This window comes from Scomber scombrus, chromosome 2, assembly GCF_963691925.1.
Source record: "Scomber scombrus chromosome 2, fScoSco1.1, whole genome shotgun sequence".
NCBI lineage: Eukaryota > Metazoa > Chordata > Actinopteri > Scombriformes > Scombridae > Scomber > Scomber scombrus.
In genome coordinates, this window is record NC_084971.1 from 3,275,139 (window position 1) to 3,347,227 (window position 72,089).

Here is a 72,089-nt window from a genome sequence, read left to right on the forward strand (position 1 = left end):
CTAGTTAACAAGCGACTCATTGCCAATCATTATGTTAAATTGTCATTTTTTTCAATGGAGTTTCGGCATTACATTTTTTCTGCTGAAAGGTCTGCTGATGGCTTTATTTTCACTATCATCTCTGCAGCAAAAGCATCTCATGAATTGATTTGTGGTAGGGTACCACCCAACAAATTCTCTCTCTCTTCCTGGAAACGTCCAGCTGAACAGCTCATGTTGAAGCCAGAGGTGGTGGCCGGTGTCACCTTTACACCGACTCTCTGCATCAGTGGATGTTTCTTCTGGGTTTGAAATAACTGAACTAGTAACTCAGGTCGTTTTGTGGCTGTTACTGGTCAATAGTGCCATTTTCAGGCACTTAAGGAGTTATTTATCTTACTTGGTTATTTAAATGTGTTTTTTTTCTTACTTTAATCGTAAACCTAGTTTAAAATATAACTTTTAGCAGTTCGTTAAATACAGGCCCTGGTTTTACTGTCAGAGACAAAGATAATTAGGGTAAGGGTGAATGTCTACTAGCTAGGGAAAATTTAGAGAGGAACAGGAAGTTGGTGGCACACACACACACACACACACACACACACACACACACACACACACACACACACACACACACACACACACACACACACACACACACACACACACACACACACACACACACACACACACACGTATATATACCAAAAAAAGGTGTGAAGTGCAAACACTGCAAACACCTTCCTGGCTTACCTTCTGGCTTATGACACAGAAAGATGTCACACAACTAACAAGAAAGAAAAAACCCTTCTTAACACCAGCTCAGAAATAAAACAGGAACAGGTGTTCACCTCTGCATAAAGAAAACATCCTGTGAAATACAGCAGGTGATGTACACAGATTTCCACCGCATCAGTTTGGATTCTTCTCTATTAATGTTGTGCTATGACTCCATTTTTTAAAAGCAATTACAACAAAATATATGAATCCAATGTATGAAATGGTTAGTCAGCAGGTCATTGCTGTAGGAGAGAGGATGAGTGAATGTGTTGTGTTGCATGGTGATATAAAAAAAAAAGTGTGACACACACACACACACACACACACACACACACACACACACACACACAATACAGTACTTCCTCCTGAGGATGTTTTGTGCATCTTCACTTCAACAATACATAATGGCAGAGAAGTATGGCAAACCAGACACTTCCAGACACTTTTCTATAGTGAACTAATCTAACAAGCCCTATTTTGCCGCTTTCTCTACTAAATCAGCTGTTTGATGCTCACTGATACACATGTGCAACAGTGGGGACTCCTGTCTGCTTTACCACCCTTTAGCTGCCTGAGGAGGAAGTGTGTGTGATGTGTTTTTTGATGCCAGTTTTAGAAAATAATCAGTTCAGTTCATTAGAGGGTAGTAATATTTTAGTAAGTAATATTTTCTTGTCAGGTGGCAAGTATCTGCACTCTGTGGTCTGCGTATGTCAATATATACTTTAAGGCATCATTACACCAGTATGATTTATAACCTACACAGCCTAACACTCATTTTAAACAGAATATTGATGATCTTCAAGCTGTAAGCCTAATTGTACCTGGGTCTGCTAATGACTACAAATAAATTACTTGAATTTTCTTGTGGTCTACTAACACACTTCACATCCTGTTTTCTGGCTCTCTGCCAACAGCTCACTGCTTACCATCACCAGCTGTCCTATCATGCATCACTGAGTTCTAACATCTTATCTCAGTAGAACAAGTAGAAAATACCACTGATGTAAGTTAATTTGACCTGTTTTCAAAACACATCAATATCTTTTAATAAAGTTTTAGACTGAACTTTTATTTTCTTGCTACTGCTGCTACTGTAAACTGTGACTCAGAGGAAGTAGTGAAGAAAGTTTTATATCACACACTTTGTTTGGCTTTCTTTTTCCCTCATATTGAAAAAGCATGGACTTGTTTCCTGTTCAGTAGACTGTGTGCCTGACTGTGTGTGTGTGTGTGTGTGTGTGTGTGTGTGTGTGTGTGTGTGTGTGTGTGTGTGTGTGTGTGTGTGTGTGTGTGTGTGTGTGTGTGTGTGTGTGTGTGTGTGTGTGTGTGTGTGTGCACATGCGACAGAGAGAATGGTCAGCTGGCAGACACAATTACTGAAATGATGTCCCTAGTGTGTTTCTTGGTGTTGTCCTCTATAAAGTCAGACAAACTTCTGGTAGAATACCAATAGCTCAATTCATTCATGTGGGAGACAGACTTCACACTGCTGCAACCAACCACCTCTCCCACCACTAACTACGGAGGCTTCCTCCACTGAACGATTCACAGCTGGCACGAATATGACAGTGTGTCAACTTCTCAAACTCCACACCACCCTCCACCACGGGCATACTGCCACCAACCCACCAACCCAACTACTCCTGAGTTAGGAACTGTATGAAAGAAAATGAAGAAAAAATAAATGTGTTCTGCTTTGGAAAGTTTCCTGCTCTGTCATGCCAAAAAAAGCTTATTTGAATTTGAGAGCGAGAGAGAAGTGAGAGTTAGAAAATATAGAAAATAGGACATTAGACACACAATGCAGCTGCGTGGTGGGTGTACTAAGTAAGATCATGCAAAGATGAGAGAAACAGGAAACGGAAAGGAGAAGAGAGGTGAGTAATGGACTGAGGTGAAAGATTGTTTTATACCCTTTCGTCGTAGTCAGCTTTTTGTGTGAAGGCCACAACTCAGTGGAACACCCTGATGCTTTAAAATGAATTTGAAGATACTACTATAAGATTCTCAGCTCTGCTTTCACTGATTTTAAAACACTGCTTGCGTGTGTGTGTGTGTGTGTGTGTGTGTGTGTGTGTGTGTGTGTGTGTGTGTGTGTGTGTGTGTGTGTGTGTGTGTGTGTGTGTGTGTGTGTGTGTGTGTGTGTGTGTGTGTGAGTGTGTGTGAGTGCGTGTGTAATGCCAAGGGACTGAAGATATAAATTAGCTTTACGGTAAATCTGGTACAATACATCACATGGCAACATTTATGTTTAATATAGTACATGGTACCTTAAAAAAAAAAGTTAAAACAAGAAGAACAAAAGGAAGAAAAGAAGAACAAAAAAGTAAAAAAAAAAAAGAAAAAAGAAAACATGACCTTGTGAAACTGGATGAGACATGACATAAACAGGACGTCATAATATTCAGGAGCTATTCAGTATCTACAGAACACTGAATGTATTCATGTTACATTCAACTGATTCTTATGTTCCCTCTTCTGATTATCTATCAAAACATTTTCTCCTTTCAAAGACTAGTTTATATGAGCCTTATACACAATATGTCAGACTTTACTGCTTCACCTGTAGATGCAGTATCAGTTGTTTGAAGAGTTTCAGTGTGACAGTGTTAGGACACAAAGCAAGAACACCAATTACACCTGTTTGTTAAACCCAATGTGTATGTGGAGGTGGGTTGGGTTTGGGCAGCGCCAGGTGAATTGATTAGCTCAGCTGGGGTGAGTTGACTAATCAACCTCTAAAGCCTAAATCGATACCTGCCTGTGGCAGAATGCAACTTGTGTCACTGATCAGGTATTTAGGTATAGAAGACAGCAGAGGTGGACTCATGCTGTCTGAGGGGCAACATGAGTCCCCCTGTTCACTACAGGATAACATTCACAATTCTTCTGTCTATAAATCCCTCCATGGTCTCACCCTTACATATATCTCAGAACTTCTCACCCCTTACAACACCAACAGACCCCTCAGATAAAATGTTATAAAGTGACTCAGAACATGAGGAAACATCTCCTCTGTGTTATAAAGGATTTACTGTTTAAACATTAATTCTGCAGACATCTCTCTACTACAGGAAAGAATTTCTGTATGTCTGTATGTTTGTTCTTCATGTATCTCGAGAATCATTCATCCAACTTTGAATAAACCAGTGTTCAGTGAGCTGTTCCGCTCTGTATCGAAGCAGGATGGAGCTTCACGGCTGTGTCAACTGACTCCTGCATGTCAGAGGAGACGAGGTGAGACACGTCAATGATTGCACATGACGTTTTCTTTCAGCAGAGGTGAACACCTGTTGCTGCCCTGCCTCATAACTGTTGAGGTGAATCCTGTAAAATCATCCTTTAAAACCCATTTAAGTAATGAATAGTTTTGGTTTGCAGACATTTCAGGAGATACACAGCTGTTTTTCTTAAATGTTGAGAGAGTACATCAATGTCCTCTTAGTCTCAGTCATAGACACACAGTGTATGCCTTGTGTCATTAAACCAGGAGCGATTCTAGGATCACAACTTTAGGGGGGCTCAGCTCCCAATGAGAATTTGACATTTGACATTCAATTTTGAGAGACTATGGTGGGTGGACCTCAATCCGACCCTCTAGGGGGCCTGCTCCCCCGGAAGAAAGTTTTTGTACATTTTTAAGTCAAATGCATGGTTCTGGTGCACTCTCAGAGAAAAACTAAGAGGTTATATCTATTAAAAAATGTTTAAGCTTTAAACACTTATTGGACTTCATATTGGTTTCTTCAAATAACTAAAGTAACTATCTTTGCTTATCAATAAAAGACTTAGAAGTTGATCAGGATCAGAGTTGATTTATTGTACAGATGGAAATAAAGAAGATCTCTCATTAAAGACTTTGGTTTTTAAACAGGACCAACCAAACCAGCATAATGTTGCTGCAGTGTGATGTTCCACAGCACGCCAGGGTTGAGTGGAGGTGTGTGGGGAAGTTAATTTGTGCTGTTGAATGTAACCGATGTGAAACAATCAGAAAATAAAGTTTTTCTGATTTGATTCACCGGCTTTCTTACTGTCAGCACTCCCTCTCTTCATTCACTCTCTAGCTCGCTCGACCGCAGCGTCAGTCGATCCGGTGTTTCGGTTTAACTGGTGACCGTGTTAAGCATTTAACACGGTCACCAATGAAACTGAAACACCGGCTCTGTTGCTGCCTGTCATTCGGTCCCTATAAAACCACTGTGAGAGCTGTGTTCACATTCTCTGCAGTAAGTCAGACCTGTTCTCATTAGGTGTTGGGCTCCATCAGGACTGTCCTTTGTCTCTGATTCTGTTTGTGATTTTCATGGACAGAGTCTCAGGGCACAGCTAGGGGGAGTAGAGTGTCCAGTTTGGGGACCTCAGAATTGTTCTGTTGGCTTCAACGCATCATAACCTCCAACAAGCACTGGGGCAGTTTGCAACCGAGTGTGAAGCGGTCGGGATGCGAGTCAGCACCTACAGATTGGAGGCCATGGTGCTCTGCTGGAAAAAGGTGGATTGCCCCCTCAGGGTTGGTAGAGAGTTACTGCTCCAAGTGGAGGAGTGTAAGTATCTCGGGGTCTTATTCACGGTGAGTGTGAGATCGACAGGCGTTTCAGTGCAGCATCAGCAGTGATGCCGATGTTGTACTGGACCGTCCTGGTGAAGAAAGAGCGGAGCCTGAAGGTGAAGCTCTCAGTTTACCAGTCAGTCTACATCCAAACCCTCATCTATGCTCACCAGCTTTGGGTAGAGACAGAAAGAATGAGATCATGGATACAAACAGCCGAAATGGGTTTCCTCAGGAGAGTGTCTGGCCTTAGAGATAGGGTCAGGAGCTCAGACACCTGAGGGAGGCTAGGAGTAAAGCTGTTGCTCCTCCACATCAAAAGGAGCCAGCTGAAGTGGTTTGGGCACCTGGTCAGGATCCTCCTGGATGCCTCCCTTTTGAGGTGTTCCAGTCACATCTAACTGGAAGGAAACCTCAGGGCAGACCCAGAATACGCCGCAGGGATTACATATCTCTCCTGGTCTGCGGATGCTCTGGGATCCTCGTGAGCGTGGCTGGAGAGAGGGAGGTCTGGGTTCCATTGCCCAGCCTAATGCCACCGTGACCCGGCTTCAGATAAGTGGCAGAAAATTGAAGGATGGATGTTTTCAGTTAATATATGTAATCAGCAGGTCTAATGAAATGTCATTGGGTATCTGCTCCATATTCAGAAGCTGTCCTGCCACCCACAGCTGCTGGGGGGATTTGTTGCCCTCATAAAATGTCATTTCAGCCTTTCCAGCATCACATAGTGTAGACAGAAGAGATGGACATCCTGTGGGGTACAAAGCACATTTAATGTGAACAATTATGTTTATTTAGCTACTACTTTAGTGGCCTCCTAACACTGTTAACAGGATCATTTTGTGAGAGATTAGACATGAGCAGCACCACTGTGGTAGTTGTGGCATAGTTTGAGACAGGGATTACATAATATTGTTAACTATTGATATTTACTGGGTCATAAAAATGATTATAACTGGGAGGTCGCACCCATCCATCAGTAATCCTTCTTAATGTTGATAGAAATGTTCTGTAATGTGTCCATTCTGTCATACTTGTCAGGTTGTACTTCAAGCAACACAACAGTACAAGAGTCAGCCACAAAGATGTCATTTCCTCTCTCTCTCTCTCTCTCCTCCCTCCTCTCCAGACAGAAGTATAAAGAACAGTGACAGCCACATCAGTTCTCTCTTTTTCTTGATCTTTGACTGATAAACTCAGGATCACCCTCTTTTCCCTGCAGTCAATTGGTGAGTATTTAATACTTTACTGAACTTTCCTCCATTATATGCTGTTCTCTTTGATTGAGGGTTCCAGTTGACCAGCAGGTTGAGACAGTACACCCAGGGGCCCTCATCACTGAAACTCATGCTCATTCTAATTTTACACACTCATTGATAAAAACTAACCACAACACAGCGTGGCCAGCTAACCAATCATCACTTGCCCAGCTATCTTGTGTTATAGCTTATGTTATATTTCTATAGAATGTACTTTTTTTCCTCGTGATCAGACTTGTGATCTTTTCCAGACAAACGTTTGCATCCTGCTCCTACATGGCGCTCCACACATGGATGAGCAGATGTCTGATCATCTTTCTCATCTCGGTCAGCTACAAATCAGGTAAGCGTAAAGCACAAGGGATCCTATATCTTGCGCATGTGTCTTTGTTAGTTTCAGACCGACGCAGTTGTTATTTTGTCGCCCTGCACCCACATTGTCTAAATAGCAAATGCACTTGCGCTGGTCTGTGCGCCCATATGCGTGTTGGTCCCAAAATGAGGTGTGACAAGGCGCTACTGACCAACAAAAACCTGGTCTGAATATTTCACTGTTGTTTTGAGGGCGCGCGCGGGGAGTGGGGTGGGGGTGGGGGGGTTACCTGTTATTCCATGACTGAACAAAACAATTTTAAAGAGAACCAAAGCTGGAATTAACAGATAATTAAATGAAAACAAAGCACCACAACGTCTGTGCGGTGCAGCTGCATGCACGGTGACCTGAAGGGAGGAGACGTGGAAAATATGCAGCACAAAGTCAGTTGTTGGTGTTTTTGTGGAGAATGGGTCTCTGAACCACGTCTGCTTCTGGAAGTAAGCCGCTCCGTTGCCACTTAGTGATTTTATCAACTAGAAAAGCATCTGAATTAAAGCATCTGGGGTTAAAACATCTGTACTGATTTGTTAATGAATGTGGGTGATTCTTACAGTGTCTGTTATCCACAGCTGGTTATGTTGATAAGTCTGCAGCCTCTGAGATGCTGCACAGAGCGCAGTGCCTTTACGCACAGCCGGTCACTGTTTATTAAATCAGCTGAAGACACCAGGCTGCTACAGTATAACCACACACACCTCTACACTCGTCACACTAGTTGGTTATAACTAGTTTATAACAACAAAACCAGAATTAAAATAAATAAATTTGGTCTGAACAGCCATGAATGAAAACATTATCAATACATAGACTGACATGTGTCTGGAGTCAAAGACACTCCTGCACAGATGATCAGTAACCTGGATAATGTTATTATATTACAATCAGGGGCGATTTTAAAAGGCACCCCTAAAAATAAATGGGTGTTTCCCATTAATTAGACTGTGGCGGCCCATAGTCTATATAATCCACCCGTGTCTCTGTCTCTGATGCACATGGAGGGTTCAGCTCTGCTCCCGCTGATACAGAGCAGAGGATGAGAGACTAACGTTAACCTCTGTTATAGTTTACTGTCATTTCTCATCGCTGCTCTCCAGTCTATGGTTGTTACTTCATTCCTCCTCACTGTTCTGTGTTAAAGGTCCGGACACTGAACGGGAGGACAGAGTTGTCGCGCCAGTTCAGTGTCCAACGCAAAAAAAACGAGTAGAGTCGAGTAGTGCTAGAACATAGTGCCCCTCCCCGGAACTGACCTCCCTGAAAAGAGTTTTTTCAGGTTGGGATTTCTGCACACGCAAAAACAGATTTTGCACGGGCACTGTGATTATTCACACTGCACATCTTTGTCGGGTGTTTTCATCTGCACTCACTGTTCTGTCACTTTTTTTTCTCACAGTGGAAGGCTCTTCACATAAAGAAATGAAGAACCTGACAGGCACTGTAGGAGGATCCATCATTCTACCTGACTGTACAATGCAGTCCGGTTATCTCAAATTTGGCGTAGAGACTGTTGCCAAAGTGAATAAAACAGCAATGAAACATGAAACATACAAAGAAAACATTCACTGGAACAGCGCTGGATGCTTCACATTGACTCATCTCCAGATGAACGACAGTGGGATTTATTATATAGACTCTAAAGAACCACCTTTCATTCAACCTTATAATCTCACAGTCTATGGTAAGTCAGGGTTAGGTGTGTGTTGTGTTCAGAAACAGATCAACAGAACACATATTATTATTTAATGTGTAAGTGGTGGAATTAAAGGTCCTGATAAAGTCAAAGAATGAGAAAAAATGACCAGTGCTGTGAACTCTGTCTCGACTGTTGGTGCACCGTCACAGAAATAAAAAAGAAATGATTTAACATGAAATTGGATGCCAAAAACACTCCCGCTAGGGGAGTCATCAGCCAGGGAGCCAATCTATAATTCATCTATTTGCATAGGTTACGCCCCCTAAACACTGTATGCTACAACTTATGTTTCCTAGTGTTGAACAGACCCAGAAATCATTTTTGATCAACCATCCTTGAAAATGTTTCAGTCCTTTAAATCTCTTGCTCTGTGAGCTTTGAGTTAGAGACCACTGATGTGAAAGTTTTATATCAGACAGCAACACACCTGCAATCTGAATGCCTGCATTAATATTACAGAGTACAGTCTAAACCTGCTATATGTGAAAAGTGCCTTGAGATAATTTTTGTTGTGATTTGGCGCTATATAAATAAAATTTGATATTATTTGATGAATATTCATAATATTTCATGATGATACTGTAGAGTGATCTAACTATGGAAAGATGAATCACAGCATCAATGTTCTGTGAAAAGTGATCTACTCTATCCATCTATCTTTTTATATCCTTCTTTTTTCTCTCCAGAGTCTCCTCCTGGCAACAACAGCACACGTAAGACTCATTACACACATATTTAAAATGATACTCTTGGATTTCAAAATATGTTTTACCATTGGCATGTATATTTATGTTTGAGGTTCTTGTTTTTATTTTTTGTTTTGTTGAGCAGGTATAACACTCGTCATTGTCACCATCATCGTCGGCCTCATCATCATCTTTTGTTTGTACATATACAGACGGTATGTAATTACCACAGGAACACAAGATAAGAACTGAGAAAAAACATTTGTTTCATAATGTCTACAGTCATGTAAAGTGTGACCTGTTGACCTTAAAGTGACTGAGGCCTGGCTGTTAGCATCACCCATCCTTTAGCTAGGATGTCTGGTCTCACCTGGTTTGGATGAACCTCACTTCCTGTCTTGTTATTGCTCCTGTATTTATCGTCACATTTATCTTCAGGAGCTCACACGATGCCGACTCACCTAGACGCTGAAAAGGAAGAGGACTCTGTACTAAATACTTAAATACTGCAGACACTGGCTGCAGTCCCACCCTCTCACACCATCCAGACATCATCATGAAGAGTACAGTCTACACCTGCTCTATGTGAAAAGTGCCTTGAGATAATTTTTGTTATGATTTGGTGCTATATAAATAAATAAAGATTGATTGATTGATATCTATTTATTTTCTCTTGTATATTTGTTTGAGAAATGTAATAAATAAGGGTTTCATTTTCTTTACATCTGTGGAGGTTATAGTTATAGAAGGTTATACTCTGCCACATGTTACATGTTCTACAGACCAGTAGCAAGATGTTGCTTGACAATAAAGGTAAGAAAAGAAAAAGGAGGTTTGAGGAAAAACTTGGACCTGTCTGAAAATCTGCACTGGTCATGGCGACGTGTGGCAGCAGAACAGACAAACAAGAAGCCCAAACGGAATCTGCAGGGTTTTTTAGGAGTTTTATTTTATGTAATGTGTGTAATATTCATTTAAGATAACAAAATAAGCACACACAATACATCAAAACAACCTAAAATTACCTTTGAATTTGATATTTTAATTAATCTGCAACAATTCAAAACAAACATATGTTAAACAAGTCAACCATCATAAAAATGTGTGCATATCCTTCCCTCTCTGGAGGCCCACCATTCACCAGGACTGACTTCCACAGTATCACTCTTGTCTATGTGAATGTACCGGTGCCGTTCCTCAGCTGACACGTGGCAAAGGGCTTGCATGGCCTGGATGTAATGATCCATTTTTTTCCTAAGCCCCGTCACATGTGCCGGGTCAAATAAAGGAAGAGATTTGAGGAGTTCCATGGAGGGATGTCTTTCCATGACAGCCTGCAGCTTTGAAGAACATTCACCCATGATCTGCTGGAAAAGCTGAGAGCAGGCAACCCTCTCCTCCACATCCAGTACCCTCAGCTGTTCCCCCATCTCAAGTCACCAGTCTTCAGCACCTGCAGTGTTCCCATACTCAAACAGAGTGTACAGGCCAAGATCTCCATTGTGTGCTCAACAATAAATTTGGCCTGAGCTTTTAACACCTTTATTTTCTCGTCAAGGAGTGCTCTGAGGTCCAGAACAATCTTGCATGACAGTGGTAATGTTGGTAAAAAGTCATATAAAATGTCACGGTTCTTCTTCAGGTATTGCACAGCATCAATGCAGGAGCTCCATCTGGTCAGGACAGCAAACACTGGCATGACAGGAGCCAAACCAAGAGCCTGCATGTAGGCCTGCAACTCCAAACAATGCTGGGGAGCCTTACAAAACACCCTCTTTACAAGGCTACACACCTGATTAAGTTCCTCGAAGGTATCAGGAAGGACCTCTAGCACCAAATTGAGCATATGTGCCAGGTGTGTGATGTATTTGACATTGGGAAAGAGACCTTGAAGAACTGTGTTGAAGGCTTTCTTCATGTAGCTTGCTGAATCTGTGACAAAAGCCCAAACATCACTGAAGTCGATACTGTAAGTGTTAAGGCGAGCAATGACTGCCTGAGACACAGTGGTGAAGTTAACTCTCTCCAGGAAAACAAGATATGCAGCTAGAGTTTCCTCTTTTAAAAGTCTTCTTTGACTTGTTGATAAAACAACTCTGAAATAATGTAGGCATGAGAGTTATAAGAATAATTTGTCAAATTTTAGTGGAAGTTTCAGCTTCCCTGGTGGTCTAGTGGTTAGGATTCGGCGCTCTCACCGCCGCGGCCCGGGTTCGATTCCCGGTCAGGGAACGTATCTTTTACCTTTGCTTTTCTCGACATAAAAGCTTCCATCTCCACACACTCCCATACGGAGTACCTCATAACAAAAATTTCAAAAGTTACAGAATTGAATGCATTCTTCCCTAAATTACCCCCCCCCCCACACACACACACACACACACAGCTATGCCAGCTACTACAAAAATATTCCCACAGTGCCACCGTGTGGCCGTTATGGAGAAGTTATCAACAAACTGGAGCAGGGACTGATAAATATTTTAATGCAAAGCATCTTGATATTTACAGTAGTCTTATAAATACCAGTACAAGAATTGGTATAATTAATACTAGTAGTCTTATTAAATACTAATTACTGTTAAAGGGCAAATAATTACCTGCAAAATGCAGATTTGGTTTAATAAACAAAAATATGTTGTACAGTGTGCAAGGTAGTTTCAGTTTCTACAGATATAACCTTATCTCAGGCTATTGAATTAGAACAACACAACAAGTAACTTTCAATCATTCTTTATTTTTTCTTGTATTAATCATTCATACTCCAGCAATTATTTTGCAATATTTACACTTTGCTTTTCTTATCACATGTTTTTGATGCTCTCTCTCCCATGCCAGCACCTGTGAGCAACTCTATTCCCACTCTGCCCTCATAGGAGAGAGGGCCCTGTCCACAGAGGGCACAGGGAGGAGGTGTTGCCTTCAGTAGGGATGGGAAGAGGTGATGGGAAAGAAATCCACATTTTAGGAAAGGACAAAACTGAAATGGTGAGTTACTGGTCATAGCTGGTTGCTACATTGCTTCGATGGCTTCAAACACTGCTTACCATTTATGAAAGTGTATAAATCAACAATTTAGACAATTTCGGTTCATGTGAATCCACCAGAATAAAAGCCTGCTGAAGAGGGTTTCCAGCACTATTAACCCCACAATTACAAAATCATGTTCAGACTTTATTCATCCAATTCAGAAAATCTCAATTTTTTCTTCACTGTTAAAGAGTGAGAACCATGTTTATTCATAAAATGACAAATTCAAATCTACATAAGTGAAAACACAAAATCAGGTGTTCTCAAGTCATCGTGCAGTGTTTGGGCCATCAGAGCAGGAAACCTGCTACACCAAGAGGAGAAATCGTCATTTTATAACATTTAACAATGTTTAAAAGAATCACTTTCATCACGCCGCTTGCACTTGAACCATCCTGCTGCGAAACGAGGGATGGACATGAGACCCGAAGCAAAATGTCCATCAACAAATCTGCTACGAAAACCTTCCAGGGTCACAAATGTCGGCTCAGTGCAGGACAGCGACGGAACAGATGGTGTTTGGGAAAATGCAAGTTTCTCTGACTCACAGACGAGCAAGTGTACAAGGGTTTCGACTCACTATAAAAAAATTCATTACATTTCACACTCAGATAAAAGTCTACCGTCAAAGTCCTTTTCCAAAGAAAAGATGTTGCAAATCAGTTTCAACTTCTTTACACAATTAAAAAAAACAAAAAAAAACATTGTATTTGACAACTGTAAACCAATTGTAACAAAGGAGAAAAAGGGCATGATCAATACAACATAAATGTACACATGAAACAGACAAAAGGCGATTTACCGTACTCTATGATAGTGTCAATAAAATGCTATTAAAAAGCAAAGGTGTGACTACATTTGATATTAAAAATAACATAATAAAGGAGTTACCGTACAGGGAGTACCATCATCATCATTACCATCATCATGAGTTTAAGAATGATGATTTCCCATGGAGTACCGAAATAATACCCTTAACTGGGAGCATGTTGGTAGTATACACAGTACACAGATTCTCTCTCTCTCTCTCTCTCTCTCACACACACACGCACACACACACACACACCTTGTAACATTGTGATAAGGGGTCATTTACAGACCCAACTCAGAGACTGGGGCAGCGCATCTTCAGTTGGTGGAGGTAGAGAGAAGAAGAGGAGAGCTAGTATTACTGTTGTTGAGATGTTGAGATGTGAATGTTGGTGCTGATCTACTGAAGCTGACAATACTCACAGAAAACCACATTCAGAGCCTGTAACAACTGTACAGCATCTTATTTAAATGAGGTAAACTTTCTATTCCAATGCTGCGAACTGGCCCGATTTAACGGACTACAGGAAACTCTTCAGAGATGGTGGCAAATGAGGAGAAACTGAATTTGTAATGATCTGACACTGGCTAATAAAACATCACCAGGTTCATTACCTCGAGTAGAAAAAGCTGAGTCATTATTTATTATCTTTCATGAGTTCAGCTCCTACTTCAGAGGATAGAGTAGATGTAGGTGTTCATTCATGGGTTTCACCAGATTTGATCACTTTCAATCACACACCTTCATCACTAACATCATGTTGTTATAGTTTCCAGGATGGATTTTATTTTGAAAATCATTGTGTTATATACCTAACAGATGGCTCAAAGCAAATATATTTGTCTTTTCATTTCCTGCTTGGTAGTATTTCATATTCCTGAAGACCAGCTCTGCCTCTTTTCCTCTGCGTCCTCCCCATCCCTCCGACGCTCTGTCCAATCTGTGGGGCTTTGTGGGAGATGAGCCCCCTCGACTCTTGGTTCAATTTCTCTCTGCTTTAAACACCGGCAGCTCAGGCTCATTCCGCAAGAATGTTAAAAAAAACAAAAAAACTTGAAAAATAAAACCTCTGCGCTTCCTGCCGAACCGCCGAAAAAGCAGGTTTTTAAATTCACAACCACACTTTTTTTTCTAACCAGTGCTCCACGTTTGACAGCAGCGTCTACGTCCAAATGAAACCACATAAACTGTCAAAAGGGACAAAAGAGTCAAATAAAGATATGTAAATAAATGCTGGTACCTGTGTATCTAAGACTAACTTGTACCGCGGCGGCTCAACAATAAGACTCCACATGACTAGGCCTCAGTTTGGTCTTTTTCTCATTTCACATACAATCATTAAACGCACAGAGCCTAGATAATAACAAAACATTTTAAAAAGTAAGAGGTAAAGTATGGAATGACGTTAAATGAGGATTATAGTAACAATGATAAAAAAGTAACACAGGTGGATAACTCAAAAGTAACTTTTTGATTTTGTTCCAGTAGCTTGCAGGCTGAGGTGTAGTTCATCACTTAAACCACTGGAGGGAGCAACAGCGCTAAACTTCAACTGAGAAGAAGCAGGTGGTTTTTAAACAAAGCCAGCAGACCACTGTCTGCTTTCCTCTTCATCACTTCATTTTATTGTATTTGTGGTGATAGCTAAAGCACGTGTTAAGTACAATATAAGTTAGTTTGACTCTACTCCTACCCTACGCTACGTTCGTACCATCTTCACTCTTTCTGCTACATTATTCACTCTGTCCTTCTTTTTCTCTCGTCCCCTCCCCCGCCTCTTCAACTTCTGCCTTTCTTTGTCCGTTCTCTCCCAGTTTTTACTGATCTGCTCTAACGTTTTACCATCTTCTCCTGGTTACTCTTCCTCTTAGTAAAGTAAACTTGTTCTACATATTAGTACTGATTCGTTCTCCTGTGTTGTCCTTTAGTACCTAGCTGTTTTTTAGTGGCTAAAACCATGAGTACCATTGCTCTTTCTGCTAGCTTTGTCTTCCTCTGTCTGGCTTTTACTTCTGAGCTGCTGCTGCTTCCTCAAACTCTCTCCCACGTCTGTTGATGTGCTTGCATCAAAACTGTCTTGTCATAGACTTGCACTGAAGGGCGAACCCGGCAGTGACTTGGTCAAAATTTTGAGGAGTGGTTACTTCTGTAAAACAAAAAATCAATGTCTTCTATAACCCGAAACGTCGCCCTGCACCCCTTTTTAAGTGCTGGCAGAGAGAGACTGGCTCAGTCCTCCTCCTCCTCCTGCTGCTGCTTCTGTTATTTTCATGGTAAGGCCCATTTTCTCTTCTACTCGTCTTTCTCTCTTCCGCCTCACACCGACGTCTCCTCCGTCTTCCTCTGCTGCCCCGGTCGCTCGTCCTTTCACTTGTCTGTCAGTCCGTCATCCTCTGTGATGCCCTGAGCTCGGAGCTCTTCCAGGACGTTGTCGAGGTGTCCGGGGTCGGGGAAGCCATGGCCTGTCAAGTTGGAGCCAAACTCTGTCTTGTGGTGGACCTTGAAGAGAGAAAAATGTGTCTTTTGTTTCAGTAACAACAAAACTGATGTGCGAATGTCACAAATTACAGGCCTGGTCAGTCTTGGACTAGTTGTCAAGTGTTATTGATAAAGGTACCTCGTTCCAGATGACGGTGTCAGACTCTCCTGTAGTGCTCGAAGTACCAACTGAGAAGATCAACCTGCGGTCCCATGCTACCAGGAGCAGTCTTAGTACCTGGGGCAGATTACAATAAAGATGCTCAGTTTCATGTGTTTTTAAAAAATGTTTGTATATTAAGAATGGATGTAGGTAAGTCATGATGTTTACCTTGCGTCCTTTGTCGCTGTCTGGGAGGTAGCAGTGTCGTGGAAAGCCTCTGGCAGTGAAGGGCTTTCCTGGGTTCGGATGCTCTGGTCCCTGATAGGAGAGAAGAGACATTGTTAAATACTGGTGGACGCTTGTGTTGACCAACTGGAATTGGATGAAAATCAAACCAGCACCAATAGCAGCTTGGTTCTTTTCAGGTACCTGAATGCCTGGTGGTATGTTGTAGATGATGCGTATGGTTTTGTAGTCGGGATGCCCTGGTAGAGAGTGAGGGATGACGTGGTACTCCATCTTCCCGGCCGGTTGGTTGCCCGTCTTTACGCCGTAGATAGTTTTACAGGTGGGACACTGAAGACTGAGTTAACAGGAGAAAACATTCATTTAAGATCTTATTTGTTAAAAAAGGTGTTGCGAGACAATGAACAGGAATGGTCTTTGTTCCTAACTCACCTGCCGTCCTTGTTGCCATTATTATACATGGCCACCAGACACTGGAAATGGTACTGGTGTCCACACTGTGCTAGTCGCCCCACTGACTCGGCTCTCGAAACTGGTCCCACCCCTGGGCCTTTATATCCGGACGGACCCCCCAGTGGCTCCATACAGATGGTGCAGTCCTGGAGGCAGGACGATAAAGAAAAGAAGAAAAAAATGAATCAAACACTCATCCTTCTACATGTTTTTATGAATCTGTAGCATGAAAGGAGACAAATATTGGACATACCTCCTCTGGTGGACTTTTTACTTTTTGCAGGTACTTCTTTACCACCTCCTCTGGAGTTTTACCTGCAGATGGAGAGTTTCATTTTGATCAAGCTCTGATTGATGTTAAATTTTTTTTTTTTAAAAAGCAGAAATCACAGCATTTGTCGCATGTATTCCGTCTCTTTTGGTACCATATTTTGGCGGCAGTGCTTACCTTTGCGAGCCTGCTTCTTGGTGGTCTTTCTGCAGCAGTGGCCAAAGCCTGGCACGGGTTTGATGTCGCTCTTGCTGACAGGCGGAGGGTGAAGTACAAGTTTAGGAGGTCTGGTGAGACAGACGGGCAGAGCAGCAGCACTCATCAGGATGCCTGTGATCCCTGAAATACACAAGAGAAAAGATGACAGTCTGGTTAGAAATGAAACAGATCTTCCTTCTTTGTTCCTTGTAAAATTCCCCAAATACTCAAAATAAACTGAAGAAACACTTGACTTTTGTGTTTATGTGTGATCTTACCAGCAAGTGCAGGGTGAACAGGACTGGATCCGTTGAGGTTCTTCACTGGGACGGTGGGCACACTGCAACAGAAGACATAAACTGTTTAGCTGAGTGTAGTTACACACTTCCTAACAAGTGCAAAGTGGCTGTCAAATCCCATCAAGATGTAAGAGGTTTGCAAATAACTCCAAGGACTCACTTTGAAAAACTGATGACCGTCATTCTTATCCTCAGAGCGACCGAATTTCACACAAAGATTAAAAGAGATACGAATGATATCGGCTGAATGAATGACTATCCTAACAAATGTTTATCTGGTAAACTTCCAAAAGGAACAACATTAAAGAAACTCCAAAAGACACAAAAATCAACTCAGTTCTCTGTCTGCCTCTTCTTTCTTTCTGGTAGCTTTTATCACTCCTTTTCCTGCTTGTATCTCGTCTGACAGTTTACTCCTGCCTCTGCTGCCTGGAGAGCCTATGAATGACTGTGTCGGGCTCCGTGTGTGTATGTTTATGAGAGCTAATCCCAAGGAGTTTCCATCTGCTTAGTGAGCTCAGAGAGATGGACGTCACACAGCTGCTTGCCGGGGATTTACCTGCTACGTCACAAAGCCCATCATCATCATCATCATCATCATCCCTAACTACGGATGGAAATCAAGAACCGGTTTCAAATTTTCCAATCATGTGTCTCTGAGCTTATCGATTCCTCTGATTGATGCTCAGGAATGGAAAAGGTAGAACTCAATGTTAAAGTTATCTTCACTTATCTTGTAGTTCATCTTCAAAAACCAAAGCAGTTTGCGAGCATGTTTTGATTTAATGACTCAATAATTACCTTTGTGAGACGAACACAGTGAGTGAGTTCAACTGTGCACTATGTATATGTATGTAAAATATGTGCAATAACAGTGTCAACTCAGGTAAATTATCATTTGACACCAATATTACTTTACATAATGTTGCTATATTTTTACTACTATTGTTTCTTGTTTTATTGTTTGTGAACTTATTATTTATTGTTCTTTTTTCTGTCTATTGATGCTTCTATTTTTTTTTCTTACTGTCCATTTGCTGCTGCAATAATGACTAATAAAGGAATATCTTATCTTCATCAGCCTGTATGGTCACTGATTAACAGTGGAGATAATAAAACTGTTGCATTGTCACTGAAAACCTGTGTAGACCAACTTTTTTCACAAAGAATTGATAAGGGAATCAATAATAATCATATTGAGCTTTACTCTCAGAGATGAATATGTATGTATTCATTTATATATCTGTACATTTAGTTTGTGTCAGTGAACCTCTGAGGTCAGGTGATAATAAAGTGCTCCATCTGACAGCTGTATGTGCCGACACAGCCGTTCAGCTGGGGTCAGTGGCAGGTTACTCCACTATAAACTACACTTATAGACCTGGAGGCTACACACACACACACACACACACACACAAACACACACATAAGTGGTGGGCTGAGTTTGTGTGGCATTATAGTCTTTGAGGGTGAAGACTGTCTTTTATGTCGTGGTTGTAAAATTGAGTGCTTAGGGGTTAGCTGCTAGAGAAACACACACACAGAGCAGCTCAGAGTCTATTTACTTGACAAAAGAAGTACCTCCTTCGAGCCGGATTTGAACCAGCGACCTAAGGATGCCTATGTGAACCACTACAGTCCTCCGCTCTACCAACTGAGCTATCGAAGGGGCTGGTGTGCAAAACGTCTCTTATCAAACACATGCAAACACAAACATTCATTCTCCAGACTACTGTGGGCAGTGTGGCAGACAGAAGGGCAGAGTGCGCTGATGATCTGTTGTTTCCTGTTGTTGGTTTAGCTTTAACAGGCTTTCTGTCTGCGTACTAAGCCGCTTTCACTTAACCCCACTCAGCCACACATGACGACCGCACTAGTCAATGACTCACTGGGATGTGTGTGTGTGTGGGTGTGTGTGTAAGTTTGCAGTAGTGTGGATAAGGGAGAGAGTATGTGTGTTAAATGAGGTGTTATTTTACTCGCCTCAGGGAGAAAAAGCTAAACAGAAAGTGTGACTAGAAGAACAGTAAACAGCAGAAATCACTGATGTAATTTGCCATTAATATAAATGTGTGATGATACCAAAACACATGTATAATTTAACTGGTATCACATCACAGGGTGAGGACACACAGCACAGATTAATTCATATAGAGTATGAGTATCTGTCACAAAGGGTTTCCTCCCCTGCCTTTAATTACAATATAATAGTAAACTAGTCCACTTTTTAGAAAGCTAAAATAATAATGATAAATCTCGACGATATATTGTCTAAGAAATAATCGCAATACACGATATTATTGTAAACTGAAGCTTTTATTTTCTAATAGATTAGACTACTGCAATGCCGTTTTAAAGGTTTTTAGGATTTAAAGATTCTTTTACTTGTTTTTAAAGCTCTAAATGGTTTTTGGGGATCAGCCTACATCACAGACTACATCGTGTTACAAACTTTCACAAGCTCTTAGATCTTCTACTGCTGGTTTTTTAATCCACATTGACCTGTCATGATAACTTCTTTATTTGGATGATATATTGTCTCAGAAATAATCGCAATAAATGATATTATTGTCATTTGAAGATCATTTTATACCACTGAAAGTTATTTACCTTGTAATTCTTCTACAGTCTCCAATCAGGACGTGCACAGTGAGGAATGGAGGACACTACTTGCTTAGCCAATGTGACATGAATAGCCTCTTATGGCGCTTTTCCACTACACAGTTCTAGCACTACTCGGCTCGACTCGACTCGGTACGGTACCAGAACAGACCTTTTCCATTACAAAAAAGTACCTACTCAACGTGGGCGGGGTCCACATAGCACGGCTCCGCGAAACTGCCGTGACTTCGTTTTATACACGACACAAAACACATAAACAATGGAGGACATTGAGGCGGTGGTGTACTCATTGCTGTATGTGGCTTTGTAGCAAGAAAATTGAGCCGTATGGCTGTAACTATGGCTGTAACTATGGCTGTAACGCTGCTGCCGGTATAAATTAGAGAATTTTTATCCTTTTCCTTTAAGAAATGACTGAAGATGATGAATTAGTTATCATCATAGTCAATAATGAATTGAATCTACTAGTTAATGGTTGAGGATATCTATAATGATGATAATATACCTCTTTCATGTTTAAATGATAATGTCTCTGCTGTGTATCTCTTGTTCTAAAAACAGGTCTATGCACCTGTTGTCTTTAGTGAATGCTGTGTACATGATTACACTGTTAATGTGGTGCTGGAAACACTGCTGTGTGTGAAACGACAGATCATTCATCCTCTCCTCTGACTAGAGTCTCTCATCCACTATGGAGCAAAAAAATCACAAATAATACAAGTCACACCTCGTAAATAAACAAGTGTACTCCTGATGAGCAACAGTTTTTCTAGTTGAACTAGATCAGCTGTGACTCCGCCCACAGTCAGTCACCTACAGAACACATCTATCTGACAGGCTGCAGGGCTAAATGTGGCTACTATCACGTCTTAATTGCATCAAATGCATGTGTAACTCATCATGTGAGCGCCCTGCTGTCGTATGCAGTCAAAGAAGTTTAAGATCTTAAACCTGTCATGGAAATGTACACACAGACACACACACACACCCTCCTCTTGCCTGTTGATGACGGAGGGGAAACACCTACGTTAGATCCGCACAGGATCAAATCAATGAGTGACGATATCTCACACACACACACACACACACACACACACACACACACACACACACACACACACACACACACACACACACGCTAATCACTTGTTGCCAGTCACTGGATCTATTAATATTTAATAGGCTGCTGCATTAGCAGGGGAGGCTTTGGAAGAGAGAGAGAGGAGTGTTGAGTCAAGTCTGATCCTGGATAAGCTTCATGTAGCTCCTTAACACACTTTCACAGCTGCCCCACTGATGTGCTGATGACACTCATACTGTCAACACTGACCCAGCCCTCGCCTCACAAGAACTTTAAAAACAAATAAATATGTATCATTTGAATTCATTGTATTGTCAGGAACAATGCAAAAGACCCTCAAACAGGTTAGAATAACATGAGACTGATGTGTTCAATGTGGGGTTTCTAGTCAAGGCTAATGTGTTAACACAGATACACTGTTAACACAATAGAAAATATCATACATTACAAACCAATAGAGCGTTGTTATATCTTTTGTTGTCCACAGCACAGAGTCAAACTGTACAGTTGGCATTGACTGTCTGGTCACACTCAGACAGAATCTAGTTTACTTTTTTTTTTTATGAGGTAGTTTGAGATTTTTCGTCTTTTTTTGGTATTTTAATGAGACAAAGTTCTTGTATTGTTGCTAATGTTTAGATAACATTGGTTTATAATGTTCATATTTATCGAGTGTATTGCTTTAGTATTGAAACGTGTCAAATGATATCCAGCACTATATAGATGGAAATGAAACTCTGTTAAAGACAAGCAACTGTTTTTTGAAAATACCTAGTTTTGATTAAAAAAGAATTCAAAGGTAAAACTTCAGTATAAGTAGAGAAGTGAACTACAACTCCCAAGTAGAATCTTGAAAAGAAACATATTGATCGCCAAGCTAAAAAACTATGTTCTGTGTGCTGCTAACAAGCCAGAAGCTATAAACCTAGTAATACATCCAGTCGGATTAAACTAAATTACTTTTTTAATTCCGGCTCAATGTTGAATGAATGTGACAATCATGGCCTTGTGCTTTGTTATGAATTTAAAGACTAAACTTTTTGAATTATCCTAAGGGTCTGATTTATGATTCTGGTTAGCTTCGTCTCCACAACAATAGCTATACTATAAAAATGACAAACATGATTGATCTGAAACGAAGTTGTAATAATAGCATCTGCTGGCCAGAAGATGAGTCTATAGTATTGTTAAATTATCCAGTGATTTTATGTTGAAGAATATTTAGAATATCAATCAAATCAAATAATAAAAAGTTGATTTTGTTCTTCCTGAAGCAGCAGCTCTTCTCACTCTGAACTCTATAATAGAGACAATAGTTTACTTCTTCGCTGTGAGATATTATTTAGCATTATACTTAACTAATTATTTTTTAATTAAGTCACACTTGGTCTTCCATACAAAATGACCAAAAAGTGGATGAAGTGTGAGGAGAGAAGCAGGAAGTGAGTGAGCTCTGATGGAAATGAGAGTAGTGAAGAAGAAAGCCCGAGATCTTTAAAAGAAGGAATCACATCCCTGCCTTTTGGGGGGGGGGGGGGGGGGGGGCTTTATGGGCCTCAAGTCTCTTGACCCCCTGCGACCCCAAACCCCACCCTCCCCTCCCCTCCGCCTTCTTCCCACCAGATCACACACTCCCTCCACTTTGTCTCCCTCCATCCCTCGGCTCCTACTATTCCCCCGAGTCCAGACGGACATCAGCTGGACTGATTTAGACACCAGACAATAACACAATCCCACACATTCTCACACACATATTGTGTCACACACACACACACACACACACACACACACACACACACACACACACACACACACACACACACACACACACACACACACACACACACACAAAGCTGCACCCACAGTCTCATACACACAGAAAATGTTTCCAACATGCAACAACCTATGACGTTGAAGGAGAAGAATTCCTCCTCTGATGAAGTGAAAATAATTCAATTTGACATAAAACAAACTATATTTTGATTTTAAGCTGAGCTGGTATTTTATGCTGTCAATTAAGAATAAAGAGAGAAATACATTTGTTGAATAAATGATTGGCTTGGTTGAACTGGATGAACAAAAGCTTCAGGAGTGTTATTGGATGTTCAGAATTATTAGCTATGGAATTATCTAAAGGTATTTTTTTGGCATCTTGGGAAGCAGATTTAACCATTTTAAGAGCTGAGGGAAACATAAAGAGAAAGTAGCACACAGTCATGGATGCAACAGACTGTCTGAAGGGAATCAGACAGCAGACGAGCACAGACCATTGTTTGGTCTAACTGTCGTTGCTCCTTGAGGTTCATTAGCATGTCTTCCACAGACGTTCTTTGTCTATTATAATATAAAACCTTAAATAATTTAATAACAGCACGATGCAACTTGTATTTTTTTGAATTGTTTAAAATCAGCACATAACCTTTATTTACACATACTATTCTGTGAGTGGCATGTAGAGATGTAACAATATAAAATGTGATCTTACATTGAGATAAAAACAGATGATTCAACTGTGGTGAATTTCTATTATCAGGATAATTGTGAATATCCTCCTACCTCACTAACATACAGTCAGATTGATTTCCTGATTTATTTTGAATTGCCATTCACCACCAGGGGGAGCCTGCATCTTTCGTTGTGATTTGTCACCATAGCTGCAGGCTGGTAATGTGGATGTTTGGATATCAGGTTGATCAGGTTTTTTTTTATTTATAGGCTTTTCTTATTTATTTATAATGGGTGATAGTAGATTGAAGCTTCATTTTGATTATGTTTTTAAATCTGATTTCTGTCTGTTTTTAAAATTGTATTTATTTGGGGGTTTTTTTGCTTCTATATTCTCGTGTTGTTTTGATTTATTTTTGGCTTTGATTTGTTTGAAAGGTTTTTTTACATATAAAAAAAGATGCTCACAGTGATCTTTCTTACATAAACATAAGGTGACGTGATTTCAGTATGTTTGAAGCATAGTTTAATGATTACTGGGATAATATTGTTCATCACTATTATTTCGGCCTGGATAATTATAACATGACATTTTTCAGCATGTGAAAAAACAAAAGTGACTAGCATGGGTTGGTATGTAATAGTCACATATTATGGCACTGAGTCAATAAGCTGTTGACTGGAGATGTGACTGTGTACTGGTTTGACTGATAAACTGTAGTGAAGCATTCTGATAGTATCAGTACTGTGATCAGAGCAACACTGAGAATCATAGACCCAGGCTTCTTGTCTGTTTAGCTCAGGTCATGACTTGCTGTGCTAACATTGGGTATCTGAACCTACTGGAGTGAAGCTAATTTAACGGTGTTGTGTTGTTCAGTGAGAGAGAGAGAAAGAGACAGAGAGAGAGAGAGAGAGAGAGAGAGAGAGAGAGAGAGAGAGAGAGAGAGAGAGAGAGAGAGAGAGAGAGAGAGCATTTTACATGTCTGATGTCATTTGATTGTCAGGCATGTGTCACAGCTGATATGTGTGTGTGCTTTCTTCATTCTTCTTCAAACACTCAAGGAAATCCCTTTAATTCAAGGTTTCATTCTGCGGGTTTTCTCTCAATGTGTGAAATAACAACAGATAAGACTTTCCTCCCTGTGTGTGTTCACAGCCCCCCCCTACAGGCTGCATGCAATTAAAATGAGACTCCAGTGAGCTGAATAGTGCAACCTGTTGTTGAAGTAAACAGGTGTCAACACACATCAGAGAGAGCTCTCACTGTCTGTTTCTGCTCTGCTCTGACTGTATTTGGATTTTACTCTTTCGTTCCCCCCCCCCCCCTCCTCTTCCTGCCTCATTTGGGAGAGAGAGATGGAGAGAGTGAGAGTGAGAGAGAGAGAGAGGGAGAGAGAGAGAGAGAGAGAGAGAGAGAGAGAGGAGAGAGAGCGAGAGAGAGAAGGGGGGAGAGAGAGAGAGAGAGAGAGGGAGGGAGAGGGAGAGGGAGAGGGAGAGGGAGAGGGAGAGGGAGAGGGAGAGGGAGAGGGAGAGGGAGAGAGAGAGAGCACACACTCTTCACTGCATCTCCTGTTAGGATCGTCAATATTTACTTTTACTGTGTGTGAGAGAGAAGGACAATGTGTGTGTGTGTGTGTGTGCAGTTGTCAAATACCTTCACAGCCAGCCAACACTATGTATTGGTGTGTGTGTGTGTGTGTGTGTGTGTGTGTGTGTGTGTGTGTGTGTGTGTGTGTGTGTGTCACCTCTCATCTCTCTGGCCTGATTTCTTGCACCACTGTGTGATCGATCTTTGACAGTTTGCTGACTTGTTTCTTTGTCTTGTAACCCCCCCTCATTCCCATTAGCCCCTTGTCTCAGGCACTGTCTGAGTCTCAGACTGTCTACACACACACAGACACACACACACACACGCAGACATTTTGCACAGCTACCCTTATTAGGACATTGCGCTGACTTCCATTCATTCATGCGTTGTGGAGAGCCACATCCAAACATTAACTTTAACCTTAACCTAACCTCAAATCACACCTTACCCCAAACCTTAACCAGGACCTCAGTAATGATGTTTCGCCTCATTGGGACCAGACTGTTGTCTCCATGACGACTACTGCTCGATATAAAGTCTGTGTAAAGCAGGAAAAGCCCTCAAGAGATAACAAAAACACACATGTATATTTTATGTGTATATGTGTGTGTGTGTGTGTGTGTGTGTGTATATACATATATATCTTCACACCCCTCCCCTCCTCATAATTAACATTGTCTGGGGGAAACAACAATGCTGACTGGACCAGTACCATTGTCTTACTGGCCCCCCCTCCCCATAATGAATATGCTCATAGCTCAGCACAGCCATCTATCTGAGAGAGCATTCCACCACATGACCCCCACCCCCTAAAAAAAAACCCCCACCTCCAGCACTGCAGTGAGGGGAAGCATCTTTATAAAGTGGCAGAGTTTCATGTAAAACAGGCTACTGAAAGAAGTCAAAACAAGAGTGAAGAGAAGAAAGAGAGAGAGAGAAATAGAGAGGAGGAGAGCAGAGAAACAGGAAAGAGGCGAGAGAGAGAGAGAGGGGGATGGAGAGGAGAGAGTAGAGAAAGAGGAGAGAAACTAGCCGAGGCTCACAGCATTGTGCTGCTAATGTGGCCCAGGCTTGGGTAAATCCAACAAAGGTTACTGTGGAGACCAACAATGAGGTCTGAGGGGCCCAGACTGCTGAGACGCGACAGGAGAGGAGGAGGAGAGGAGGCAGGGAAGGAGGGCAGGGGAGGAGGGGTAGGGAACTGTGTGTGTGTGTGTGTGTGTGTGTGTGTGTGTGTGTGTGTGTGTGTGTGTGTGTGTGTGTGTGTGTGGTGTTACAAAAAAAAAAAAATCTACATCTCAAAACCATCTGACCTCGCTTTCAGTTGGAAAGTGATTATCTGCAAAAATTCAATTTTTTTGTTTTTTCGGGTGCTCAACTGAAAGTAAAAAAGGCGTCACTTCCTGTTGCTTTTTCGCATGTTACACACAAACACACGCACACACACACACACACCTGGGGAAGCTTTCACGACAACATGGAAAGTTTGAAATGTAGCTTTTCTTTCCGGTTCTGATTGAAATCATCAGTGTGTGTGAGTCAATGCATGGTGGTACTGTGAAGAACTGTGAAGCTGCAAACAACAAGTGCAAATAATTCAAACTCCTGACTGAATACAAACTGACCCACTAACACAGAAATCTACTGAAATAAGAACAAAGGGGATAACAGCAACATGTCAGCTTGTTAATATTGGATGTTTTCTCGTAGGGAGGCGGCAGGGAACAGGTAGATGGACAGACTCATAAGAAACAGAAGAAAGTGATGGGGAGAGGAAGGAGAGGGGAAAGAGGCAGAGAGGGTTTAGACTGAGAGGAGAGAGGAGAGTGAGTTAGTTAGTTATCTCTATCTCACACTGGGGCTGACTGAACTGAAACATTCTCATAATTTTCTGATACATCTGATTCAATTTGTTCTTCTATGAGCCTGCTTCATCTCTACTAGGTCTGGGTATCGTTTTAAAAAATGACGCTACCAGTACCAATCCAAGTACCCTTAAAGTGATACTAACACCAACTGAGTGCTTCATTTGATACCCATTCTACGTTTAGTGTACTTGCTTTCATCCGGTGTAACAGGCGTGTAGTGTAGCCACACTTTAGAGCGTTGAGGTGGAATCATGACATCTTCACCACGACTTCAACACAACAGATGGGTTGTAGCTGCTGTGGCAGTGGGCCAATCACATGCCGCGTTAAATCAACGTTTGTGTTTATTGGCTGTGAGCGAGTCCATACAAATAGTCATATTTTCTTAGCTCTGGGTACAAAAAGGATGGATGGCAGGTATCATTTGACAGGAATGGTTTTGATACTACTTGGTGTCTATTTACTTCTGTTGATACAAAGGTGGAGTGAAAAGTCGGTTGCTATGGAGAGAGGGGAGATGTGATGCAATTGTTGTTCACATGAAAAGTTACAGAAATATATGTGTCAGTGATGTGAAAAGAGAACTAGAGTTAAAAGTTAAACCATGGCTGCTTTCTGACCTGCGTACAGCTGGCCAATCACAATGAGAAGAGAGCGTGAATATGGAAAGCTTCAGAAAAGGCTTACACAGAACCCCCCCCCCCCTCTAATCCAATGTCAGAAACACGTATAGGTGGGGGTTTAAAGCTACTCAACAAGAACTTCTGGCCAGTTAACCCCTTAATGTTCAAGTATACCTGAAGCTCAAGACCAAAGGAACGTTGAGCACAATCTGTCAATTATTGTCTTGATTAATGGATTAGTCTATAATATTGACTGGTGTATAAAATGTAAGAAAAAGGTGAAAAATGGAAATCATTGTTTCCTAAAGCTTCAAATATTTTGTTTTCTATAGAGGACAAAAGACAGCAAAAAATATGTAATATATTTTAAAAGCTGGAATGATCATGTAAGACTCAAAGCAATGAATCAATTGATCAGAATGTGGTGTTCATGTTGTATTTATTCATGTTGTTTTTATAGATGCACCTGCAGTGTGTGCGCTACATTTTAAAGTATATATTAATAGTGTCTGTGTGTTGATCATGTGTTGTGTGTGTTATGTGGAAAGCAGAGTAGCAGCTCACACACTGCTGTATGTATCAAACAGCTTTAGAGAGGGAGGTGCTGCTGACCCATGGCCTTCACACAGTCCCTCCCTCCTCCTCCTCCTCCTCCTCCTCCTCCCCCTCCTCTGCTCCACACATGCCACTTCACAGATGTTCCAAACACAGAAGGCTCTGCTGACTTCTGACACACACCGACAGCACGCTCACACACACACGCACGCACGCACGCGCACACACACACACAAAGACAATTCCTCCATAGGAATCTAAGTATACAGATACAAGGTCGGTTTAACATTTTTACATAGCGACTTTGGCCTTGCTTTCATTTTTTTCATGAAGATTCTTTGTATCTTTGTTACTTATCATGAAATTAAATTCGTGTTTCACATTTTAAGGTCGACACAATTCATTCCAATCTAATTAAATCATATTGATACTAAACAGGAAACCCCTAAATACAATCAGAACTACCAACTAACAGAAACTGAGAGTGAGAGTCACATTTCTCACCACACACTCTACCAACGAGCCTGACACCTGCTGATGAGACTCCAGAGTGTCGCGTGTCGGGTATGTGTGTGAGTGTGTGAGTGCGTCTACATTATTAGCGCTGCGTGTCCGGGCGTGTGTGTTTGCGAGAGAGTTTTTTGCGTGTGTGTACATGCAGGTGGGCTACATGTGTAAATGTCAGTGTGTTGTTGTGTGTAAGTCAGTGCGTGTCTGAACAGATAAGTGTTTGCTTCATGCTGTGGGAAAATATGCAGGAACTGATACAATTTGGATACTGTAATGATAATATGAGATGCGTAACGGTATGTAACGAATAATAACTGTGTGAAAAAGTCTGTGTGTGTGTGTGTGTGTCTCACCCTGAGGCTATGAGTGCTCTGGATTGGGCCATGGCGATCCTCTGTAACGCCGGTCTGCTCAGCCCGGCTAAGCTCGATCTCTGCGGCAACGGGGCGTGGCACATGGTCGTCGCGGACGACGGCGTGCGCTGCGGCTTCATCACCAGCGTCGACGGCGACGGCACGGGAGACGGGGGCGTGGTCACGTTGTTGGAGGGCGTGACTAACGTAGCGGTCGGCACCGATTCGTTGGCTGAGGTCGAGGATGAGGATGAGAGCTTGGCCGGGAGGGACGGAGGGAGATGGGGGTTCAGGTTGGGGTTGTTGGATGACGACGGCGGCTGCGGGGGCGGCAGGGAAGGGGGAGGCGGCCTGTTGGAAGACAAGGAGATGCCCAGGGTGGAGGTGCCCGCGGTGAGGGCGGCCAGCGACTGGGCGAACAGCTGGGCGTTCCTCCTCGGGGAGGCGATGTTTCTGGAGATGGCGAGGCCGTGCGGCAGCGTCTGGTAGTAGTTGGAGTTGGAGTTGGAGTTCTGCTGCTGTCCCCGTCCTAGGGTGGCTGATTTCGATGGGCTCAGGGGTTTGGAGGGGAGGGGCCCAGAGTTCCTGGGTCGCTGCATTGTTAACGAACGCCTGCTTAGAGTCTGAATCCCAACCCCTGCTCCGCCTGTGTTTGTTTTCACGCTGAGGACCAGCATGCATTGCTGGCAGGAGCAAGGCTGGCCCAGTCCGGTAGCTGTTGGGCCCCCATTGGGGTAAACGGAGCTGCTGATTCCCATGCTGGCCCCTGATACCCCGACACCCAGCAGGGCTCCTGTTAGCCCTCCTCCTCCTTTCTGAAAAGGGAGAGGCCCGGACACTAGAGGGTGCGCCATGTCAGCACGCCTCTGAATCCTTCGACACCTCTGGCTCTGTTTGTTCACCTACAGGAAGACAAAGAGAGCAGCCCATCACTCTTCTGACCACTGAGGACATTTAGAAAAACTCCGACGCCTGTTTTACATGATTCAAAGCTAAATATCACCTGTTCGGTAAAAGAGTTAAAGTTAATGTGAGAATTTTTCACACATAAATCTAAAAGAATTCAAGTTTTCCAACACACCTGTGTCATGTTCTGATAGTCAATGAGGTAGCAGAAGCCGAGCGGTGTGAGGTCGAGGCAGGGCTGCTGGCGGCTGTGGGCGCTCTCGATGGCGATGGCCACCTCCATGTCGTAGGGCGTCCACGAGCCGGCGTCGTTCTCCCACTCCCACTGCCAACCCTGCCCAGGAGCCGAGGTTGGGTCATAGAAGGTCCTCCGCACCGGACGGATGGTTCCTGAAAGACAAAAAAAAACAATAAAAGACATGAAGCGCATCAGCACTGAATTAAAGACACAAAGCCAATAACTAGATGCAAGACTTGCATAAGAAGATAAACATTACTATTAAAAAATATTAAAATAATGGTTGGCAGCTGTGTGATGTTGTGACCTACAGGTGGCACTTAACCTACTTTGCCATTTAAGTCAAACCGATATTCTCATAACTGTGTTTTCAGTTTCAATTCATTATTTCACTGAATAAAGCGCTGCTAAAAAAAAACTACAACAACAAAAAAAACACAACTGAATATATCAGAACAATATCTCTCTGTTTCTTAGTTGGATGGAGGGTTGGAATGAGGGTCCCTAAACCGACCAACCAGAAACTACCTTTGTCTCTAGGGGTAACGAGCTATTCAGGCAATGCCAGGACAAGGAGGGGAAAGTGTGTGTGTGTGTGTGTGTGTGAGAGAGAGAAAGAAAGCAGCAAAAAGGGGGTGATATTGGCAGAGTGATATGGGCACACAGACATCAAAAGAGAGGGGTTCAATACACAGGGCTGTATTTGTTTGGACTGGATGGAGAGAGAGTGAGATATGACCCCCCCCCCCCCCCCACCCTACCCGTAGTATTTGTTATGTCTATAGTTTTACAGAAATATCTAAAAACTCCTAAAAAGTTCCTCACATGCCAGGAGATCTCTTTGAGGGATGGAGGATGTGTAAGACAAGACAAAAAGACCCTTCACTCTGTGTTTAATCATCTTGAATGAATCCAGCTTGGCAGGAGCGTCTGACCCTCTGATTACCATGTGAAATGTCATCTCTGTCTTGTTTCTATCACTGACAGATGAACAGCAGGCTGAGGCCGAGGTAGCTGCTGGGACTGATGAAGCTCCACATGATGGGACAATTAGTCGAAAATCAGCGAGGTAACGTGACGTGATCGTTTTACTTCTTCAAGGTTTGAAACAGCGTCCCGATTGTGTCTTATCTTTTCACATTGACATAAAAACTTGTTTCAAAATGAATAAATTCCACTTTTATCACATGTACACACACTAAGAATTAGGGCTGAAACGATGACTCAAATTATTCGAATAATTTGATTACAAAAATTATCGAGGCAATTTTTCTTGAATCGATTGTTCGTTTAATTAATTTCACTCGTTTATTTGACCTGCTCTGCTTGTGTTTTACACGGATGGTTATTACTGACGCACATCGCGTCACTCGCTATGTCGCGGAGCAGTTTACTAGAGAGTGAAAACTACAAAGTGTGTGTGGCATCTAGTCGGGGGCGACAAGGGGCGCATGGGCGCACACATACACACACCAAAAACGATCAGTGTTTTATCGCTTATTTGCATTATAACGTCACCGTGTGGATCATCAACCTATTGTTCTAGTTAGTGAACTAACAGCTTCTACCTGCAGAAGTAAGAGGTGGGGAGAGAGGAGCAGTAGGCTGACCTCAGGCCTCTACACTGAAAGCCTGAGGTAGGAGGAGCGGGGGAATTTAGTGCACTTAATTTGTATGGTAGCCTAATGATGCAAAAATTTAAATCAGTCACACTAAAAGTAAGTAAATTCATATATTTGTTTCAGAAGGCACTGAAGTTAAATGCAGTAAATGCAATAAATAGGTTTAGTTTTGATTTTAAAAAGGAATGTCCAGGTATAAAGCCCCTAATGAATGTTCATTTTCAGAGACAGTTATTTAATAAGGCAAAATCATTTATTAGATTACTCAATTAATCGATGAAATAATCGATAGAATAATTGATTTAAAAAAGAATCGATAGCTACAGCCCTACTAAGAATAGTTTGAAGGTTTTAGTAGAGGGGATGATTGTTCAAAAATTCCCTGATTGCATTACTAAGTAGATTTCATGCACAGTGTGTCTGCTGGTACATAAACTCTGCTAAACCATTTTTGTTAATAAGTTATTATCAATCGGAAGCTGATGTGATATTCAGATGTAAATACATATTGATTTTAATCTGTGGAGAGGTATAATAAAGATGTCCACTCCACGAGGACAAAACCACATGGGCTGCTCTTTCATAACCTCTCCACTGTGCTAATAATAAAAGGAAATAATCTGCAGCTTTATTGATCCCTGCGGGGATATTCTCTTTGTGCATGTTTGAATACAGGAAGAGTCATTGTGGGAAAGGGAGTTGTGTCAAACAGCATCTGTGTATTATGTGTATTATGTGTGTAGCAGTTTTATCAGTGCTCTGTGCTGGACTCCCTCAGTCAGTTCAAGGTCTTACCACAATGAGGACAACCTGCCTTTGTCTCTGAACACAGCGTCAATACCTGGGGTCAGCTTTTGATGCCTTCATACTCTGCCTCAGATGTGTGTGTGTGTGTGTGTGTGTGTGTGTTTGTGTGTGTGTGTGTGTGTTTATTATCAAGACTTGTTGGTTAATTTTGCAGTTAGCAAACAAACAAGTAACAGCTTTCAGTTTGAAAAGCATGATTCATCTAATTCTATGTGAATTAAAGTCACAATTTGAAGCTGTTAAGAAAATGTATTTAAGATGTGATTATACCTAGCTAGTGCTTTTTCATTTTAGCACATATAAGATAAAAAGCTACCCTTAAGCTAATTTGCAAGCTTGTTAGCTTATTAAGCTAAATTATGAGCTCCGGTTAGAGACATGTAGATTCCACAGTTAGTTATTTAACCATAATTTCATATTTCTTTCATAAAACAATATATTACAAACACGTCTGGTAACCTGAGGAAATATAATTTGGGAGAGGAGCAGGCTTGTGAGGATATCTAACATGCTAGCTAATGTAGCTAGCTAGAAGCAAACCTAGTCCTGGTCCCACAGTTAGCCTATCATTTAGTCATAATTTCAGATTTCTCTAGCAAAACAAGAACATTACAAAAGTATAGAGTCATATAAAATAGGTCAATTGGGACAAAGGAAGGCTTGTGAGAACACCTGACATGTTGGCTAATGTCGCTAACTGGAAGCAAGCATAGCTTAGAGTTCCGGTCCCACCGTTAGCCTGTTAATTAGTCATAATTTTATATTTCGTACACAAAACAAGACACACAACATGTTCGCTAATGTAGCTAGCTAGAAGCAAGCCTAACAGTTAGCCTGTTATTTAGTCATCATTTCAGATTTCTTTCACAAAACAAGAATATTACAAAAATATATGGTAACTTGTGGAAAAATAAGTAAATTGGGACAAGCTGGCTAGTGAGGGCACCCGACATGTTCACTAATGTAGCTAGCCAGCAGTAAGCATACCTAAGCTATCTTCCATTAGCCCCAGTTATTTACTTTACTTTACTGTCCTCAGTGCAGTGAGTGCAGAGCACAAGGTGTGGATGTGTGTGTGTGTGTAACTGTGTTCATGTGGGTAATATAGGTATGCTAAGGCATGTCCCGTGTCTACAAATGAACCAGCTCTTATCAGATAAAGGAGGCGTTGCTAGCTGTGACGGTTGTAGCTGTAGGAGTGTGCGCTTGCTGTGTTGTGTGACACAGGGGAAAAAAACAGTGAGGGAGAAAAAGGCTGAGTCGTGCTTCACTCTCTCTGAGCACCACACCCCTTCTACATTTTCTCTTGTGTCAAGAGACGGATCAGCACGTGGCCCGCTGCTTCTTTCACATGTCAGTCACAGTTGGAATCAAGTGCAGCGTGTCTGGGTGTGTCTGCTGGATTTGTACATGTAAGAGTCAGACTGTGTGTGTGTGTGTGTGTGTGTGTTAGTGTGCATGTGAGACAGCACGGTTTTAATACAGTGTGAAGGACTTCATTGGAAGTCATTTATCATCTGTCTGGTGTGTCAAATGTCCTTGTTATCTTTTATCCAAGTGAGTCAACCTCAACCTGTTTTTCTTACTCAAGTTTTAGTTTTCTAAGGGTCGATTTCCTGGACAGGGATTAAGTCTAGTCCAAGACTGGAGTTGTTTCTCAATGGATATTTCCACAGAATCTTATCTTTAGTCTAGGACTAGTCTTAATCTCTGTCTGAGAAACTGGACCTGAAAGTCTGGGCACTTTAATCTCTCGTTTTTCAAGTTTTTATATACCAAACTATTTTAGTGTAGTTTTAGTCAATGAAAACTTCCCAAATACATGTTACATTGACACACACACACACACACATACACACACACACACACACACACCAGCCTCCTGTGTGAGGGTGGTAAAGTAAAGGGGGAAAAAGTAAAACAGACCAAAAACACACCTCATACACGCACACCGCAGCATTCCTTATATAGGAGGACCGACTTAATCAATTTTCAACAAAAACATGATATCAAGTAATAGCATTCAGATACATAAACCATAAAAAAACCCTCCTCCCCCACAGTCCAAACAGCCCCCCTCTATACACCAGACCTTCTTAAAACCCCTTCCCATCCTCCACCACACTGTAATAAGCATATTACAGCTCCCCTTCAACAGTAACACCGGCTCAGCTGCCCCACAATCCTTCACTTTATTCCTCCTTGTGTTAGCCCAAACAGAAAGTTCATCAACACACTTTGTTTTACACAGCAGTGTTCCACAGGTCCCTGAACATACAACCCCCACAAAAAAGATCAACAACCCCCATTTTCCCACATAGCAGATTCAACAGAGCGAGAACAGGTGACGCACGGTTACACTCAGCGAACACGTGAAACAGTCTCAGGTAAACGACGCATTCTTATCTGTTATGTGAAAGAGAGAAGAATACTGCCATCCAATAAACAGGATATTTATAGTCAGATATACGAAATGAAATAGATTTTAGTGAGGATTTTATTTTTTAAACTCAATTTTAGTCTCCTTTCGTCAACAATATTAAATGTTGAGATAGTACAGTTTAATCAGTTTAATGATGTTGCTGCCGTCTTAGCTGGTTGAATAACATATTTAATCATAGTATGTCCTGAGGATCATGAAGGATGGAGAGTGATGTGTGTGTGTGAGAGAGAGAGAGAGAGAGAGAGAGAGAGAGAGAGAGAGAGAGAGAGAGAGAGAGGACAAAGAGGACTGAGGCAGGTGGAGAAAGAGAGCAGCCATCTGGTCTTTATTGTTCTCACTACTCCTGACTGACCCCTCCCTGTGCACACACACACACACACACACACACACACACACACACACACACACACACACACACACACACACACACACAAACACACACACACACACATTTATACATATACATACCCACACACACACACACACACAAGGCTGTAGACTGACCAGCAGGCGAGCACATGTTAGGGTCGGGACACACACAGATAGAAAGATCTCTCACGTCTCTTCTAACTGTGAACATCAGTGACTCAGTGGGAACACTGAGCATTAAGGATGAGACAGCACTTTGTCTTCCTCTTTGTTCACTTCTAATGAAGACACAATACTTGCGCAGAATGAACCACATTCACACAGGTGTTTGACCACTATGGTGGCATTTTAAATGATGACATGTTGTTAAGCATAAACTAGTCTTATGTAGGTAGACATGAACCTCTTCCACTAGATCTTTTTTCAAGTACTGTATCTAAAAATTAAAAAAAAAAGTGAAGGGAGCTTTGTAAGCTTTAAATCAGATCCTTACCGACATATCGGACAACCGTTATTATCAGCCGATATTGGCCAATCACAGATTTATCGGTATCGGTGCTCATGATGTCCGATATGTGCCGATATTTTTTAAGATATATTGGCTGCATTTTATGTATTTGATGATGTTTCTTAATTCAGGTAGGGCTGGGCAATAAAATCAATATTATATCGATATTGTGATATTTTATAGATATTGTCTTTGATTTTGAACATTGTAATATGGTGATATGGAATAAGTGTCTTTTCCTGCTTTTAAAGGCTTCATTACAGTAAAAATGTTCTGAGCTTAACAGACTAGAACAGACAGTTCTATTATCTGCCTTTATCCACTTAGTCATTATATCCACATTACTGATGATTATTAATCACAAAACTTCAAATATTCCTTATTAAGCACTGCTTGTCAATATTGTCAAAATATCAATATCGAGGTATTTGGTCAAAAATATTGTGATATTTGATTCTGCGAAGTGTCAAATTTCAGTTATGAATTATAGCGGTGTAGGTAGAGGCACTTTACAGGCTTCTACTCCACACGCACACACAATTATCTAGAGCCTTCCCTGTCCATCTGACTCTCTTCAATCATCCACACATGCAAAGCAGAACTTGCTATGACCTAATGCCTTTGTGATTTTGGATGCACCGGAGGAGTGACCAGATTCTCCTCGCCGTCTCACAGTCACGTTTCTTTGCTCCTGAGACTCGTCCCAGTTTGAACCCACAACCCCAGGATTTGTGTCCTAACCTGAACCGGGCCCGAGGCGAGCCGAGCTAAAATTACTGCGATTTTCCTGAACGATAACTTGAAACGCTTCTCTGAAATATTCCTAGATGCCGCGGCTACGGCTCCTCCGTGCGCTGCCGTAGCAGAAGGATGAGGTAATGGTGGATGGTTGAAGAAATGATAAATCTAGTATCTCTGTCAAGATACTAAATCTGAGCTGAAACTGGCACCCGTGAAAAGGTCACGGAGACAAATCTGCGGTTACTTACGAGTCAATTCAAGTGAATGATTCTAAAAAGGGAGAACTGATACTGAGATTAAAAGAGTGAAACGGAGGACAGAAAAGCTGAATCGAGTGGCGGTGGAATTGTTTTTCTCAAAATGTGAAGAGAAAATGAGTGGGAGCAGGAGTTAAAAGAAGAAGTGGAAATGTGTGATAAGAGTTTAGAGAACAGAGGGAGAGAGAGAGAGAACGAGAGAGAGAGAAAGATAAAGGAAGAGATCAGAAATGATGTTGTCTGTGATTCGAGGTCAGGCTGACCTCGAATCACAGACAAAACCTTTCAGCGCTTATTTCCTGTTATCAGCGTCTTTCACACACATGCACACACACACACACACACGCACGCACACGCACACACACTTCTTCTTGTTTGTCTCCTTCTTTTTTATTTGTTTATCTCAGTTTTTCTCCCTCCTGCCTGATGCCATCTGTTCATTCACTGCCACGTTCTCTTCTCTTCTTTTCACTTTGTCTTTTTTTTTTTTTTTTACTAACACTACATCGATATATTTAAACATGTCTGTTCCTGTTGTTTTTTTTTCTCCTCTCCGTAAACAGAAACCCTCAAATCTGGATTTTTTTTTTGTCAGCTTGTTTACGGCTTCGTTTCGATCTGACTGTCAGGATGACTTCTGAACATTTTTGAAGAAAAAGAAAAAAAAAGAAAAAATCTAAATTTTCACCCAAATACTGTTGAGTACTTTGACAGGCATATCTGCGGTTGGAGAAACAGATGACAAATCAGAGTAGGTACATCATCCTCCTACATCCATCATGTAGTAAATGGAAAACAAATGTTAAAGAGGTAAAGGGGAACTCCAGCTATTACTCCACTTCAAAATAAAGTTGGGTATTTCAGAACAGTGTTGTCCAAATCAAAACAACACAGGCTGAGATATATTTTAGCTTCTAGTATGGGTCAAACTACAAAAACACTGAATCCTACATTACCCATAATGCAACTAGTAATGCAAACAAATAGTGTATTTGATTAGATCTTCCCTGCCTCCTTAACCCTTACATACTGTTCAGGGTCAAATTTCACCCCATTTTTACATTTGAGTAGAGCACGACCGATAGTGGATTTTTGGGGGCGATGCCGATATCGATATTAGGGAGGAAAATATATCGGCCGATAATCTAATACATACATAAACACACTTTTTTTCCAGATGTGGTTACCATACACTTATAACAAAAATATGTACTGGAGGCCGTGATATTTAACAATTTATGAATAAAGTTGATTTTCATAAAATGACATCAGTGCACTGAAATAGTAAACTTTACTGGGAAAAAAAATATCGGCACATATCGGACAGCATAAACACTGACACTGATACATCTGTGATACGGCCAATATCGGCTGATAATATCAGTTCACCGATATATTGGTCGGACCATATACACATTTCTTTTAATTGGACTCTACCTAATATGACCCACGGTATACAACATTTTTATATACTTTTTTTTAATTTTTGTGCAGCTGATACACTTTTTTATATATGCAAATGTACAAGTTTGACCTGTGTTTATTAAAAACATTTAAAAATCAGCATTCAAACATCATATTCTATAAAATGTTCTCCTGGAACACAAAATAGTGATTGTGAATGTCTTTTAATCAAACAGAAGGATTAATCAAATATCAAATATATAGAGTAGAGACTAATTATGAGTCAGAATATGAACAGTATGTAAAGGGTTAAAGACCACACCTGGAAGTTGTAAAACAGGTTTTGTGTTCAAGCTGACATTTATGTGATTTTCTGTTATTTATTTATTGTTACAATGTCAGATATTCATGCTATACATGACCAGAGTTTGTTACGTATGTAGAAATGCTCCCTTCAAATTAAAAGCCAGAACCTCAACCTGTCCTGAACGCTTCGTCTTTGTCTGCTCTGTAGCCTCGGTTGCTAACATGATTGCTAAGGTTTTTTTGTGTGTTGTTTGCGTTGTTCAACTTTTCTGATTGGATTTTATCTCAAACATGTATGAATGTTTATGAGAGGTTGATATTTTTGAGTGAAGAGCGACAAAGTAGTGAAATCCTACTACAGATTGTTTTGAGATTTGTAGACATAACCTACGCTGCTTCTGAGAGCTAGCCAATCAGAGCAGAGCGGGCCTTAAAGAGACAGGAGCTAAAACGGCCTGTTTCAGACAGAGGCTGAACTGAGGGGCTGCATAAAGGACCAGTAGAAGATAAATAAGGAGTTTTTTTTAACTGTAAAATGCAAAGATTTAGTTCATAATAGGTCTCCTTTAAAACATTTTAGTCCCACACCCAAGCTGAGATAACCCTGATGATGTCATCTGGGTCACTTTTCAAATGTTGTTTTTCACTGTGTAAACTGAACATCTAAGTAAAAAAAAATCCCTTCAAATATGCAAATTATTACAAACAATCAAACACACACACACACATTCTCTGGCGCTGCTGCTGCTTTTCTGTTTCAATTTATTTTTGTTGCATTTCATCTCTCCCTGTGAGCCCCTCTAAACCCCATCACATGAAAGTCATCAGCCACAGAAACCGTACGTGTGTGTATGTGTGTGTGTGTGTTATGCCCGGTCAGTGCTTCACAGCTATGGATCTGCTCTGAAAAGCTGTTAGAGGTGTAGTTTAGGTTGGAAGGTTACAGCTCTTGCTATGGGTGTTAGTTACAGATTTGGTTTGCGTGAGGAAACTCCAGCTAAGACAATCTGTTTTTCCCTTTAACTGCAGTGTGATTCATGATAAGTGAATCACCAGTGACATCAATATTTATTGGATCTTCACGTGCTTGCATATAGGTCCGCTGCTTGTCTGTGTGTGTGTGTGTGTGTGTGTGTGTGTGTAGCAGTGAATAATGTCCCTCCAGAGGCCTCGCAGTAACAGTAACCCGACACGCAGAGTTTCACAACAACAACTCGGAGAAAAAAAGCTCGGCTCTGACCTCTCCACCTCTTTCATCTTCCATCCTCTGCCTTTTCCTTTTCACTCCTTTCTTGTGTGATTTATGACGTGACCGCACAGAAAACAGACAGAGGAAGCTGTGTCCGACGCGCCGATGTAAAGATAGACTACATTTGTGGAAGAAGTGATGTTTAAAGATGATTAGAATAATTCAGATTTTAGCTTGACCCTGACATCTGGATGGAAAACAGGTTACTGCTTTCTCTCAGACTGATGCAAACATCTTAAAGTCTTCTAAATGTTTGCTATTCTGAGCCAAAATGATCCATCTTTTCTTATTAAACCTCCCTGCAGTCACATTCGTCCTTGCCGTTTAACTTTCTGCACTTTTTTTCCCTCTCTCCACCCCTCTCCCTGTCGAACTTTGTCGTGCCGCCTTTACTCCCTCCATCTTTGTCTCTACTTTGTCTCCACCTTGAAAAAGAGTCCCCGTCCCCTGAGTTTTGGCTTCGGAGTCAATTTTCAGCTTCAGAGAGAGTGTAAAAGAGAGAGAGAGAGAGAGAGAGAGAGAGAGAGAGAGAGAGAGAGAGAAAAGCGGAGAAAGAGATAGCCAGAGGAAGATCAGGTGGACCGGAGGAAGTATGATATAAAGAGAAGGCTTTGAGACAAAAGGAGAGGAGACCAAAGACAGAGAATACACACCGAAAATGAGTCTTTTAGTCTACAAAATATCAGGAAATGGTGAATAATATCATAATTCCCTACATTTAAAACCCGGGTCGTCAAACTGCAACAGTTCAAAAGCCAGTTTTATCTTTCCTGCTTCTTTCTGTTTTCTTGTATTGTGATTCTTGTAAATAAACAGTCTAAATTTTTGTCTGTAGGCATTATCCTTTATTCAGAGTTGAATATGAATTCTCATTTAAAGAAGGGGAAAAAAACTACAGCCATTCCTATCCCACAAAGACACTGAGAAACTTATTTGTGCTTTTATTTTCTAGGTTTTTAAGATTTTACGTTTCTTTTGCTTGTTATTAAAGCTCTAAATGTTTTTTTGGGGACTGGCCTACATCACATACTCTCTGTCGCTTAACAGTCCTTCACGAGCTCTCACATGATTTACTGCTACTACTTATCTACTACTACTGTTTTGTTTTTTTTAAAGTGTGGCAATATTGAAGTAAAAAAAATGATCAACGTCATGTCCATGTATCATATGATAAGTCCATATAGAGACATGATGATGTTGATAATTACGTCATTGTACGATAAGTTGATAATTATGTGACAGGTCTAGGAACATCAGTCCATTACTACAGTCAGTAAGTTGACATGATTAGGTTGTCGTCGGCTTTTTGTAGTCGTCCAATATGTAGTAAATGTCTTTTTTGTAATCGAAATCTCCACACATCTACACAGTAAACTCTCTCTCTCTACCAGCCAGTCCTCTCCAGTCCACATGGTTAAACAAAAACAGCAGAGGAAGCTGCGTGTCACATTGTGCAATCTCAGCTTCTACAGTTGGTTGTTGTGTACATGTAAACAAAGTCGCTGTTAAATGTCGTCCCCCCCCCCCCCCCCCCCCCCTCCTTCTCTCTCCCTCCCATGTCACACAATGTAACCCCTCCTCTTCATCTCTAGGGAGCCCACCCCCCATCTCCACACACACACACACACACACACACACACACACACACACACACACACACACCCTCCTACCATGACCCTAATGCTCCGGGGCATTGTGGGGGTCTGGGAATGTGTCTCCTTCAGCAGGACCAGCTGGAACACAGAGGAACTCTATGATATTTGGAACAGCAGGAGCAGGAATAAAAAAAAAAGAAAAAAAAAAGAGATGCCCTCAAACAAGATGACAAGTCAGAGTGTAGAAGTCACACACAGTCTTCCCACTTTTACCAACATCATTTTAAGAATCACTTGAATCGAGTCATTTTGAAGAGGGTGTGACATTTCCTGATCGACACATTTCTATTAGTGTTAGCCTAACTCCCTTCCAACCTCAGAGCCAATTAAATGGGATTTTTCCATCATAAGCAACTTTGTGATGTTGTGTAATTAGAATAGAGGCCTTTATCCAACGGTAGTGATGAGTTGCACCTGTTGGTTCACTTTGAGTTCAATCAGTTCAACATTTGTAAAGAAAACCTGCAACTTGCAATGTTTAACAAGACAATGATATTACTTTAGGCTTATTATGAGGGTTTTTCTTATAATTTAGGTAGAGCTCGACTGATATATCGGTCAGCCGATATTATCACAGATATAGCGGTATCTGCGAATATGTTGTCTGAAATGTGCCGATATTTTTTTAGCGTGTCAGGTGTCATTCTCATAAGACTCCAATGCGTCATCTTGCAGGCTCTGAGTGCAGCGTGGTCACGTCCAGCCTGTTCATTCCCACAGTGGCAGAAATCAGCCTGGTGTTATGTTGCTACTACTTTTTGGAAAATAAACTGTCAATTCCGATATTAAATCCACTTCTTGTACCTGTATCATTTCCTCTTTCCTATCAGACATATTTTGGACAACATATAGTGACTAAAATTATTAATAATTCACTAAAACTCAAAGATTAAGTTGAGATCTTTGGCCGAGAAGACATAAATATTTGCTTTTAGGCATCGCCTGATTATTAATGTTTACAGCCTGTAGATACAATCTGACAAGATGAGCAGCATAAGATAAGAATTTCATTATTTTTCATATCATTTTTCATATTAAACATATTATTCTCCTTCATCTTACTGAACTTGCAACAACCAGTGACCCTTCAAAACCTCAACACTCCCTCTCCTCTACCTCTGAGGTCTGTTCTGCTTCTCAAAAACCTCAGACTTTCACTATGAGTGTACGTCTGGTGTGTGTGTGTGTGTGTGTGTGTGTGTGTGTGTGTGTGTGTGTGTGTGTGTGTGTGTGTGTGTGTGTGTGTGGGGCGGCCACAATGGAGTAACTCACATCTGTTCGACCAAATCAAACAATGGTGGAGGAGCGAAAGACAGAGAGAGCGAGAGAGAGGAGAATACAGACTCCCCCAATTATCTCACTCCTTTTCCAAAAAAACCCACTCCCACTTCTTCTACACCCCCCCCCACAACTGCACACACACACACACACACACACACATATCTTTCTATCTCTCCCATGTTGACGCCAAAACCGAAAGGCCCTTGGGACTTTTGCCTATTGACGAAACTAAACACTCGTACGAGAGAGAGGGAGAGAGAGAGAAAGAGGAAGGGGGGAGAGGGTGAAAGACCTCAGGGAGAGAGAGACAGAGAGAGAGAGAGAGAGAGAGAGAGAGAGAGAGAGAGAGAGAGAGAGGAAGGGGGAGAGGGTGAAAGACCTCAGGGCGAGAGAGAGAGAGAGAGAGAGAGAGAGAGAGAGGAGAGGAGAGGGAGGACAACTAAAGTGAACTTTCTGCTCATTAGGTCTTGAAATATTCCCATTCTTTCCACGGAATCAAGGTCTCTCTGTTTCTCCTCTTCATGTCAGGAGTGTGCAGCTGCTGAGGGCCTGTGCGTGTGTGTGTGTGTGTGTGTGCGTGCGCATGCGTGTGTGTGGGTAAGGGCTATAGAATGCAGCTTACTCAGTGGTGCGATGGTCATTTACAGCTGCTCCAAACCATCATGCTGTTGGATCACAAACCAACACACACACACACACACACACACACACACACACACACACACACACACACACACACACACACACACACTTTCTCCCTTTCTCTTGCTCTCACTGACAGAATTTCCACATTACTCTGAACTTTGAAAAAAGGGGCTGAATCAGTACAAGAGTTAATGGTGCACATCAATAGATTAACACACTCTGTGACCGCATGGTAACATTTTGACTGCATCAGAGGTATATTTAAATTTTAAAAGCAGTGTCTGTGGATATGAGCGAAAACCACAATAGCACAGAATATTAGGATGCTGTTTTACTCATCTTACTCTGTGTCAACCTAAATGCATCAGATGCTGTTTTCCAATGTTTGACACAACAGGGGAACATCTTCTAGAACATGTTAGGTTTCCATCCTATTTATCCTAACAGTCCTTAGTCAAAAAGTAGCATGTTTACTAACAATTACGGTAAATCAGATCCATAAACTGAAACATTATCACTTACAAACTGACATAGACTGAAACTGAAACAAGTCATTCATGTCTTCTGGTGAGGTTATGGGTTTGTTTGCACTACAGGACAATTGGTCACTATTACAATTATGACAACTAGTACAACAATGTATTATTACTTAACAGCTTTTCAGGTTTTCACCAACTCAATTTGAACTGTTCAAACAATTATGGATAATGTCTTTAACAAATCAATCCATCCTAACCTCCCTCTTTACTGATTCTCTTGTTAAAAACACACTCTTCTAATCACTACCACTGCTTTACCTGACAGCACCACTGTCACAAGTCATTGGATCGGCTTAGAAAACTGTTTCATTCACCACAGTTGTCCCCAGATGGACCTCAGGGCATCATCTATGAGCTTGTGAGATTGATAAAACTTCAGTTCAGCTATATATATATATATATATATATATATATATGTCTATATATTTAAAAAACACCCTCGCTCAATGCTATGAAAACACAGAGTTGGTGCCTTTTTTTATTAGATGTTTTCAACCATATTGCCAGAGAGCCAAATAAATCTTGTGCCACCATCTGGACTTGTGTTAGACAATAGCAGGATCACATGGTAGATACTGATTCTCGGATAATATTCAGCATTGCTTATACGATGGGGCATAGACAGAAGAGATTACAGAACCACACAGCATAGATCCACAGTGGTGTGATTTTGGGTCAACAATCATTTAAGACAATTAGGTCATAAAAAAATCTGAAACGTGATTGGCAGCCAAAGATGCTGTAAAGCAATGTCCACCTTAAGCTGCCATAATACATTTAAAGCCAGTTAAATCATTCCCCCTTAACCCTCATTACAAAGCCACCTCCAGCACTCTCTCCCTGTCCTCTTCTTACCCGTGTCCTGTCTGAACTGGTGCATAGATTGGAGGTCTATGATGTACGGCGAGAGGCGGTTGTCCACCTGGCCGAGAACCACGCTCCCTCCGCGGGGGTCGCCGTTCCGAATGGCCGCCTCTATCTGGTGGGAGACGGCGGGGCTGTAGGGCCGCCACCGGCCGTGTTCGTTGAGCCATTCCCAAACCACCACGGCGGAGGCCAGGAGCATGTTGTTACTGTTGGCCCTGGAGAGGAAAATGAATGATGAAATACCAAGAAAACACTCATTTAGTTAGCTAGAAGTACCGCAAAGCCCCTCGGAGGTGAGTGGAGGGGGGGGGGGGGGGGGGGGGGGTCTGTTTGCCAAAATAAAGCCTATCTGTTGGAAACAAGAGGCCAACCAAGGTGGCATTTTAACACAACACTCTTCTTATTTCCTTATCCATCTCATTCTAGCTTTCTCTGGGTGTATGAGTGTCTTGTCTCCCTCGTAATAAATGACTTGCACCCCATTAAGCTAGCACAATAAAGCCAGGTTGCTTACATGAAGCCGCGGCTGAGCTAACGCCGGGAGAAGGCGACACATTCTCCTACGAACATCCGAGTCCCTCGCATAGCCGACCGGGGAAGAAAATCACGGTCCTGGCTCGGTAGTCGTTCTTATAACACCGTAATACGAGCTTTAAAAACAGCCGCACAAGTACACACACAACGGAAGGGGCCTAAATGTTGTGCTTTCTATTTGCTGCTCGTCATCCCTCCAGAGTCCAGACACACAGATAGCTTCTCCGACAAGTCGACGGCCTCTGTCTGTGCGTGTTTATGGAAGTCCTTGCCTCGGTGAAAGGAATCTCCTCGGTGAGGCGAAAACACCCAACTGAGCTTCAGCTACATATATCCTCATATACACCAAGCAAACCCAGCGTATGGAGGAGGGTGTAGAAGATAGCAACAGCTAGTGTGTGTTTTTCTCCAGTAGTTTGGGGCGTAGCATACTGAAATGTTGAGAAAGTGGCTTCCAACAGCGCAACCTCAGTAGTAACTGGTGTGGATCACTTCACATTAAACACTGGTGGTTTATACTACAGGCAAGTGTATCTTATTTGTCGTTGGCCCCTCAAGACAACAACTTTATGAGTAGTATAGTAAGATTTAGTGGCCCCGGAGTTTCATGTCTTCAACTTTAAATGGGTGTAATTACAATGTTGCTTATTCTAAGATTTACTGCAGCATCCTCATAGTTTCAAATGATATCCCTGTAAAATGATCCCACCCACTTATTTACTTTAAAACCAGCACATTGAATCAACATTGATTTCATGTTGGCGTTTCAACCATAAAATTCCACCTTAATTCAATGTTGATTAATGGCATTTTTCCAACAGTAAAACAAAGGTTGATCCACCACTGATTTTTGGTAGATTTTTTGATCTTGACCAAAAATCAACCAAAAGTCAACCTTACTCACCATAATTCAACGTTGAATTAACATATTTTGCTATTTGGGATGCTACTGTTTAAATACCGACTTTCAACATGCACAAGTGTGTTTATTCACTTTATCATATTGTGTTGTTTTCACGCCTTGCACAGAGAAAATGAGACATAAATTAAATCTTCACCTGTTGATATGATCTTCTGGATCCACTCCCCTAGTCCAGGACTGTTGGAAACAAAATCCAGGACCGTCACAGACTTCTACATGAAGTGGATCTAGCTTTTCGTTCTCTCTGCACCACCATGGCTCTTTCTTGTCTCTCCCTTCAACCCCAGGTGGTCGCACAAAGCAGAATCCTCCTCCTTTGTCTAATGAAATAAAATTCAAACCACAAACAGAAAACAAGACCCTCTAATGGGTTATAAATAGGATGATAGGATGTTCATGTTGCGATGAAATGAACTCCTCCATGTTTATCCGAGTGCTATCCTTTAGGGTCCATCTTTACCTCGCTGTGGTCAAACTTTGTATGAAGCTGGTGGGGATTGGGAGGGAGGCAAAGCAGCCCCCCTCCCCGCTCCTGTCCCTCACCACTCCCAGAAGCCCCTCATGGTGACCGAGGGTTCACAACCAATAGAGAGAGTGTCTGTCAAGCATCTATTATGCTGGGGCCCCCTGTTGATCCAAACACCCACTTCTTCCTTTATATACTTCTCGTTCAATTTTAGTCGAATAGGCTATTTTTTGCATGGTAAAAGCTGCCTTCATAACCGTCGAATTACTTACATTGTAATAAAATTAAACTTATTTCCCCCTTACTATGGTAGTGACAAGCAGCTTCGTATACTGAGGTGAAGCCAAAGCCATGCAGTTAGTTATAATGGAAGGTGGTCACATGTTGCCACCTGGTGGATAAACTGGAAATCGCATAACGATCATTAAGGACCAATGAACATGGATCCATGAGCCGTAATCATTGAAGTTTAGCGCAACCCAGGTGTTTGTTGAGGGTGCCTCTATACAGTATTATACAATATTATCTCTGTAGTGACGCTAATTGACTGCAAGTGTGTCCGTAAATGTAGCTTATAACCGTATCTGCTGTCATTTAGCTCCTGCGTCTTGTATATTAATCATGTTTCAAACAGTAACGACACGCTGGGGCTGTACCGTATCCCAGCGAGCACTGAGCGACACGCAATTTTTTTTTTTTACCTATATTATATTGAACAACACACGGATACTGCGGTGTAGAGGCAGCGACGCAACTATTTAGGTGAATATGACGTCACATTGTATCATCACGGGCTCCATAGCTCAGGGGTTAGAGCACTGGTCTTGTAAACCAGGGGTCGCGAGTTCAAATCTCGCTGGGGCCTCATCACCTTTTTTCGTCCCCTCTCATGCTTCACACATTACGGTTTAAGTCTTCGGACTTCTGCTTTTAGACACAATTCTATTAACAATTTACAACTATCAAATGTGTAGGGAATTAGTTAGTAAAGAAGTAAGTTCAAAATCATAACCATCTGTTAGCAACACCAAATGATAACATTATATTTTATTAATTTATCGTTATTCATAGGATTTCTTTCTTTGTTCTTGTGCTTCTGTGACAAATTGAATTTCCCCTACACAGGGGATCAATAAAGGTACACCTCATCTCATTTTAATTCCCTTTTATGTTTTACATGAAGACAAGTTTGAAAGCCTAACAACTTGGGTAATCTGAATGTGTATATTGTATTAGATTTAAAAATGTGTTCTAATGTGTCCTTGAGACTGACTATTATCATTAATAAATGTACATTTTGGTACGCTTCAAATCAAAATTATCAAGAACTCATCATGAACACTTCCTCACGACACAGCCCCCATCTTTCCTTGTAATTTGTGTATTCATTAGTTCTTCAACAGAAAGAGGAAACTTTTTTTTGTGGTTGCTGATGTTATGTACTGATTACATTTCGTCTATTTCCTCTCCTAACAAAAGTCATGTTTTTTTAGTAAATCAAGTTATATGAGTTGAGTTTTTGAATGAATAGGACTAAAAGATTATGCTGGTTAAAGGAATCTTTAATACCTTACTTTTTTGTTAACTTTCTACATGCATTAAATATTAAAAGCAATTTGGTTTATCTAAAGAGTCTTAATAATTTCTTCAGTGACGTTTTTATGAATAATTACTTAAACTATTTAACATGTAACCTTTTGAACCTTGAGGATGATCATGACTAATTCGTCTTGTGACATGAGGAATCCAATAATATTCCAATTAGTTCTTTGTCCTAATACTGAAACAATTCATCTGTTTTACTCACGATCCAAATGGAGAAAGTAATGATAAGTAAAACACTTGTAGTTTTACTTATCAAGTTATACACAACCAGTCTGGATCTTTAGTGAATTTGTTTTTCTTCCCACTTCTGTCTATTGACTGTCTATTGTAAACTATTTATAATAACAAAATACAAGTTTTACACGCAGATAATGCTAACACTAGTCTTAAAGTTGACTTTTGTCATAGGTCTCAATTGAAATGGTGCTTTTTAAAATAATGACATGCTGTGGAGCGTTAAGTGAACTAACGGTGAAAACGTTGCCTGGTTAACGTCACTCCAAAACATTTAGTTGAACTAATGTTAGCTCCGTATCAGTCCTATCGTTAGGCTAACTGCTATGGTGACAATCTCTAAGAGTAAATGTAAATGCTAGAAATGGAGTTTGACACTTTACCCTTCCGAATGGTCTGTCAGTTTAGACTGGGTCCATCCCAGGTCCCGAGTAGATTCATCTGTGCAACCATAAACGGATGCACGGACTGTCCAGAGCTGTCTAAAGACACAACTAACATCGTAGTTTAATACAATACTGCTATTGTGTACGCTTTATGCTTTATATAACGTAGCAATTTCTTGTCCGTCAGAGCCCGGATAGCTCAGTCGGTAGAGCATCAGACTTTTAATCTGAGGGTCCAGGGTTCAAGTCCCTGTTCGGGCGGTAGCTTTTTTGCGTTTTTCTAGCATAGTTGAAGCTGGTATACGGGGAATGTATATGGAGGACCAAAGGCGGCCACACGGGGAAAAATCCAATGAATTACTGTAGACAATCAATTAAAGCTAAATACATTTATTTACATGTATGCATTCCTTCTTTTGTTTTTTTTCACACCTTTTGTATTTCTTTTTTTTCAAATTACCTATTTACCTCTGTAATTGAATTAAACTACATTCATCTTCATACTGCAATGCAGAATGTGTATGGAAATAAAATAGGTTCAAGTAATGTATTTGCGTACTATGACATTTAAATGTGTTAAAAACATTTTGTTTGAATACATTAAAATGTTAAATTTGAATTGTTTCCATAAATGTGGTGTACATCAAAATTAGGCATCATAAAACTACCCCAGTTAATGTGAAATAATATGTGAAATAACAAATTGCCTCTTGGATAAAGGCAACTGAAACTACTGTGGATGTTCTGGTATGATGCAATACTCAATGTTTTTCAAACTGCTCAACTTTAATGAGAGCTTAATACCTATTTATGGTATGCTATGGTCTTGAAAATAATTATGAAGCAGAAGACCCAAATCCATGAAAACAAAAACAACCCAATATTTAACTGGTTTATTTATGCTACTAAAACACAGTTTGTGTTGTCATGCAAAGCTTACATTATTGTCCTTTCCAGCACATATGGTCATTGATATATCCAAAACACATTCCAAACTCGTCAACACTGTTAAGTCTACATTATGTTTGTACATAAGTTTACCTTTAGCACTTTAGCGTATACAATACATTCTCTCCATCAAATATAATGACATATTCAGGAGAAAGCTAGGTTACAGAACAGGCACTTAATATTAAAATGCATTAAGCAAAAGTAACATATACAGAGGCATGCAATAAGTAAAATACATGAAAGTGGAAACAAAAGAAAAAAATGCATATAGACACAGACTGTAATCATTCAGAAGCCTGAGAAAATGAAAAAGGTTTCAGTTTATTTTTGAACATGTACACATTTGTGGACACAGTTTGTTCCGAGAGGTTAGGTTAAACATCTTAAAATGTCATGCTAATGTTGGTTTTGTATATGGTTGGAAGCAGAGGTGATTCTAGGATCAGACTAGGCTCAGCTCCTAATGAGAATTTGAAATACAATGCCCTGCAAGTGTTCCAACCCCCTGCTAAATGACTCATTTAAGTGGATAACGTAAATTACAACAAGAAATATTAATGCATAGTAGAGTGGTCTACTATAATGTATGATAATAATGGCTCAGAATAAACAATCACAGCTTTCTACCCTGAGATAGTTAATGAACCCTGATGGAAAGACAATATTAATGACTCAACTATCCAAAGTACATTAAAGCTGTTAAAATAAAAAACATTTGAACCTATAGCATAATTGTTTGTCCCATCTCTAACAGACAGGCTCACAAAATAATTAAAGTTGTATAAAATAATTTTTCAAGGGAAACAATGCAATATTATATATGCAATTTATTTTTAGGGGTGCTGAGATCAAATTAAGGGGTGATTGAGCACCCCTTATAAGGGTCTAAAATCGCCACTGTTTGGGAGTGGATTAATCTTTTCTGGTGAAATAAACAGTGGAAGGCATTTTGACGTCCCTTTTTTTCTGTTTGATTCTCCAATGGGTGATGAAAACAGCCAGCAACAGAATCAGCACCACAAAACCAATAACTATACAGTCCCAGCGCTTGAAGATAAACTCAGAGGAACCTGGAGATGAAACGGAGGAGTAAGAGATAGAGAATAGAGATAAAAGAGAATTAAGTTGAGGCTAAAACTACTTTTGAAATTGAATTGTCATATTTGAACGTCTTATTCTGCTCTTTGCATGTCATATTTTCATGCTGTGTGTATCGGAAAAGTTTTGTAGTCAGTGTGTGCTATCTTCAACATAGTGTCACTTTTTTTTCACTTGCTTTATACCTCTGTCTCTTTTCTGCCTCTATCTTCCCTGTTATACTGTTTATTGTTGCATTACTAGCTTAGAGTGAGCCCTTAATATCTACATGTTTCTACAGTAGCCCAGAATAGACAAACCAAACACTGGCTCTAGAGAGGGCATTTTGCATTTTCGTGAGTTTTGTGGCCACTGTAGGTTCTCATAAACGTTTGGCAGTGGAGAGCAGGGTGGAATCTGCACCTAGCTTTCCCCAAGAATATAAAGTTATGTAACCAGAAGCTCAGCCTGTTTGTTCCTTCAGCTCTGTCAGCTCACTCTCTATTGCAGATTTTAAAAAGCTTTTTATTTTTGGGGTTGTAAGAAGAGACTGAAAATCTTATATTTTTCTGTGAGGATTCTGTTGGGTAAAGTTGGTTGAATAACTTATATAGCAGCTTACATTTAGTAAAACTGGCTATATAAACATTACGCAAAATGGATTTAAGTGATTAAATAAGTCTGATCCTTAACCAATGTTTGAAGTGACAAAGTTTCCGCAATGGAACATGAGATACATTATATCACAGAAATAAGACTCTGAGAAAACAATCCATACGCTTACCTTGAAGCATGGTTCCTCTCCCGACCGTTAAATGTTGGTTTACATTTGCAATGCAGTAGTACAGTCCCATGTCGCTCTCCTCAACATCACTGATCTTAAGTGCCAGAGATCGCTTTATCAACTCCACTGAGAAACGAGAGCTCAGCTGGAACTCTAAAACACAGTGATAGTCAGCTTAAGCATATCATGTAATATTGTGTGGTATGCGAGTAGAATGTGTAAAGTTTCATAACACATTCACAATTGAATTTGAAGTTATGTACTACCTTGGTGGGGTTTTCCCCCTGTAAAGGTGACACCGAGGACCTCAGTTGGGGGGAGATCTGGGTTCTGCTTTAACCACATTGTATCATAAATGTAGGAGATGTTACAGCTCAAAGTGACTGTTGAACCGAACTGGACATTTTCTTTAGCAGGCACAAATAGCATCGGAAACCCAGCTGTAGTTTGGAATCCTAGAATGGACCAAAAAGACACCAACTTTACCAATGCACCATGAGATACAGCATATCACAAAAATAAGACAAAAGAAAACAACCCAATATATGTTTACCTTGAAGCATGGTTCCTCTCCCAACCGTTAAATGTTGGTTTACATCTGCAATGCAGTAGTACAGTCCCATGTCGCTCTCCTCAACATCACTGATCTTAAGTGCCAGAGATCGCTTTATCAACTCCACTGAGAAACGAGAGCTGAGCTGGAACTCTGAAATACAGTCGTAATCAGTTGAAGCATATAATGTAATATTGTGTGGTATGTGAGTAGAACGTGTAAAGTTTCATAACACATTCACAACTAAAAGTGAAAAAGAGAAGTGAAGATTACTTCTGAGTTTTTTTTTTTCTTCTTCACCGCCTCATTTCTAGGATTGAAATCATGTACTACCTTGGTGCGGTTTCCCCCCTCTGAGGGAGACACGGAGGACCACAGTTGGGGGGAGATCTGGGTTCTGCTTCAACCACATTGTATCATAAATGTAGGAGATGTTACAGCCCATAAGGACTGTTGAACCAAACTGGACATGTTTAATCTCTGCAGCAGGCACAAACAGCATCAAAAACCCAGCTGTAGTGCTGAAACCTAGAACAGACCAAAAACACACCAACTTTACCAATACATGCTAGGTTTAATCCCCCCAAAAATGTTGATGCCAATTTAAATGTCATTGTTGAGATGGAAAGAATGCGCGCAACTTTGTGAATTATGTTATTGATTTAAATCTATTACAGGGGTGATTCTAGGATCAGACCTTTAGGGGGCCTCAGCTCCTAATGAGAATTTGACAGGCAATGCCCTGCAAGTGTTCAAACCCCCTACTAAATGACTCATTTAAGTGGATAACGTAAATTACAACAAGAAATATTAATCCATAGTAGAGTGGTCTACTATAATGTATGATAATAATGGTTCAGAATAAACAGATTTCTACAGAGAGGACACTGAGATAGTTAATGAACCCTGAGGGAAAGACAATATTAATGACACAACTATCCAAAGTACATTAAAGCTGTTAAAATAAAACAATTTGAACCTGTATGCTGGATGCTTGTCCCATCTCTAACAGACATAAATAAAAAAAAATAATTAAAGTTGTGTAAAATAATTTTTAGGGGTGCTGAGATCAAATTTAAGGGGGTGCTTGAGCACCCTTAAAAAGGGTCTATAATTGCCACTGATTTATTATATGTTCCATCTACCTGCCAAGGGACTACAGGCGGAAAATAGCAACTTGCTGAAACTGTGTGCAATGCATCTCTCCTTGTTTTATACAAGGTTAATGTTATATTGCACGCTCGCCCTGTTTAAATAAAATAAAAATGACAAATTACACATTTACACCACTATTATGCAGATGATACCCAATTCTCTTGCAAACATGAACCACTAACAACTTCTCATATTATTCTCGTTTTATGTCAAACCTTTTTGAGATTATTGTAACAGAACTGTAACATATCATTTTATGTTATCCACTTATTTCACAATTTCCCTCCATCCAATTATAAATACTGCCTCAACTGTTCCTCTTTGAACGGCCAAGAGAACAAGATTGTGCCAACTTATTTTTTAAATTAGGGAACTTCAAGACCTTTCTGTCACACTGCAAGAAAACTTATTACATAGTACTTGCTACTCTGCCCTGGTTGCCTTTGAGCTTCAAGCCTTTAAGGCTTCATAGAGTCATGGTCCTGAGTTACCTATTATTCCCTTACAGTCTGAGCAACAGTGCTGTCTGACATTTTCACATAGGGTTTTCTTGGTTGTTCATATCAACGCATTTCCCTAACAAGGTTTTTTGTCCCCCAAAGCTCTGGAACGAAATGTCGGAGAATCTCAAACATATATGAAGTCTTCTTTGTATTTTTCCTTTTCCTTTCTTTTCTTTACACTTTTCTTCATGCTTTGCCTATATTTTTCCTAATTGTAGCTTCTTTTTTTAGCTTTTTTCTCCTGCACATTTTGTGTGCTATAAAACACTTTTTAAGGTGTTATCACATATTATTACATTAATGTCAATGTTCTGTTGTCTAACATTTATATGATTATTACTCACCAACAAGAATTGTTGTGCACCAGGAAGACTTCATCTTTTCAAATCTTTGTTTGTCTGTCTCTGAGATCTGTGATGTTCGGATCTAACAGCCCACTTCCTTTATGACTGCTGTTTCCATCGAAAGTCTGAATCTATATCAAGACACGATCTTTCCTCTTCCTGTTTGGCTAAATGGGAGTTTTGCTATCCTTCAAATTCCCCTTTCTAGCAATCTTTAAACTAATATCTAAAGTAAATGTTTATGCCTATCTTTTGCTTCAAACCTTTTATAGCAATCACTTGATGTTCATATTGTTTGGTATGCATTAATCTGCCATTGCCTTGTTGTTTTATATTTGTACTTCTATTTATACTTATACTACATCTTATTAGTTTGTCAAACACCTGTGCAGCTCCTGTGAAATGCTAACATGTAAGAAATGTGCAACACGAATAAAACTGGACTGATCAATAGAAGGTTGAATGCTTAATATCTGCCTGTGCTGCCAGTGTGAGCAGATGTCAACGGAAATGAAAACCACTAAGCAGTAGGTGTTATTGAGGCCACCTTTACAATAAAAACAAAACATGCCTCACTTCTGTCCATAGACAATGGAGACAATGGAGAAAGAGTATTAAAGCACAATCCATAATGGACTGCATGCTGGTCAGACTTCAAATTCAGTGACTTGTTTAGCTTTGTATCAAAAGAAAGTCTTACGGAGAAAGAGCATGCTGTAGCTACTGTAATAATGTTGTGAGGATGTGTGGTGTTCAGGTTTCTATAACAACACAGTCATGATACATCAGGTCAAGTTTTTGTGACTTCCTCAATCTCAAGTGGAAGTGAATTATACAGTTTGGGGTCTGTGGTGTTATGGTAATGATCTGGGTAGGAGTGGTGGTTTTCTTGATCATTTGTGTATCAAACTGCTTGAGTAAAGGTTAAGTGCCTAAGTGAAAGATAAGAGTAACAATCCTTCACTTTTACTCCTCACAACCTTAGGAATAAAAGGCACTAGAACAGCTGCAGCATGTTTACTTGCCAAAAGACACACGCTCATAGATTAAAGCAGTGAGAAGAATGTATATTTGTATATGAAGGTGACTGTAAGTATGTGTCCCAAACACACTTGTGCCCTGTCACCCCCCCCCCCCCCCATGTTTATCTGAAGTTTTGGTTCCTCTTTCTGGTTTTGTCTGTTGTAAATATGTAAAGTAAATATTTCAAATGCGTTTTTTATGCAGTTTTGGTGACATCGCGAGTATTTGCTCTTCTTAGGCATGTTCAAAATGTCCGTGACCGTGGATCGCCTCTCATCTCTTCTCCTCCCGTCGTTCACGGCCCTACGTACGGCTTCTCTACGCATTTACATCACAGGCTGAAAAAAATACTCCCAGGTGGCTGTAGCTCCGGAGTATCAAATAAAAAATATAACTGCAGACTATTTATTTAACATTTAAATAGAAATTGAAGTTGACATGAAATGAAATGCCTAAACCTTGGAGGAGATGGAGGGTGTTGGTGAAAGGTGAATGGAGAGACGGACAGACGGAATGACAAACATCCAGCTCTCCAATTATAGTAGTAGGCTATTAGGGTAATGTGGGACATTGACTAATGTGGGAGAACTAAGCTCCAGTGCATTTATCTCGTTTTTTATTCAATTATTTTAAAGCCAACTAGTATATACCTACTGTGTAAGTTATATTGTTTAAAATTACACGTGAACATACAGACTGCTAGTTTTTTAACTTGAAAATAAAATGTTTCTGAGGTAATGAGTATTCACATTTTCCTCTGTCATTACCCGTCCTTACCAAGATATAGAAATTATTACTTAGATTTTAGTTTTTAACATATGACTGTTTTCATTAGCAACTAGATCATACTTCACAATGTGATTATGCATGTGAATTGTAAATTCATGCCTATATATGCATATATTTCAATTAATGTACAAATAAACATAAACATATTGCTGCTTCACTTTCTTACCTACGTTGTAGCATTACCATGCTAATAAAATACCTACCTATCTAACTAATTCATCCCACAGCAACTCAATAACAATTCTCATTTACATACACCATCTCATTCACACATGGCCTAACATGTCCTTGGTTATGTGGATCTAATTTCAAACAACTATCTGATGGAACTACACTCATGGATTATAATTTACTCAACACCATAAAAACGCATTTGAAATATTTACTTTTCAGCTGAGCGCCGTGAGAACGATCGCCGCCGAAAGAGACTGAAGAAAACATTGGAGCCACCTCAGCTTACAGGTACTTATACATTCTGCTTTACATACACAATCTTATTCACGCATGGCCTAATTTACCTTGGTTGTGTGGATCTCATTTCAAACTACTGACTGACTCAACTACACTCATGGATTATAATTTACTCAACACCATTAAAACGCATTTGAAATATTTACTTTTCAGCTGAGCGCCGTGAGAACGATCACCACCGAAAGAGACTGAAGAAAACATTGGAGCCACCTCAAGTTACAGGTACTCATACATTCTGCTGGCACAAGTATATTTGGGACACATACTTACTGTCACCTTCATATACAAATGTACATTCTTCTCACTGCTTTCATTTATGAGTGTGTCTTTTGGCAAGTAGACATGCTGCAGCGCCCAACGGGCGCATGGTTCTAGTCCACCCTAATAGAAGCAGATGTATTATCACCATCGTTACTATTAATAGGCTACTATTTGTAACATATTTTTGATTTGATTTGATTTATTTAATTCTTTTTATTGTAAAATAGTGTAACGCTGGATGTAGGTTAGCGTCTACTTTTAATGTCCGCTCAAAAAAAAGACCGTGGTGTCACCGCCATAACTCAACAATAAACTTGATACATAACTTCACTGTGCAGCGTATCACTCCGCCCAATCTAAACTAAAGTAAACACTACGGACAAACTACATAGTGGGAAGTAGTTCTCAATTTTCACAAGAATATAAAGAATATATTGATCACATCATGCATTTTTCAAATCATTTAAAACATCAAACCGATACCAACATCATATATTATGTATTCTTCAACCAATTCTTCACAAAAATAAATCTCATCTTACAAATAAGAAACAGCAGGTAGGCAAAGGGTTCAACATTACCTGAATCAATGAAGAGTCACAGAAATACTATCAAAAGAAGCAAGTCAACAAAAAATTAAGCAAGAATAAAACAAGGAAAACTGCACTCACTGTTGATCTGCAATGCATGCTTGCACATATGTATGTGTGGGCATGCATTGCACAGATTTATTAAAATAGCTCCTTGTGAATCTTGTAAGCGAGTGTAGTGTTATTGTCGTAATGTATTGCACTGTATGAATATAGGTATGCTTGTATGAACTCCGTAGGTTCAGTATGAACTGTCACTTCTGATATGCACTTTACATCATCACGCACTTTATACTTGTCTTACTATTGTGTTATGTATTTTGTCTTGTTTTGTGTGTGTGTGTGTGTGTGTGTGTGTGTGTGTGTATGTGTGTGTGTATGTGTGTGTGTGTGTGTTTGTGACCTGCCAGGGGACAACAGATGCAAATTAGAAGTTGTGCTAACTCTGGTGCATTTACATATGTATTTATTGATACCTGTGTGTCCATTCATGTGCAATGTCCCTTTCGAATAAATGCATACATTTTTCAAACTTTATAGGGCTAGTAAGAGGATGAAGGATGAAGCTATAAATACTTTGTTTGGTCAAATTCTGAAATACACAGCATGGGCCTACAGGAAAGCCATCACACAAAACTAACAAGTTAAATGATATAGAACAACATAAATGGATATAGGATAAAAAAATAAATATATATATATCATAAATGAAAAAAACACACCATAAAAACTTAATAGAAATAAGAGAATTGGGACAGTCAAAAAGTAAACAGAGTAAAAGGAAGCTGTGTCCTCCTTGAGTGATGACGTAGTAGGTTAAAGGTCCAATCAGAGACAACAACAGCTCAGAGTATGACGCTCCACAGCTCTGTGTGCTAGCTGCTTCAAGTCTAACAACAGTCATTCAATATGACAACCACTGTTGTATAAATATAAAAACCCGCTTTGCTTTTTCAACTATCAGACCGCTGACTGTGAAAAAGAGGAAGCACCGAATGAAGGAGCGTGACCAGGTAAAACCCTAGCTAGCGTTAGCTTGTTTGTTAGTATGCTACCTGTCAAACCGGCTGTCAACGTAATGATAGCTAACATATAACCTAACAATGCTAGCCGGCTATCACCACTAAGAAGATTCCCCAGAAAGATATAACGCTTTTAAAACAACACGCTTTAAATAAAACCAGTCTGTGGGCGTAATTCAACACAGTAAAACCATAGTATTTACTTTCGTGTTCACATGTGCGTGTGTTGTTTTGGTTGCCGTGTGCTAGTAGCCGTAGCTCCCTCTTAGCATTTCGTTTGTAACAACACTAAACGACATGTAAGTATTATATAGCTAATTGGAAACAGCATAATTTAGGATAAGAGCTCAGACACGGTTGACATGGTCTGTTTTAACCTCAGATATGTAGCACTGCTTTGTTTGGCCATGATAACTGCTTGGTGGAGGCTCGGCTAACGTTAGGTTTTTTGGTGGGCCAAAGTATTATTGAATTGAGAGTCTCTCACTAAACACTGCTGTTATCAACACTCAGTCAGCTGTAGTAGCTAGGCGTGGTGTGTTATGTTGATCTGAAGCTAATATGAAGCTTCAGCCGTCCAAATGAGTGAAATCAAGTCTTCTGTGTTTCATCGTTACAGTGTTTTTAGTGGCAATGTCTCTCTTTTTGTTACTATACTTCCACCACAGCCCGACAGGGAAACACTAAGAGGGAATTTGATGCTAAAAAGACTGCAAATGTGTCAGATATCACATGATATGACTAACTCAGACTGCTGAAGACTCATATAAGCTTCACATCAACTTTAAAAAGATGTTTATTTTATTGCTTTTATCTTTCTTTTTATTGTGCTTCTATTGTGTTATCTATTTATTGTGTTTTATCTTGTTGTGCAGTCGCTTTTACTCTAATATCGGTCATTGTCTGCACACTGCGTTCAATGACACAAATCGGTTATTACTCCAAAATTCTGGTTATATGAGTTAAAATGACTGATTTTACTGATACTATATTTATAGTTATTGTAATGACTGCCATTCTTGTGTCCAGGCTGTAATGTCTCATTTATGTTATTCCTATGAGTGTCAAACAGTTCTGTTTGCTTCCTATTATTCAGGAGATGCGCGTGTTTCATAGTTGTAGAGCGACACTACATTCCTCACTGAGGTGAAAGTATTAATGAGCCTCTGGTCAAATGACAGGCAACAAAAAGTGTTGACTGTGTTGTTTTTTTAAGATGGCAGGAGTATTCGACATAGACTTGGAGACGGAGGACATCAGTGATACAGAGGTGTGTGTATATCTCACTCATTTATAAGAGTATTTATCATCATTATTTTAGTTTAACCTCTCCGGCTTGTTGTTCCCCCGTCTGTAGGATGATGACTGTGACTTCACGGTGACAGAGCCAGAGAAGTAAGTCCAGTTCACCAGCAAATCTTTAAAAAAAATATATAAGCGGAAATAGTGCGATTTAATGTAAATTTATACTAATACCGGCTGCTTTACTGTGGCCCTCTCTTTCTTTATAAAAGTGTACAGACAGAGGAAGTGGAGCTGACCAGTGAGAGTGTCAACAGAGACAGTGAGAGAGTCGGACCTGATTGCTTTGAGCTGCTCACTGTGCTGGGAAAAGGAGCGTATGGCAAGGTGAGGACACGTATATACATGAACACATGACAACCACCACCATGACCTGCCCCTTTAAACCTGTCTCCTCACTGGTTTTAGACTTTTGAATCTTCTTTTTTTATTAATTATAAGTAGTCAGACAAGTAATCAGAACAAAATAAAACCATAACTTATTCTGTTGATTGTGTTTTTATGAATTGTTAGGTCATTAAATATCAGAAAATAATGAAAAAAAAGACACAACAATTTCCCAGTGATGTTAATGCGAAATTCAGATGATGATAATAACTACAAATAAATAAATAATAATAATAAACTTTATTCATAGACCAGTTCTAAAAATCCAAGTTACAAAGTGCTTCACAAAGGCAGCAAAATACAGCAATCATAAAATAATTGTTATAAAAGAGAAGAAATAAACACAATTTATTGAGTAGAAACCATTTGACGGTAGAGACAAACCATATTTGAAGGAGATAAAAGCAATTCAAGAAGAATTTAAACTCAATCAAAATCAAAACTCAGATAAAATCAGGAAAGGCTCTCTAATAAAAGTATGTTATAAGAAGGGACCCAAATGAGATCACTGAGATATAGCTGGGAGAGAGGCCATGAAGAGCCTTAAAAGATCAGTAGGATCTTAAAATCAATTCTAAAACATACTAGGAGCAGGTGTAAAGAGGCTGAAACAGGAGTGATATAATCACGTCTCTTTGTTCAGGTTAAAACAAAAGATAGATAGTTTGTTCTGTCTTATTATTAGTATTAGCTGTTTCAGCACCAGATAAACTATCTCTATCAACATTACTAGTTCTTAGTTTAGTACAACACACATCCTTTTTTTTGTTATTGTTATCAAAACAAAATGTTGTCGTTTTTCTTCCAGGTTTTCCAGGTGAGGAAGGTTCAAGGCGCCCAGTTGGGGAAAATATTTGCCATGAAGGTCTTAAAAAAGGTACTTTGGTCTACAGCTTCCTCTAAGACACACTAAAGTTGTCTCTTTCTTTCCATTCATCTTTCTCAAGTTATTACCCCTTCCTTTGGCTCTTTCTTCTATCTTCTTCCTCACTTTTTGTTCTCCTCTCCTTTCTCTGTCTCCAGGCTAAGATTGTGTGTAACGCTAAAGACACGGCCCACACGAGAGCAGAGCGTGAGATCCTGGAGACGGTGAGACACCCGTTCATCGTGGACCTTCTCTACGCCTTTCAGACGGGAGGGAAACTCTACCTCATACTGGAGTGTCTGAGCGGTAAGACAGAGACATCAGGGGTGGACTGATGGGTGGGGGGTGGATGAATATATACACACCTTATCAGATCCCTTTAAAAAGGAACTCCCTTACTGTAAAGCTATATAGCAGAAATGTGCAGCTTTTTTGAAATTGATGGGTAGAGAATACAGAGAAAAAAAACCCTCGTAACTCCATATTTAGTTTTGGACTTACTGGATTTCCAACAGCAACTGATATTATCTACATCAAGAGAACGGGTCATGCCTCAAATTGTATATATCTGTGGTGGCTGACAAAAAAAAGGAAAAAGAAAAAGGCACGCATTTTTTTTTTTCTGTCATCATTGAGGGCCCCTTTCTGCTCCAGGGCAGGTGGGCAGTCAAAAAAACACTGAGTCTGCAGTCTTCATTCCAGCTCGGGTTTGGGAAACAATTGTAGATGAAGGGGGTGAAAGACTGTAACCAGACTGTGTTTCTTTTCATTGCTGTGGACTTGATTGTGCTCAAGCTGAATGCAGAAGAATAAACTACAAGTAACACACACTCACTGCTGTTATGTAATCAGTGTTAAAAAATCCATTATAATAAACTCAGTCATAGTTGCAGTGCAGATTTTCAGCTCTGTCACCATTCTCTCTGATGCTGCTGCTTAGTTTTCTCTTAAAATAACAGAGAATATGGCAGACTGAGAGTTTTGGGAGAGCCTCCCTTTTACAGTCCTTGAAGGCACCACCACAAAAAATGAGGAAATACTTTTTTTAATTTTTTTAAGCTTTTTAATTGTTTTCTTTTTCAGTTAAAGTTAACACTTTTAATATCAATATTAGAAACTGAGAATGCTATAAGGAAAAATATAATATAACAAAAGTATGAGTGAAAATAAATAAATAATTAAGATGTTTTTTAAAAGGTTCAAAAATTGTTCATATATAATTCTAGACACATTAGAGCCACAAGAATCAACCTGAAAATCAGTGAAGTCACCCTTTTAATTGTTAGCGTTTGAAGGGACAGAATGGATTGAAGTAGAAAACAAAAATGGAGAAATAAAGAAGTATCTGTGCTGCCACTAACCCCACTGTGCTGTTTATCTCAAGGAGGGGAGCTGTTCATGCAGCTGGAGAAGGAGGGCATCTTCATGGAGGACACTGCCTGGTAAATTCCCCCTCCTCAGCTTAATTTCTGCACGTACGCAGCAATTTCCAGTGTGCACAGCTTTAGCGTGTTAGTGATCGTTTCATTAGAAATCTTTAACTGATGTCGTGTGTGTGTGTGTGTGTGTGTGTGTGTGTGTGTGTGTGTGTGTGTGTGTGTGTGTGTGTGTGTATGTATGTATGTGTGTATGTATGTATGTGTGTATGTGTGTGTGTGTGTGTGTGTGTGTGTGTGTGTGTGTGTAGTTTCTATTTAGGAGAGATCACACTGGCTCTAGGTCACCTCCACTCTAACGGTATCATCTACCGAGACCTCAAACCTGAAAACATCATGCTCAGTCACCAAGGTAACGCACTACATATGCAAATAAATAGTAGGGTATAAATGTTTGTGTAGTGGCGATTTGACATTAACTTGAAAAAAATGAAATAAAGTCCATTGTCCAGGCAAACATGCCTACCTATAGAAACAGTTTCACCTCTGTGCCCAAACTGACCAGTACCTTCAAAATAAAAGCATTAACCAGTACTCAAATGAACTAAAATCATACTAATATTATAATCAAACTAATACAGCTATATTCTTCAAAATTGATGATTAAAAATGTCTTTTCTCTATCTGAAGGTGTCACTTTGCCCGTTTTTATGATTATTGATTTCAATGTAGCTCTTGTATGAATAAATAAATAAACCTGTATTTAACATTCTAAAGACTTTGTTACGTGATGGTCATCTGCAGCTTTAAATTGTAAATATTCTGTAGGATTTACTGAATTGACATGATGAGAAGTTCAACATTAGACCTTTTGTGAGCTCAATCAATCAATGTGTTCAATTTGAGTAGTTCATCTCTATTATAATATACAGTAAATGCAGAAGCTTGTTTTTATTTAAAGGACACATCAAGCTGACTGACTTCGGCCTCTGCAAGGAGTCAATTCACGATGGGAGTGTCACACACACCTTCTGCGGCACCATAGAATACATGTGGGTAACGCTGCACACACACATCTAGAGTTCACTTGTTGGTCAGCTTTATAAATGTGCAAATGACAGTATATTCTATTTTTGTGAACCATCATAAACATTAATAGCAGTTGTCCCTGACCACAAACATCCTCAGTTTCTTTTTTTCAGTCTCTCGCTCTCGCTCTCTTTCTCTCTTTCAGGGCTCCAGAGATCTTGACCAGGTCAGGTCACAATAGAGCAGTAGACTGGTGGAGCCTGGGGGCCCTGATGTACGACATGATGACGGGATCGGTAAGCTAGGACTATGCAAGAGAATTTTTGAATAATCATTTTGCAGCATGAGGAAAACCATGTAGGGAGATGGCTATGCCCTGCAGCAGTTGTTCCCTTAACTTTTTGCTCCAGCTGGCAGATGTTACTCCTCTCATGCTTAGTGCACCTCTAAAGTGAGGCAGTCTTACCAGGTGTTCGGTTCACCTCAGTTCACTTCTCTTACAGTGAAGGAGCAGCTGCCTGAGCATTAGGTCTTCACTCCTGTCAGAGTGTTGCCCCTGGTTACAGCATCTCTGCAGCTTGTATCAGTAACCTTATTCGGCTGGTCTGTATCCAAAGTATGTAACAGTAGAGGAGCAGCTTTAAAAGACCAACCAGAAATATTTTATCAGATTTATTTGCTAAATGGGCAGTTTGAAGCCTAGGTATTTGTATCTGTGCCTGGAAGTTATCCAAATAATGACAGAAACATCACATTTCAACTTCACCTCTTTACTGAACAACTGCACATGGTAACACATTGTTTACATGTCTCTCATCCCTGCAAAGTGGTTTCATGTCAGCTACTGTCTGGATTATGCAACACCTAATGAACTGAAGATACGACACATGCTTCAGGATTGACCTTTCAGCAAGACTATTATTGAGTTGAAGAGTCAAACAGGAAGAACAGAGTTCAGAGAGATTTCTTTGACTACTGACTGCTTTGAGATAACAACAACAGCAGTTATTAGTGTCATGTTGTCTATGGATACATTTTAACACTTAATTTACTATAAGTAGTGAATATTACTACATGCATTACCACCTAAAATAACTTATTCATGATGGTGTTCATCCCTACTGTGGTTGGTTTTAATCTGGATGTACAGAATAGAGAGCAAGCAGCAGTTTTGAGGTCCTGTAGTAACCACTCACTCCCTCCTGTCATCCTCCACCAGCCTCCATTCACAGCTGAAAACAGAAAGAAGACCATTGACAAGATCTTGAAATGTAAACTCAACCTGCCGCCATACCTGACCATCGATGCCAGGGACCTCATCAAGAAGGTCTGTCACACACACACACACACACACTTTCATATGGCCTTTCAATTCTTCTTAAATAAAAAGCCTGAGTCAGTGCACACATTAAAAATGAAAAGCCTGCCCCCAACCAAAGATCTTTCTATTTGACTAGTAGCCATTAGTTCAAGTCATCACACATTTAGCATATTCATTTAATTATTTAAATATATGTTTTATGGTTTGAGTTCCAGGGATGTGAAAGACTGTTATAAGTAACACTGTTAGCAGTGTGCTACATTACAGAGAAATATAAAACTGTGTGCATGCACAAAGCGAGCAAAAGCAGTAATGATTCTGGAGACTGAACATTTTGTACACATTTACCTTTGGATGATTGTCTAATGGCTTTTTGGCAGGAGTGCAGGGAGCCGCCGTATATACATAAATAACTGTCACTGACTGACTGAGTAAAGAAGTTTGTCCAATCAATGGTCAAAACTTAATTTCTTGCCTCAGCTGAATGTCGTCACATGTTTGGTCGACCATCTAAAAATGAACAATCAAACTGTATCATTTCTAATGATCTGTTAGGCTTCTGATCTTGATGATACCATGCAGGTAGTGTTTAATATGTGAACTACAAGGAATGCGATCCTCCTTTGATACTGCAAAGTGGGCGCATGTTGTTGTCTAATTAAGTTGTAACACCCATTCATTAAGCACAGTAAAGCCAAGCATTATCTGTGATGTTATAATAGAGCACATTACATTATGCTGATTTTTTGAAGCCTTATAAATAAAATGAGACCTAGTGTGTCTCCCCCTTCCTTCCTACTGGAAACTATATACACCATTATCAAACTTAATAATGAATGCATTGCTCTCTTTTTTATATTTTCCAGCTGTTGAAGAAGAGTCCATCCCAGAGACTCGGCTCTAGTAAAACAGACTGTGCTGACATTCAGGTAACTCACTGTAATAATGGAGGTGCTCAGGTAGCTTTTTGGTCAAGACACATATCACACATGACTGCAGTCTCAGTGGTTCCATTCAGCACAGACCTGTGTTGCATGTCACACCCCTCTCTCTCTCTCTCTCTCTCTCTCTCTCTCTCTCTCTCTCTCTCTCTCTCTCTCTCTCTCTCTCTCTCTCTCTCTCTCTCTCTCTCTCTCTCTCTCTCTCTCTCTCTCTCTCTCTCTCTCTCTCTCTCTTTCTTACTGTCCAGCTGTCAAAATACAATTTGAAAAACATGAAACAAACAAAAGTCTTCTATGTGACATGCATGAGACAGAACTGAAAAACATGCTGTGAGGGCAAGCTTGGTATTCACTTCATCTTGCTCACAGTTGCCACCTGCTGGTTGTTAGCGCACACAACAACAATAACTACTAGTGTCCGCTTAGAATTAAATTGCAAATAATTGGTATGCATACAACACTAGACTAAAGTTTATACTGGGCCAAATAAAACCACTTCACTTTATACGTACTGTTCACACTAAATATCTTCTTTCCGCCTTGTGTTAATGGCATCCTGGCTATCTGCATTATAAATGGTTGAACCAAAATACATAAAATTCAAGTTTAAAAACATGTGAAGATGTGGGATTAACAAGGCTTCGGTCGAAGAACAAATTATTTTCTTTTTTAAAAATGTGTTCCTATGAGGAAAACAACTCAATTTAATTATTTTTTTTTAAAGTTTGTAGATTTAAAAAATATAGAAATAATAAAATAGCCAGGGAGGAGAAAAGAAGCCTTTTCGAGTATGTATGATGGTAGTTTTCCCTTGTATTATTATTACAGACAATACAAACAATACCTACTCCCCCCCCCCCCCCCACACACACACACACACACACACACACACACACACACACACACACACACACACACACACACACACACACACACACACAAAAAACCCAAAACAAAACAACTAACAAACAAAAAAACCCTGAAACAAGCAAACAAACATAGTTAAGGAGGGGTTAGAATCAACATATAGAACAATTGGCTACACCAATACATATCCCTTTTTCTTTCAACAAAAGATGGTTAGAAAACTTTGCCATGACACATAATCCAGTGTTATAAATCTCCTTTTCTTTGCAGGTAACCCATATATTTAGTGTTTTTGTATATCCAACACTCATGTTCATACCAGCTGGAAAGGCTTCAGAGAGAATATTCAGTATGAATTAACGTCTCTTTTGTTCCTCTGCAGAAACATCCATTCTTCAGGCACGTCAGCTGGGATGACCTGCTGAACAAGAGAGTGGAGCCACCATACAAACCACAGCTGGTAAGTCATCAGCTGTCATTAAGTAGCTCATTAAATAAATCATGTGTTTGGTATTCCGGTGAAGTTCATTCAGCAAATTACATCACACACTATCAAAAGACTGATGATGTTTTACTAAACTAAAAAGTGATCTTATTGGTGGAGTGAATTTTGGATGAATCAGACACAGAACAGTGCACTTAGTCAAGGATAAAGAAGGCAATTTAACATTAGCTTGAATAAATCTAACCCAGAGAAAGTGCTTTTTATGTTGGACTGAGGGCAGACAAAACTTGATAAATATGGCTGTTAGTAACAGTTTATTATATAGAGGTTGTCCATACAGGCATAAGAGAGAGATAGAAGCATGAGAATATGTTACTGCATGATGTCACAAAACAAGACATAGTTTCAATTTCTTTTGTTTATTGTTTTTCTTTTCTCTTTTCTATTTTGCATTTTGTTATTTACTATTCATATTCTGTTGTTAAATTGTGATTTTAAATTTTTTTTTTTTTACTTTGGCAACATGTTTGATCTACAACACCATGCCAATAAAGCTAATTCAATTGAAAACAATTTAAATTGAGAGAGAGCAGCAGTTCTATTATGAATTAGGAAGTTTAAAAGTTAAAATGCTGTGATTGTACTGTGTCTGGGTTTGTTTGTTTTTTTACATTTTTATTGTGGTAAAGTAAGTACTATATATTCATAGTTTATTATATAGAATTACAGGAAATGCAACGAAATTCTTCATTTTCTGAGGGAGGACCTCCAAATCAAACCTCCACCCTTGCTTGCACCTTCATTACTTTGTGTACCTTCATAAATTGCATCCTTTTCTCTCTTCTTGTGTTTTCTCTCTAACTGTGTGGTTGCGTCTGTGTCCCTCTGTAGCACTCAGACGAGGACGTGAGTCAGTTTGACACCAGATTTACCAGACAGACACCGGTGGACAGTCCAGACGACACCACGCTCAGTCACAGCGCAGAGCTCGCCTTCGCTGTGAGATTCTGTTCCCTATCAGTGTTTATTTTAAAGGCTATAGAAACCACACTTTATATCTCCACTTTCCTGTCAGTTTCCATGCATACTGATTCATTATTCTCATCAGGGCTTCACCTACGTAGCTCCTTCGGTCCTAGAGAGCCTGAAAGAAGGCTTCTCGTTTGAACCCCGAACACGAGCTGTACGCCGACACAACAGCAGCCCACGCACACCCATCAGGTAACACACACACACACACACACACACACACACACACACACACACACACACACACACACACACACACACACACACACACACACACACACACACACACACACACACACACACACTTGTGTAGCTCATCATTCTGTGAGTGTAATTATGTCTCAGCTCTGGTTGTGTGTGCTGAGAGGAAATAATGAGAACACTGACGGCTCTGAGAGTAAAAAAAGCAGAAACATCAGACACGATTTTACAATCATGCTGAGGTGCTGCTGACCAAAACTCGGGAGAGACTCAGCAGCCCGACAGTTCTCTGTTTATCAATTAATCAATCAATCAAACTGTATTTATATGGCAGCTTTCATACAGGTTCATGTAGTTCACAGTTAACTGACAAGTGTAGACCAAGAACAACATAAAGAAAAGGAATAAAAACAAAGAACAAATTACACAGAAAAAACAACAAATGTGAGGCTAATGCACACAAGGTTAGCTTAACCCATTGTCGCTAACTTCCAGCAAATGGGGAAACACTGTTGTAATGTTTTCCCCTATTTTCTCCCTCGTTTATCTCTTTTTTTTTTTTACCTCTTTAGTCCTTTGAAATTTTCCCCCGCCGGACCCTTCAAGTCCAGCATCGACGGAGAGCCGGACCTGTTCTCCCCCATCTCTCCGCCGGCAGCTCCGGCTTCCATGCCGCTGGAGAATGGAGCCGCCAGTCAGCCAATCAGGACCCCCGCCAGGAACAAGAAGCAGAAGGCACACCGGAGATGAAGAGGAAGACTTTGTAAGACCTTGGTCAGATTTTTATAAGGGTCAGGGCAGGGAGCTGGTGGTGGTGTTTGTTTGTTGCTGGTACCATATTTAATTTGAAGTGGTTTAACATGGGGGTGCACTAAAAAGCAATTGAAATCTTCGAGTACTTCCTGTTTGTTATAACGACTATCTACAGGTAGATTATTCACTGGAGCAGTGTGGAACTTCCATGCTTTTACTTTCTTCAAGCTACTTCAAAGAACTTCAGTTTTCTTGTCAATCACAGACGGTCACCTGACTGTATAAAGCTTTAATTTACAGCCTCAATATGTCACTCATAGATCTGTCCCACTTTGGCACTAATACATGGGAAACAGTGAAAATATATTATAAAGACAGCACTAGAAAAAAGGGCGATAAACCCTTGATTTTTCTTCACCAAATTCCCTAAATCTATTGTGAGCGTACAAGGTCAGGTAAGTGACTGATTGATTGGTACCAGTGTTTCATTCTGCATGTACATGGTAGTCTAATTACAGAAAAAGGGAAGCTGTGATATAAAGTTTTTTGGGAGGGTTTAATTAGTTCAGAAGCTTTTTAATGAGTTCATCAGAGTTTGTGCAAAAGAGGTCGGCTATCACAGGCTGACGTTTTAATTAGAGAACTGATAAAGGTTCACATGATTGAAGGAAGTCTTTTCCATTATGGGGTGAAGTGTGAAACTGACCTTCAAGACGTCAGGTTATCAAGTAACTTCTGGCTACACAACCTTAAAAAGTAGCGAGATAAGTCGTGTGCCGGGTTGTAACTGTATCATATAGGAATCTACTGAATGAAATGCTACAAACCGCACAAATCTAATCACTTATGCGTGAATGTCAGATTTGATCTGCAGTGAAAGTTTCTATGAAAAATATGCCGACTTTCATCAGATTCTCATGTCTCCGAGCTTTCTTTACAGAATCATTACGCCTACTGCCAAAGTTTCTCACAAACGCTATCCTCATATTGTACAAATGGACCAATCACACTAGAGTAGAGTGCACTTATCAGGAGGGGTATACGCCATGTATTAATGTGGGTAACAGAGAGGTTTTCATCCTCTTATAACCCTTCCTCAAATTAGCGCCTGTATAGAAATGAAAAGCCCAGTGTTCTTAGAAACGTAGATATCTATACTATCAGTACAATATACAGTCAGAACTAGGCCTGTCTCAATAATTACATTATCAACCTATCATACAATACTGTAATTATCAACATCATCATGTCTATACATGGACTTATCGTATGATACATAAACATGACCTTGATCATTCTTTTGATCTCAGTTTTGCCACACTTCCCATTGGCTAAGCAATGTGACATGGGATAAAAGGTAATAGAATTAAAGGTAAAAAAAAAACTCTGTACCGGCTCATAATGGCACTCTGTGTTTTTACAGAACTGTAGCTCCCACTCTCCAATCCCACCCCCAACCCCCCTTGCATTATTATGCTATTACATTAGTGGTATAAAATGATCTTCAATTGACAATAATATCGTTTATCCTGATTATTTCTAAAACAATATATCGTCCAACACAAGTAGTTATTGTTACAGGTCTAGTCAGATCAGGCTGTAAAAAGCGGTGCTCTAAGAACATAATATCTTAGGTATAATCTTGTATAAAAAGAGTATTTTGGGTTACCAAACAATTATTTTTACATTATGAAACCTAGGTCATATAGTATTAAGAAAAGAAAATTCAAATTCTACATATTTTGAAGTGTTTGTTATGGTCTGACACACCTGTAAGGGTTAAGCCACCGCAAGCAACCTCAGTCAAACACTTAATTCAACACTTGGATGGATTTCAGATTTAAGATTTTTTCGATGCCAACATATTATAAGCTCTTTGAATTATTTATTTTTCTTTTGCTCCATAAAGCTAAGAGGTAAATGGATTATAAGGGCACATGTCACTATATCATGTATTACTGCAAAAAAAATGATGCTTGCATGTGTCTTGAGGCACTAAAACACATGCAGCTCTTCAAGGTAGCAGAGACAAAATGATCTTGTGCAGTGATTTTTAATGCAAATGTTACAAATGAATTCAGGATAATAAAATGTATTGGCCGAATCTATAAATAATTGTTTCCAATCCAGTGATGCAATGACAATTTAACAAAATCATAAAAGTTTCATGAATAAGATCCTTAACGTTTCTTTATATTTGTTGGATAAAATGGTCAATTTTCTTCAATGCCTCGTGATGTCTACCAGGACCTTTACTGGAGAATAAAGAATGTATTTTACCAGGTGAAAACTATCCTTTGCAATGTATGGAGACTCAAAGTGTTCAATATTAAAAGTGTATTCATTTGACTTTAACTTTTTGGCCATTTGTAGACAGTGCAACATGCTGTAAACACAACTACAACACGGTTGCCTATTTAGCCATCAAGCAGACACAGAGCAATTAGAATTAGCATTAGAATTCATTGGGATTTGTGTTTGTGTTCACCTGACAAATGTAAGCTGGGCCTGTTTTTGTCTCCATTAACCACTGAGAGAAATATCTGGTACTTAATCTGCTAAATGCTCCACTGTGTTGCAGAGATATCTACTGAAGTAAGCATGCTAACATGCTAACCTGCTAACCCAGGCCCGTCCTGTTTCAGAATGAACACGTACCTCAAGAGGTGATAGTGAGTCACTGTAGCCTCTGGTCTGCCCTCAGTCCAACATAAAAAGCACTTTCTCTAGGTTCGATTTATTCAAGCTAATGTTAGCTCAACGTTAACACTGTATTGATGTTGCCATCGCACATAATCAATGTCTTAGTTACCTAGTTTGAGTCAGCGCTAATGAAGTGTAGCGTAACATAGAGAACACTCCAATTTTCTGGCGATATGCTACCTCCTGGAGTGTTGAGTATGAATTTGCCAATTCCTACATATTTCACCTTAACAGTGTTTTCTGTACTTTTTATGTTTTGTTTTAACTTGACATTTTACCAGCCTAGCATCACTTTTCTTCCAGCAATCAAATGCTAACTTAATAGTTAAGTCGTCAAATCACAGACAGCGGGAGATCATTCCGATAGCTTGCAACTACATATGTTGCAAGCAAGGTAAGAGGTAACATAGCACTGATTTTATTGACTTAACACAAGTTTATCAGCTTGATACAGATGAAGTGCTGCTCTCTTTTTACCCGTTCAGAGTGTAGGAGGTC

At 40.2% G+C, this 72,089-nt stretch overlaps 3 protein-coding genes and 4 non-coding genes across 8 annotated transcripts in view; 4 read left to right on the plus strand and 3 right to left on the minus strand.

Annotated features, from left to right (window-relative positions):
* Positions 1-11,491: 11,491 nt before the first annotated feature.
* trnae-cuc (transfer RNA glutamic acid (anticodon CUC)) lies at positions 11,492-11,563 on the plus strand. Its single transcript has one exon. It is a non-coding gene; the product is annotated as a tRNA-Glu (tRNA).
* A 492-nt stretch (positions 11,564-12,055) lies between these two features.
* Positions 12,056-46,343, minus strand: LOC133997572 (E3 ubiquitin-protein ligase DTX4-like). 2 transcript variants are annotated; one of them, XM_062437231.1, is made up of 12 exons: positions 46,295-46,343; positions 44,691-44,917; positions 29,947-30,161; positions 28,866-29,767; positions 17,197-17,258; positions 16,898-17,059; positions 16,703-16,764; positions 16,429-16,595; positions 16,180-16,333; positions 15,979-16,068; positions 15,787-15,885; positions 12,056-15,668 (listed from the first exon to the last, which is right to left on the minus strand). In XM_062437231.1, exons 2-12 carry the CDS (start codon positions 44,899-44,901, stop codon positions 15,537-15,539), a joined length of 2,256 nt encoding a protein of 751 aa, XP_062293215.1. In that variant the 5' UTR covers positions 44,902-44,917; positions 46,295-46,343; the 3' UTR covers positions 12,056-15,536. The 2 variants fall into 2 exon arrangements, with proteins under 2 accessions (XP_062293215.1, XP_062293206.1); XM_062437222.1 differs by lacking the exon at positions 46,295-46,343 and adding an exon at positions 45,217-45,574.
* On the minus strand, positions 18,800-18,886 carry trnay-gua (transfer RNA tyrosine (anticodon GUA)). Its single transcript is given in 2 exon segments — positions 18,800-18,835; positions 18,850-18,886. It is a non-coding gene; the product is annotated as a tRNA-Tyr (tRNA).
* A 1,073-nt stretch (positions 46,344-47,416) lies between the features above and the next one.
* Positions 47,417-47,489, plus strand: trnat-ugu (transfer RNA threonine (anticodon UGU)). Its single transcript has one exon. It is a non-coding gene; the product is annotated as a tRNA-Thr (tRNA).
* A 1,548-nt stretch (positions 47,490-49,037) lies between these two features.
* Positions 49,038-49,110, plus strand: trnak-uuu (transfer RNA lysine (anticodon UUU)). The gene has a single exon. It is a non-coding gene; the product is annotated as a tRNA-Lys (tRNA).
* A 633-nt stretch (positions 49,111-49,743) lies between these two features.
* Positions 49,744-54,284, minus strand: LOC133997770 (uncharacterized). Its single transcript, XM_062437481.1, has 6 exons — positions 54,217-54,284; positions 52,548-52,742; positions 52,215-52,367; positions 51,928-52,116; positions 51,662-51,814; positions 49,744-50,870 (listed from the first exon to the last, which is right to left on the minus strand). Exons 1-6 carry the CDS (start codon positions 54,248-54,250, stop codon positions 50,713-50,715), a joined length of 882 nt encoding a protein of 293 aa, XP_062293465.1. The 5' UTR covers positions 54,251-54,284; the 3' UTR covers positions 49,744-50,712.
* A 3,915-nt stretch (positions 54,285-58,199) lies between these two features.
* The window catches only part of LOC133992031 (ribosomal protein S6 kinase beta-2-like), a 14,974-nt gene continuing 1,084 nt past the window's right edge, over positions 58,200-72,089 (plus strand). Inside the window, exons 1-16 of the mRNA XM_062430691.1 lie at positions 58,200-58,363; positions 59,589-59,642; positions 59,730-59,767; positions 59,887-60,001; positions 60,870-60,938; positions 61,085-61,232; positions 62,311-62,368; positions 62,614-62,714; positions 63,264-63,354; positions 63,537-63,627; positions 64,551-64,658; positions 65,519-65,581; positions 66,843-66,920; positions 67,797-67,904; positions 68,014-68,126; positions 68,708-72,089. The exon at positions 68,708-72,089 is cut by the window's right edge and continues 1,084 nt beyond it. Of these exons, the coding sequence (XP_062286675.1) occupies positions 58,346-58,363; positions 59,589-59,642; positions 59,730-59,767; positions 59,887-60,001; positions 60,870-60,938; positions 61,085-61,232; positions 62,311-62,368; positions 62,614-62,714; positions 63,264-63,354; positions 63,537-63,627; positions 64,551-64,658; positions 65,519-65,581; positions 66,843-66,920; positions 67,797-67,904; positions 68,014-68,126; positions 68,708-68,885 (1,431 nt within the window). The 5' untranslated portion in view covers positions 58,200-58,345 and the 3' untranslated portion in view covers positions 68,886-72,089. The remainder of the gene's footprint in view (positions 58,364-59,588; positions 59,643-59,729; positions 59,768-59,886; positions 60,002-60,869; positions 60,939-61,084; positions 61,233-62,310; positions 62,369-62,613; positions 62,715-63,263; positions 63,355-63,536; positions 63,628-64,550; positions 64,659-65,518; positions 65,582-66,842; positions 66,921-67,796; positions 67,905-68,013; positions 68,127-68,707) is intronic.

What these genes read in the sequence shown, in the direction of transcription:
- LOC133997770 (XM_062437481.1), bottom strand. Translation starts at nt 54,250, where the DNA reads ATGAAGTCTTCCTGGTGCACAACAATTCTTGTTG. An exon ending in GAGAGGAACCATGCTTCAAG is followed by an intron (nt 52,117 to 52,214) that starts GTAAACATATAT and finishes GGTCCATTCTAG; the next exon opens with GATTCCAAACTACAGCTGGG. An exon ending in GAGAGGAACCATGCTTCAAG is followed by an intron (nt 50,871 to 51,661) that starts GTAAGCGTATGG and finishes TTTCATCTCCAG; the next exon opens with GTTCCTCTGAGTTTATCTTC.
- LOC133997572 (XM_062437222.1), bottom strand. An exon ending in CCAGTTCAGACAGGACACGG is followed by an intron (nt 30,162 to 44,690) that starts GTAAGAAGAGGA and finishes TTTGTCTTTCAG; the next exon opens with GAACCATCCGTCCGGTGCGG. An exon ending in ACAGCGACAAAGGACGCAAG is followed by an intron (nt 15,886 to 15,978) that starts GTAAACATCATG and finishes AATCTGCCCCAG; the next exon opens with GTACTAAGACTGCTCCTGGT.